Source organism: Leptodactylus fuscus, chromosome 11, assembly GCF_031893055.1.
Source record: "Leptodactylus fuscus isolate aLepFus1 chromosome 11, aLepFus1.hap2, whole genome shotgun sequence".
Taxonomy (NCBI): Eukaryota; Metazoa; Chordata; class Amphibia; order Anura; family Leptodactylidae; genus Leptodactylus; species Leptodactylus fuscus.
In genome coordinates, this window is record NC_134275.1 from 77554973 (window position 1) to 77614291 (window position 59319).

Sequence of the window (59319 nt, forward strand, 5' to 3'; positions counted from 1 at the left end):
CCCAGACCTTATACACAGTACGAAAACCTTACCCGCGCCTGTATATACCCACTGCTACAATCACCGCAGACCAAGTCGCGGGTACCAGCTATACTCAATATAACCTGGAGAATTTGCTATCCACTCCACTTTTTCAAGTACGCAAACATTTAACAAATCTGTATCCGCCCAATTCTCGAATCACCGCTGACGAAGTCGCGGGTAACAAGTAGTATATATATATATATATATATATATATATATATATATATTTATATAGACCCCGATGTGACCCCCACATGACACAATGTTCCCTGTACAGGACATTACATGGAGGTCAGTAGTCTTATCTATACAGAAAATGGCGTCTCCAGAGATTACTATTAATGACATTGAACATCCAGGACCAAGCGCGCAGCTATAGGACGAGCAATGGTAGAAGTCACTGCCGGGCCCCAGATCCTGAGGGGGCCCTAAAGGCCCCTCTGCCACATAAATGGCACAAGGTAGGGGCCCCTTTAGAAACCCTGCACTGGAGATGATAGAGTCAGTACGGCTTTGTTCACACCGGGGTCTTGGCTTCTCTCTTCATACATATAATCGCTTCATCATTCTCCTTTATATCTCACAAGTTTTCTATAAATCTCCAGATTCCCTTTCACTTTCTCCAGCTCTAACCTCTCCGTCCTAATCTGCCCGGTAACTGCTGATCAGCTGGAGAGTCATTTTCCTATTGGAGGAGACTGTAACTCCCGTCCAATCAGAGCTGAGCTCCGCCCCCTTCTACAGAGTTACATTGTTACACTTGTATTCAGACCTGGCGACACTCACAGCTGTATTTGTCTTGTCACTCGGGGCCCCCCAATATATGAGGGCCAGGATGAGGAAGATGTTCCCGCTCATTGTACTTCTCCTCCATGTGTCTGCCGTGTATTCTGGTCAGTATATAGGAGATCAGTTATTATATGTGATATGACATGATTAGTATGTATTATATATGTAGTATGTTGTGTATCATACATTGTACTTCTCCTCCATGTGTCTGCCGTGTATTCTGGTCAGTATATAGGAGATCAGTTATTATATGTGATATGACATGATTAGTATGTATTATATATGTAGTATGTTGTGTATTATACATTGTACTTCTCCTCCATGTGTCTGCCGTGTATTCTGGTCAGTATATAGGAGATCAGTTATTATATGTGATATGACATGATTAGTATGTATTATATATGTAGTATGTTGTGTGTTATACATTGTACTTCTCCTCCATGTGTCTGCCGTGTATTCTGGTCAGTGTATCTGCTATATCAGGTCACATCTGGAGTCTTAGTCGCTCAGACACCTGAATGTAATAGTCGCTGACTAACCACTTATAGACTGCGGCAGATCACACCCGGGTGACATGAGCCTCATATTATCATCATCTCACTACAAAGTCACTGCCGCACAAGTGTAACATGTGACACAACACAAGTGTGTAATAGTGCGAGACCTCCTGACTGTTGTGCGTCCTCTCCTGGCATATCATGGACGGTCACTTGTAATAGCCACAGGTTCAGGTGTCAGTTACCCAGAGCACAGACAGGGGGCGCCAGTGCAGCTGTAACACAGCGCTGGGTCACTACATAGAGGAGAGGTCGGCCATGTTACACCGGAATTATTATTTATATAATCAGTAGTAAATGAAACAATATAGAAGTATAATATATATTATATGTAGTATAAGACTAAGGCCGCGGCCCCACAGCCTGGAAATGCCACAACTTGCCCAGAGGAAACTCTGCGAACTTCTATTAGATACAGACATGGCAGACCTGAGGACATTCATTTTACCCCCAATAGCGCCCCCCGGGGGTCCTGAGTTATTACAAGATGCCACCATAGGATTACTGCAGCCAATCAGGAGTCTTACTGGTCACATGACTGACTTGTCTCATTGCTCAGCGGCTTCTATAATGTCCCCCCTCCCCCTATGGTCAGAGCCATGTATACAATACTGGACTTATATCTGCTGTGTGATGATAAGTTACATGTAGTTGTCGTGTTTCTTGTACAGACGCCGCGTGTTCAGTGTCCGGGTCAGTGTTATGTGATACATATTACATGTGTGTGATGTGTATGGGATATGACATAGAGGACGTATCACTGATATTGTAGAGCAATAACTTATTATGGGCCCCAGAGAGATTTCTGAAAAATGTCCAATTGTTTTCTATTTAATTTTTTTTGTTAATGTTTTAATTTTATTTTATTAGAAAAATGTTTTAATTAAAACACCCATGACTCCCCCCCCCCCCCCCCCCTAATCTACCTGACTCTTCTGTTCTCACCGGTGCTTGGACTCCATTTGGGGATTCCGTCCCTGAACCCATTTAAGAAAACGCAGAGAGAAAAGTGTGACAGCCAGCGCTTCTCTCCACATTATTCCCCCTTCTCGGGTGCAGACTTGGCGTACTCCATTAAAGTCTATGGGGTCTGTGGGTAACTGCTTTGTTAAGCAGATCAGGTTTCCATTCGGGGGGGTCCCCAAGCGGTGTGACCCTGGGATCATTGTGACCACATACGTCCCATGTACATCCACCTGACAACTGCTAGAAGTGGAGTGATAAATCTCCTGATTCTATTCACATAATATATAACACATCCAGCTGCCTGCAGTCACCACCAGGGGGCGCTCAGTGTATAAGAATGTATACAGTATAAGTAGTAGATGTGTCTGCACTGAGCTCCCCCTAGTGGTGGCTGCTAGACTGTACCTGGATGTAGAGAGGCCGGAGATGGAGCTCAGTATCAGGCTCTATGGCAGTTGCAGGGTCTCCATGGTAAGTACATGGTTACTACACCCCTGGAGTGCAGGTACCGAAATCTAGAGATCACCTCCGGGCCCCATTTACTGCTCATCCTCCTCAGATCTTAAACCTTGTATATAATATTTTGTATATATCACTGCTCAGTAGTAATGTTGTGCTAGTGAAGGCTACAGAGTATGAGCTACAGTTATTGGATGTTCTAGTATATGTGTGATGTGTCAGTGTATTGTGTAGTATATGTGTGATGTGTCAGTATATTGTGTAGTATATGTGTGATGTGTCAGTGTATTGTGTAGTATATGTGTGATGTGTCAGCGTATTGTGTAGTATATGTGTGATGTGTCAGTATATTGTGTAGTATTTGTGTGATGTGTCAGTATATTGTGTAGTATATGTGTGATGTGTCAGTATATTGTATAGTATATGTGTGATGTGTCAGTGTATTGTGTAGTATATGTGTGATGTGTCAGCGTATTGTGTAGTATATGTGTGATGTGTCAGTATATTGTGTAGTATGTGTGTGATGTGTCAGTATATTGTGTAGTATATGTGTGATGTGTCAGTATATTGTGTAGTATATGTGTGATGTGTCAGTATATTGTATAGTATATGTGTGATGTGTCAGTGTATTGTGTAGTATATGTGTGATGTGTCAGCGTATTGTGTAGTATATGTGTGATGTGTCAGTATATTGTGTAGTATGTGTGTGATGTGTCAGTATATTGTGTAGTATGTGTGTGATGTGTCAGTATATTGTGTAGTATGTGTGACGTGTCAGTATATTGTAGTATATGTGTGATGTGTCAGTGTATTGTGTGGTATATGTGTGATGTGTCAGTGTATTGTGTAGTATATGTGTGATGTGTCAGTATATTGTAGTATATGTGTGATGTGTCAGTGTATTGTGTAATATATGTGTGGTATGTCAGTGCTGTGTAGTACATGTGTGATGTATCAGTATATATTGTAGTATATGTCTGATGTGTCAGTATATTGTGTAGTATATGTGTGATGTGTCAGTATATTGTGTAGTATATGTGTGATGTGTCAGTGTATTGTGTAGTATATGTGTGATGTGTCAGCGTATTGTGTAGTATATGTGTGATGTGTCAGTATATTGTGTAGTATGTGTGTGATGTGTCAGTATATTGTATAGTATATGTGTGATGTGTCAGTATATTGTATAGTATATGTGTGATGTGTCAGTGTATTGTGTAGTATATGTGTGATGTGTCAGCGTATTGTGTAGTATATGTGTGATGTGTCAGTATATTGTGTAGTATGTGTGTGATGTGTCAGTATATTGTGTAGTATATGTGTGATGTGTCAGTATATTGTGTAGTATATGTGTGATGTGTCAGTATATTGTGTAGTATGTGTGACGTGTCAGTATATTGTAGTATATGTGTGATGTGTCAGTGTATTGTGTGGTATATGTGTGATGTGTCAGTGTATTGTGTAGTATATGTGTGATGTGTCAGTATATTGTAGTATATGTGTGATGTGTCAGTGTATTGTGTAATATATGTGTGGTATGTCAGTGCTGTGTAGTACATGTGTGATGTATCAGTATATATTGTAGTATATGTCTGATGTGTCAGTATATTGTGTAGTATATGTGTGATGTGTCAGTGCTGTGTAGTATATGTGTGATGCATTAGTATATTGTGTAGTATATGTGTGATGTGTCAGTGTATTGTGTAGTATATGTGTGATGTGTCAGTGCTGTGTAGTACATGTGTGATGCATTAGTATATTGTGTAGTATATGTGTGATATGTCAGTATATTGTGTAATATATATGTGATATGTCAGTGCTGTGTAGTACAGTCATGGCCAAAAGTTTTGAGAATGATACAAATAGTAATTGTTACAAAGTCTACTGCTTCAGTTGTTCTAATGGCAATTTGCATATACTGCAGAATGTTATAAAGAGCGATCAGCTTAACAGCAATTACTTGCAAAGTCAATATTTGCCTAGAAAATGAACTTTCTCCCCCAAAACACATTTCAACATCATTGCAGCCCTGCCTTAAAAGGACCAGCTAACATCGTTTCAGTGATTGCTCCAGTAACACAGGTGTGGGTGTTGATGAGGACAGGGCTGGAGATCAATCTGTCATGATTAAGTAAGAATGACACCACTGGACACTTTAAAAGGAGGCTGGTGCTTGGCATCATTGTTTCTCTTCTGTTAACCATGGTTATCTCTAAAGAAACACGTGCAGTCATCATTGCACTGCACAAAAATGGCCTAACAGGGAAGAGTATCGCAGCTAGAAAGATTGCACCTCAGTCAACAATCTATCGCATCATCAAGAACTTCAAGGAGAGAGGTTCCATTGTTGGCAAAAAGGCTCCAGGGCGCCCAAGAAAGACCAGCAAGCGCCAGGACCGTCTCTTAAAAGTGTTTCAGCTGTGGGATCGGGCTACCAGCAGTGCAGAGCTTGCTGAGGAATGGCAGCAGGCAGGTGTGAGTGTATCTGCACGCACTGTGAGGCGGAGACTCTTGGAGCAAGGCCTGGTCTCAAGGAGGGCAGCAAAGAAGCCACTTCTCTCCAGAAAAAACATCAGGGACAGACTGATATTCTGCAAAAGGTACAGGGAGTGGACTGCTGAGGACTGGGGTAAAGTCATTTTCTCTGATGAATCCCCTTTTCGATTGTTTGGGACATCTGGAAAACAGCTTATTGGGAGAAGAGGAGGTGAGCGCTACCACCAGTCTTGTCTCATGCCAACTGTAAAGCATCCTGAAACCATTCATGTGTGGGGTTACTTCTCAGCCAAGGGAATCGGCTCTCTCACAGTCTTGCCTAAAAACACAGCCATGAATAAAGAATGGGACCAGAATGTCCTCCAAGATCAACTTCTCCCAACCGTCCAAGAGCAGTTTGGCGATCAACAATGCCTTTTCCAGCATGATGGAGCACCTTGCCATAAAGCAAAGGGGAGAACTAAATGGCTCAGGGAACAAAACAGAGAGATTTTGGGTCCATGGCCTGGAAACTCCCCAGATCTTAATCCCATTGAGAACTTGTGGTCAATCATCAAGAGACGGGTGGACAAACAAAAACCTACAAACTCTGACAAAATGCAAGCATTGATTGTGCAAGAATGGACGGCTATCAGTCAGGATTTGGTCCAGAAGTTGATTGAGAGCTGCCAGGGAGAATTGCAGAGTCCTGAAGAAGAAGAAGGGGCAACACTGCAAATATTGCAACGCTGCAGTAACTCATTCTAACTGTCACTATAAGCTTTTATTACTCAGAATATGATTGCAATTCTATTTCTGTATGTGATAAACACATCTGACAAACAAACAGAAAAACCAGAGGGAGCAGATCATGTGACAATAGAAGATTTGTGGCATTCTCAAAACTTTTGGCCATGACTGTATATGTGTGATGTGTAAGTGTATTGTGTAGTATATGTATGATGTGTCAGTGCTGTGTAGTATATGTCTGATGTGTCAGTATATTGTGTAGTATATGTGTGATGTGTCAGTGTATTGTAGTCTATATATATATATATATATGATGTTTCAGTGCTGTGTAGTATATGTGTGATGTGTCAGTGCTGTGTAGTATATGTGTGATGTGTCAGTATATTGTGTAGTATATGTGTGATGTGTCAGTGCTGTGTAGTATATGTGTGATATGTCAGTGTATATTGTAATATATGTGTGATGTGTCAGTGCTGTGTAGTATATGTGTGATATGTCAGTGTGTTGTGTAGTATATGTGTGATGTGTCAGTGCTGTGTAGTATATGTGTGATGTGTTAGTATATTGTGTAGTATATGTGTGATGTATCAGTATATTGTGTAGTATATGTGTGATGTATCAGTATATTGTATAGTATATGTGTGATATGTCAGTATATTGTGTAATATATGTGTGATGTGTCAGTGCTGTGTAGTATATGTGTGATGTGTCAGTGCTGTGTAGGATATGTGTGATGTGTCAGTGCTGTGTAGTATATGTGTGATGTGTCAGTGTATTATGTAGTATATGTGTGATGTGTCAGTGCTGTGTAGTATATGTGTGATGTGTCAGTATATTGTAGTATATGTGTGATGTGTCAGTGCTGTGTAGGATATGTGTGATTTGTCAGTGCTGTGTAGTATATGTGTGATGTGTCAGTGTATTGTAGTATATGTGTGATGTGTCAGTGCTGTGTAGTATATGTGTGATGTGTCAGTGTGTTGTGTAGTATATGTGTGATGTGTCAGTGCTGTGTAGTATATGTGTGATGTGTCAGTGCTGTGTAATATATGTGTGATGTGTCAGTGCTGTGTAGGATATGTGTGATATGTAACCCTCTGTATCTCTCTCAGACAGTCACTCTCTGCGGTATTATACCACTGCGGTCTCAGCTCCGGGGTCCGGACTACCTGAATACTCTGCAGTCGGATATGTGGATGATCGGGAGATTGTGAATTATAACACAGACAGCGGCAGATACAGACCCAGTGTACAGTGGATGCAGAAGATACAGGAGCAAGATCCGGAATACTGGGAGAGACAGACACAGATAGCTAAAGGAAATGAGGCCAGAGACAGACATAATGTGAGGACAGCGATGAGCAGATTCAACCAGACCGGAGGTGAGAGACAAATATACTGTATATACACAATACATAATATATACACTACAGTAATATACACAGATACACTACACTGTATACACACTAATATACACAATGTACTGTATACATAATAATATACAACAAACACTACATTGTATACACACTACACACTAATATACACAATACACTATATATATATACTAATATACACAATGTACTGTATACACAATAATATACAACAAACACTACATTGTATACACAATACACACTAAAATACACAATACGCTGTAGAAACATTTATACAAGGCACACACTACACAGTATACACACAATACACAGTATACACAGTATACACACACACTACACAGTATACACACACTACACAGTATACACACACTACACAGTATACACACACTACACAGTATACACACACTACAAATCCCTCCTGATCACTTCACCAACAGGAAGGGGATGTAAATAAAACTCACAATCTGTAGTATCCGCTCTATACAAATCCACAGCTCTCGCCCAATTTGGGTGAAATTTGTCACGCCCCCTCTCCACCCACAGGAGCAGAATACTGCGCACGTTACATCTCGCTAGCATCCTCCCACCATGAGATTGGGGCTCCCGAAGTTAGGCCCTATACATATAATGGGGAAATGTGAAAGTGCTGAGGGGAAAACAACAGACGTTACTGACAGGAAAGGATTATAGCGACAGCGCCAAAGAGTCGCTGCTACAGGGGCCGCAACACCACACACAACACACAAACACCATATACACATCACACAGACAGCACACATACACCAGCACACAAGCACAACACCACACAAATACCAGAGCACTCTAGATACACACAACACAAATACCACAACACCACCCCATAAATACCACATGTGCACACACACACACACTCAAGATGGATGCACACTACACACACAGGCAAACATAGCACATGTGTACTCTCACACAACTACCGCACGCATGGACACTTGCACACACGCGTGCACACGCATACATATACACGGACCACACACACACGCATGCATACACATGGATCACATGCATGCACGCACTGACAAAACCCGTCTGGTCACGTCTTAGTGGCAGCTTGTACACTACAGTAACATCAATCAAAATGTTGAAATTAAAAAAAAAAAAAGTCATTGTTCACATCAATGTAACGTCAAATTAGTAAAATGCCAAAATAATAAAAATTTTAAGTGGAAACATTTTTTTTACTGCAGCTCTGAGAATGTCACTTTAGCAATAACCAACAATGTAACATAGTTTGATTTAGGACTTTGTGTCTGTGCAAACAAATGTCTTTCCAGGCAGAGAGGCTGAATCTGTAGACTGGCGGTCGCCTCTAAAAACCCAATGAAATGAAAGCTAACCGCCAGCGCGCCATCGGCTGTCCGGTCTCCCCAGGGTTTAGGGCGGACACCCTCGGTAGTGTGAACCCAGACTTACAGTTCCTGCATAGTGGATGGGATTCTAGCAAGTCCAATCCACACACTGCGGAAAAATACACGCAGCAGATGACCAGGCGGAATGTGGTACAACAACAAAAGGGAAACCTCCTCCCACGGCTGTTAACCCCAACATACAATAAAAACTCTGACACGCTCTTGGATGGTAAAATAGTGGGGGTCGGCCACAGCTTTATTAAACTATAAACATATCAGCAGGCCCTGCTATCCCCCTCCCCTTTACTCTTGGACCAAGCACGTCACCGGAATGCCCCGCCACCGCCTGCGGTGTGCATGTGTATGATGTTCAACGGGTGACGCGCTCCATCTTCTACCACCGATGACCAGAAGGGGGAAGGGAGGGGAAAGGCGCAAGGTCCCGCCAACATGCAAGCTGTGACACCTGAAAAATAAACCAAAATAAATAACAAGGCAAAGAAACAACGAAACCAATAAATAATAAACAACCGTAACAACACAAAGAGAACCAACAACAGTGGGGAGGGCGGGAGGGAAACACGTCCTGCTCCGACGCTGGCGGGGATCCGAAAGGAAGTCCACGCCCAGCGCCGGAAGTTACATTGGCCGCAAAACCCCGCCTCCTCCGAAAACCCCGCCCCGGTCAGCAACAGCCGCCGGGAGGGGGAAAAAGGAGGAGGGAGGGGGAGCCACACGCCCAGTCAAGACCCAGACAGCTTAGGCAGCCGTCCGGGTCACAGACCAGGCGGAATGTGGTACAACAACAAATCGGGAGCGCACGTGGCGCGACACACGCAAATTGAGCAGGCGCCTTGCACGCTCCAAAGCTGCTGGGTCACGAGCATCACGCCATCTGGCCCGAGGAACAATTTCGGACCATACAATAACAACATCCTGAAAAAAGGCAGGAAAGCGGTCAATATCAGATCTGATCAACGAAATCAATTCGGACAAGCGTATCACGCCCAAATCGTTGCCCCCGGCATGAAACACCAGCACCACTGGGGCCTGGGAGGTCCTTCCAATTTCAACGACCTGAGGCAGCATTTCCGACCAACTCATCCCTCTGACTCCATGCCAGCGCAGCTCCGCTTCTCGAAAACCAAGCTGCAAACCTCCAGGCCGGATGGCAGCGCGCCGCAATAGATGTACGAGTGGCCTAGAATCCAAACCACTGGATACGGACCATGCGCTGACCACGTCGCCGGCGTAACAGCTTCTTGCAATAACGGGCTCAAGACTGCAGAACCAGGTCCCACAGCAAAGGAGGGCACGGGCAGCCCACCAAATCCGCTCTCGGGTGCATGTCTCTGAAGCGCTCCCACTGAAAACGAGAAAGAGAATCAGCAACAGAATTATCAACACCCGGGACATGGCGAGCCCTGAAAACCAAATTAAACTGTAAACATTTCAAGACCAAACGCCGAAGCAAAGCCAAAACAGGCAAAGAGCTGGACGAGAGGCTATTTATAACAGACACCACACTCTCATTGTCACACCAAAACAAAACTCGCTGGTTCACCATGTCCGCGCCCCATAACTCCAAAGCCACTACAATGGGAAACAACTCCAATAAAGTGAGATTACGCGTAAAACCAGCAGACAACCAGCTTTGAGGCCATGGAGCAGCGGACCAGCGGGAACCAAAAATGGCTCCATAACCAGACGAACCCGCAGCGTCAGTGAAAAGCTGAAAGTCGGAATTGCACAACTCCTTCTCGGGGAAACAAGAAACGCCGGTATAGTCTAACAGAAAGGACTTCCAAACCTTCAAATCCTCCCGCAGCACACTCGTTATCCGCACATAATGATGCGGCATGCGGACTCCGGCCGTGGCCATAGACAGGCGGCGAGAAAAAACACGCCCCATAGGAAAAATCCTACACGCAAAGGCCAGCTGACCCAGCAATGACTGCAAACGGGACAGCTGGACCTTGCGGGCCGACAGGCAAAAATCCACATCCGCACGGAGGCGAGACAACTTGTCCTGCGGAAGCTGAAGGATCATACGGTCCGAGTCAATGAGTATACCCAAGAAGGAGAGTGACGAAACCGGACCCTCAGTCTTGTCAAGCGCGAGGGGAACACCAAAATAACCTGTGAAAAAACGAAAGGTATTAAGCAAATATTCACACAAACGAGAAGAAGCAGGACCAACAAAAAGAAAATCGTCTAAATAGTGAATTACCGCCTGGGACCCCGTCTCTTGCCGAACCACCCACTCTAAAAACGTGCTAAACAATTCAAAGTAACGGCAAGAGATGGAGCACCCCATGGGCAAACACATATCATAGTAAAAGGAACCCCCAAACTGACAACCCAAAAGATGATAACAATCGGGATGTACCGGCAACAGACGAAACGCTGATTCGATATCCGATTTCGCCATGAGGGCACCCCTGCCGGCATTGACCACCAAAGAGACCGCTTTATCAAAAGAGACATAGGACACCACCGTCTCCTCCTTCGGGATACTATCATTCACGGATTCACCCGGAGGAAAGGACAAGTGATGTATCAATCTGTATTTACCGGCCTCTTTCTTCGGGACCAAACCCAGCGGGGACACCCTGAAATTCGGAAAAGGGGGTTGCGCAAATGGACCGGCTAAACGGCCCAACTCAACTTCTTTATCATTTTTGGCCTGAGCCACAACTAAATCCTTCTGAACAGAACGTAGATTATCGGTAAACGTAACAGAACAACTAGGAACATGAGGTATATAGAAACCGAACATAAAACCATTAAACAGTAGGTCTGCTTCCTGTCTCTTGGGGTACCTGTCGAGCCAGGGGCGCATCCTTACTGCGCTCACCGGCGTCCTCGGGTTTACCCGCACCAGACTTGGCGGCTCTGCCGCGCTTGGCACAGCGCAAGGCGGAATGAGCTCCTCCACAAATTGAACATTCATGCTTGAAACGGCATGAAGTGAAGAAACGACAGTGTCCTTCATTAAACATCCAGCAGGCGCCTGGCCTGCGAACGGCCGCGGAGGGAGAACCAGCTCCCCCAGCGGCCGCGGATGGAAAGGGAGAAGAAACCGGCTTCGGCGAGAGCATCAGCTGAATCCAAATGTCGGTAGCCTTAGAGGCCCAACCAACTTCCGGCTGAAGCGCCAACCTACGCCGGAACTCCTCGTCGTACCTCCACCATGCCGTTCCACCATAAAGCTTGTGAGCAGTAAAAATAGTTTCCAAATAAACGAAAAGATCAGCCGCCAAAGATGGAGCTGACTGACACAATATACAAGAATAAATAGCAAAGGCTTGTAACCAATTGGAAAACGTCTTCGCTACTTTGGGCTTCTTATCATCACCCCGACCAAACCCTCTCTCTTTATCTACTGTCATCTGATCGGGGGACAACAAGAGCCAGATGTCGATATACTCATTAGCCGTGATCTTATGGCGAAGCTCGGCGGAGACGTGAGTACCCAGCGGAGCCACCGCACAGAAATAAGAATCACGGAATCTCAAACCTGAAGGAGGGGGAACCGGCTCAGGCTGCGTACCAGCCGCCCCTGGAGAAGCAAGTGACTGCCCCCTACCTTCCAACTGACTAACCATAGCCTTTAAGACGTCCAACACATCACCACCAGCAGGTGGCATTTGAGAAGACCAAGCCTGTGAACATGATAACTCACCAGCCGGAATCACTGGAATCTGCAACGACGCGACCAGGGGTGGAGGCAACGGAGCCACAACAGGAGGAGGGTCAGGAACCACAACAGCAGGCACGACTGGGACGCCCTGGGCGGAACCATATTCTCTCCTCCCACTCCGCCTCCTGGAACTCCTGCTATAATGCGAACGCCGGGACCTACGGGAATCACATGAGGAGGAGGACGAACGGGACTCTGACCGACGCCGACTATAACGAGAGCCCCGCCGCCTGCGGCGACTTCGCGACCTAGAACGACTACGATACCGCCGAGACCGCCCGGAACGCATCGACACATCATCCTCAGGCCCAAAACTCCTGTAGGAGCGGGCCCCAGACCCCGGCACGTGACTAGACAGGGAATGGGAGTGAGCAGGTGGCAAAACGTGAGGAGTTCCAGGCACATAATCTATATCAAAGAACTCCTCCTCACTCTCCTGAAACAAAACCAGGGAGGCTGCGGCCGGCAACGGAGCCAGAGCAGACACCTGAGCGGATACGCCAGCCGCCGTATCCTGGGCTGGTACCTGTAACCAGATGCGGGCACTGAGGAGCAGAGAACAGCGCTGGCAGCGGTCAGGACAGGTAAGTGTCAGTCTATGTATAGCCATCACCCTGCACATGGCCAAGTTCTTCTAAAACTCGGACAATCTCTTTAAGGGCTAGTTCACATGGAGTTTTTTGCAGACTGATTTTGAGGCAGAATCCGCTTCTCAAGACGCCTTCCATTCATTTCAGTGGGAGTCAGTAGCGGTTTTATTCCTTTCCTCTCTTTTTGTGGATTCCACCTTGAAAAACCCATTGAGGTTAATGGGAAATGGTAAAAACACCACATGGATTTTTGCTGCAGTTGTTGATGTGTTTTTTTGACACAGGTTTGCAAAAACTGCATCAAAAACCAGAAGTGTTTTTAAGTCTAAGGTCCCACGTTGCAGAAGCGCAGCTTTTTATTTTACAGATTTTGTTGCGTTATTTTGAGCCAAAGCCAAGAACGGCTACAAAAGGAATAGGAAAAACACAATCTGCAACAAAAAGCTGCGTTTCCGCAACGTGGGGCCTCAGCCTTAGAAAGGAAATTTCCAGGTCTATACAATCTGCTGGGAAAAAACACAACAAAAAAAAAATTGCAGAATTTAAAAAAAAAAAAAAAGTTTTTATAAAAGAAAAGTGTCCTAATTCCTAAGGCGCGGTTCTCATCTACATTCTGAGATCAGTATTGGTCCAGATCACACCCCAGTGATATCAGTGGCTTAGAAGTAATCCGCAGGGATCAGGTTCTGCCATTTCCGTCCGGGTTCCGCTTTTTTGTGTTGAGATTCCAGACAGACAGCGAGCGATCCGGTTTTCCCTCTGCACATGCTCAGAAGGAAGAAGGGGGAAGGAAAAAAAAACGGATTGGTCAAAACCAGACACAGTTTTAATCTGCACCGTTCAGAATCAGTTTTTGAAGATTTCGTACAGATTTGCCGAATGCAGGTCTGAACCGAACCTGAAACAGATTTTTTCAGTCTGCAAAGAACTCTGTGTGAACATTCACTTAGGCCCCGTTCACATCTGCGTTCGGATCATTCTGTTTGTCTTTCCACCTGCAAAAAGTGGAGATAAAATTCCTACAAGCAGCGCTTTTCTCTCTGTATTTTTCATGCAGAAACTACACGGACCCCATTATAGTCTATGGGCTCTGCGGGTTTCCATAGGCAGCCGCTTGTTTATGAGGATTAGGTTTCTGATCAGGGGCCCCAAACAGACTCCCCGAACGGAAACCTGAATGCAGGTGTGAACTGGGCCTAAGGCTGGTGTTTTACAGTCTCTGCAAAGTGGATGAGATTCTCGTGAAATGGCGGCAGGTCAGTTATAGCTGCGGATACGCCGGCGGTTTCTCTATAGGTATAATGGAAGCAGAAAAGTAAAGAATCACCGGAAAAACTGTGATGTGTCGCCGTTGCGGCCTTGGCCGGGGCTTACACAGTGTATTTGCATTCCAAACACATATGTAGTTTTCCAAATCATCCGTGTTATCTAACACACTTGCGGTATTTCTATACATAGCCTAAAGGCGCAGACATGGCGGTGAGTGTGCGCGGTGAGGACATGTCGTGTATTGCTCTAGGACTGCGCTCTCTGTATCTGCTCCTCTCCATTACTTTACACTGCAGCACTTATCACCTCTGGCTGCTCTATCTCTTGGTCTCCTAGTAATATAATCACATGGTCAGTGAGTTAGATGTGGTCATGTGACCAGGCGTTACTTCCTGCACAGCCACATATTAACCCTTACTTTGCTGGTCCCCAGAGGACTCTGATCTCCAGGCTGCAGGTCTACAGTGTGAACGGAGTCCAAGAAATCTGTAGATGTAAAATATCGGCAATTATATAAAAGTCAATTACACCTGCCCCGGCCTACTGATGTGATTATCTGCCATGTGGCATGCTGGGAATTGTAGTTCATACACGACTGGGGTAACTGCGCTGTCTGCACCTGGTTGTAAGGTTTATTATACACCTGCAGTATATCATATAGTCACATGACTGGCACATGTTATACATCATATATAATACATGTGAGCAGGGCCGGTTTTAGATAAGGTGTGGGCCTGGGCAAAATTAATAATGGGGCCCCAAATGCTGTCCCTAGAAAGTGCCGGTAGTGTGCGCACATGTTATATACCGCCTGGGAGATAAACAGATGTGGCTCCTAATGGGCGGGTCAGAGGTTACAAGGCTCCCTCTTATTGGCTAGCTGAGTCATGACATCACTAGTCACAGCAGTGACGGTCACTGAGCCGCCTCGCTGTCTTTATGTCTCTGATTGTAGGATAGAATGTAATATTAGGTATTATACAGTCCAGAGATTATTAGTGTTTATTTGCGGGTCCAGGCAGTGCGGTAAACTCATCCTGGTGCTCCCCGAACCGCGCACATACACTGCGAGCTTTATGACACGTGGCATTGTCCTGCTGGTAGACGCCATCATCCTGAGGAAACACATCTGGCATGTAGGGGTGAACATGGTCCGCAAGGATAGAGGCATACTGGTGCTTATCCATCGTGCCTTCCACAATGATGAGTGACCCAGATGGCTGATGACACGTGGCAACTGCCATTGGCTATTTAAAGAGGACCTTTCATGGTCCGGGGCACAGGCCGTTCTATATACTATATACTGCTGAATTCAGCGCACTGTCGGCTTTCCCGATCTGTGAGCCGGGTGTAGAGCTAGCGGTGCCGGTACCGTACACTCTGTCAGGACCGTCCTTCTATACAAGCAGCACCTATAGCTCTGTATAGTGTGAGCGGGGAGGAAGCCCCCTCCCCTCCTGATAATACTGGTCTATGGGCGAGCACTGTGAGCAGAGGGAGGGGGCGTTCCCCCCCGCTCACACTGTACAGCTATAGGCGCTGCTTGTATAGAAGGACGGTCCTGACAGAGTGTACGGTACCGGCACCGCTAGCTCTTTACCCGGGGCACAGATCGGGAAAGCTGACAGTGCACTGAATTCAGCAGTATATAGTATATAGAGCGGCCTGTGCCCCGGACCATGAAGGGTCCTCTTTAACGTTGACGTCAAAAGTAGTCGGTGGTGACATTAATATGAGTGGACTGTGTATGTAGTATGCTATAAACATCATATAGTAATACATCATGTATACATAATAACATATATATATATATATACACCGCTGTACATACTATGAGATTATAGATATAGTATAAAACATAGCAGAATAGTTATATAATATACAGTATGATATATAATGTGTAGGGTTGTATACTGCCCGTGTCTGATATACTGTATATAGTGTAAGTGTATATACAGGTACAATATCTATCCTATCCTATATATATATTCTACCTGTGTATAAATATGCACTCTATACTGTATACAACACACACACATTACACACATCATACACATTACACACATGTACACACAGTATACACATTACACACATGTACACACATTACACACATCATACACATTACACACATGTACACACAGTATACACATTACACACATGTACACACATTACACACATCATACACAGTATACACATTACACACAGTATACACATCACACACATGTACACACATTACACACATCATACACAGTATACACATTACACACAGTATACACATCACACACATTATACACATTACACACAGTATACACATTACACACATGTACACACAGTATATACATTACACACATCATACACATTATACACATTACACACAGTATACACATTACACACAGTATACACATTACACACATCATACACATTACACACATCATACACATTACACACATCATACACATTACACACATCATACACATTACACACATGTACACACAGTATACACATTACACACAGTATACACATTACACACATCATACACATTACACACATGTACACTTTTTTTTGCACTTGTCCAGCTGCAGGGAAGCCATTTGTGAGAATTCAGTAGCTGGAGGACTGCCTGGAGGACTCACATCCTGACTACACTGCAGACATTCTCCCTGAATATCTATCACCATGGAGATGAGGAGGAAGAAGGGGAGGGGCTTAAGGCAGCACAAGCAGTTTTATTAAGATGGCGCCAGCAGCTGCAGTAGGGAAGTACAGGGAACTTTCCAGACTACTATTATCTGCCGCTGCCGCCCCCTCCTCCTGATCTAATAGCAGGCTGCCTGCATAGGGTTAACATCCCACTAGCAGGGGCCCCTGTGTGTGTTGGGGCCCTGGGCAACTGCACAATCCCCTCCCCCACCTTCTTGTCAGTGACCAGTGTTATATAATACATATATATCACACACATATGACCTGTACATACATGATATATGTGCTGTGTGTAACATGTTCCTGTGCTGTCTGCAGGTTTCCATATGGTCCAGTGGATGTACGGCTGTGAGCTGGGAGATGGCGGCAGTATTACAGGATATGAGCAGTACGGATATGATGGCAGAGAGTTCATGTCCCTGGACACAAAGACCGCCACATTTATCCCCACCATGTCCCAGGCTCAGATCACCACACAGAGATGGAACAGTCCAGAGGTACAAGCGGGGGAGAGAGACAAGAATTATCTGGAGAATATCTGTATCGAGTGGCTGAAGAAATATGTGGAGAATGGGAGAGAAGATCTGGAGAGGAGAGGTGAGTATACAGCTGTATATGGTCCCTACTGTCACATGTCCTGTATGTGTGTGATGTGTGGGCGGATCCTACTGTCACATGTCCTGTATGTGTGTGATGTGTGGGCGGAGCTCTACTGTCACATGTCCTGTATGTGTGTGATGTGTGGGCGGATCCTACTGTCACATGTCCTGTATGTGTGTGATGTGTGGGCGGATCCTACTGTCACATGTCCTGTATGTGTGTGATGTGTGGGCGGATCCTACTGTCACATGTCCTGTATGTGTGTGATGTGTGGGTGGAGCTCTACTGTCACATGTCCTGTATGTGTGTGATGTGTGGGCGGAGCTCTACTGTCACATGTCCTGTATGTGTGTGATGTGTGGGTGGAGCTCTACTGTCACATGTCCTGTATGTGTGTGATGTGTGGGCGGATCCTACTGTCACATGTCCTGTATGTGTGTGATGTGTGGGAGGATCCTACTGTCACATGTCCTGTATGTGTGTGATGTGTGGGCGGATCCTACTGTCACATGTCCTGTATGTGTGTGATGTGTGGGTGGAGCTCTACTGTCACATGTCCTGTATGTGTGTGATGTGTGGGTGGAGCTCTACTGTCACATGTCCTGTATGTGTGTGATGTGTGGGCGGAGCTCTACTGTCACATGTCCTGTATGTGTGTGATGTGTGGGTGGAGCTCTACTGTCACATGTCCTGTATGTGTGTGATGTGTGGGTGGAGCTCTACTGTCACGTGTCCTGTATGTGTGTGATGTGTGGGCGGATCCTACTGTCACATGTCCTGTATGTGTGTGATGTGTGGGCGGATCCTACTGTCACATGTCCTGTATGTGTGTGATGTGTGGGCGGAGCTCTACTGTCACATGTCCTGTATGTGTGTGATGTGTGGGCGGATTCTACTGTCACATGTCCTGTATGTGTGTGATGTGTGGGTGGAGCTCTACTGTCACATGTCCTGTATGTGTGTGATGTGTGGGCGGATCCTACTGTCACATGTCCTGTATGTGTGTGATGTGTGGGCGGATCCTACTGTCACATGTCCTGTATGTGTGTGATGTGTGGGCGGAGCTCTACTGTCACATGTCCTGTATGTGTGTGATGTGTGGGTGGATCCTACTGTCACATGTCCTGTATGTGTGTGATGTGTGGGTGGAGCTCTACTGTCACATGTCCTGTATGTGTGTGATGTGTGGGCGGAGCTCTACTGTCACATGTCCTGTATGTGTGTGATGTGTGGGTGGAGCTCTACTGTCACATGTCCTGTATGTGTGTGATGTGTTGGTGGAGCTCTACTGTCACATGTCCTGTATGTGTGTGATGTGTGGGCGGATCCTACTGTCACATGTCCTGTATGTGTGTGATGTGTGGGCGGATCCTACTGTCACATGTCCTGTATGTGTGTGATGTGTGGGCGGATCCTACTGTCACATGTCCTGTATGTGTGTGATGTGTGGGCGGAGCTCTACTGTCACATGTCCTGTATGTGTGTGATGTGTGGGTGGAGCTCTACTGTCACATGTCCTGTATGTGTGTGATGTGTGGGCGGATTCTACTGTCACATGTCCTGTATGTGTGTGATGTGTGGGTGGAGCTCTACTGTCACATGTCCTGTATGTGTGTGATGTGTGGGCGGATCCTACTGTCACATGTCCTGTATGTGTGTGATGTGTGGGCGGATCCTACTGTCACATGTCCTGTATGTGTGTGATGTGTGGGCGGACCTCTACTGTCACATGTCCTGTATGTGTGTGATGTGTGGGCGGAGCTCTACTGTCACATGTCCTGTATGTGTGTGATGTGTGGGCGGAGCTCTACTGTCACATGTCCTGTATGTGTGTGATGTGTGGGCGGAGTTCTACTGTCACATGTCCTGTATGTGTGTGATGTGTGGGTGGAGCTCTACTGTCACATATCCTGTATGTGTGTGATGTGTGGGCGGAGCTCTACTGTCACATGTCCTGTATGTGTGTGATGTGTGGGTGGAGCTCTACTGTCACATGTCCTGTATGTGTGTGATGTGTGGGTGGAGCTCTACTGTCACATGTCCTGTATGTGTGTGATGTGTGGGTGGAGCTCTACTGTCACATGTCCTGTATGTGTGTGATGTGTGGGCGGATCCTACTGTCACATGTCCTGTATGTGTGTGATGTGTGGGTGGAGCTCTACTGTCACATGTCCTGTATGTGTGTGATGTGTGGGCGGATCCCTACTGTCACGTGTCCTGTATGTGTGTGATGTGTGGGCGGATCCCTACTGTCACATGTCCTGTATGTGTGTGATGTGTGGGCGGAGCTCTACTGTCACATGTCCTGTATGTGTGTGATGTGTGGGCGGAGCTCTACTGTCACATGTCCTGTATGTGTGTGATGTGTGGGTGGAGCTCTACTGTCACATGTCCTGTATGTGTGTGATGTGTGGGTGGAGCTCTACTGTCACATGTCCTGTATGTGTGTGATGTGTGGGCGGATCCTACTGTCACATGTCCTGTATGTGTGTGATGTGTGGGCGGATCCTACTGTCACATGTCCTGTATGTGTGTGATGTGTGGGCGGAGCTCTACTGTCACATGTCCTGTATGTGTGTGATGTGTGGGCGGATTCTACTGTCACATGTCCTGTATGTGTGTGATGTGTGGGTGGAGCTCTACTGTCACATGTCCTGTATGTGTGTGATGTGTGGGCGGATCCTACTGTCACATGTCCTGTATGTGTGTGATGTGTGGGCGGATCCTACTGTCACATGTCCTGTATGTGTGTGATGTGTGGGCGGAGCTCTACTGTCACATGTCCTGTATGTGTGTGATGTGTGGGCGGAGCTCTACTGTCACATGTCCTGTATGTGTGTGATGTGTGGGTGGATCCTACTGTCACATGTCCTGTATGTGTGTGATGTGTGGGTGGAGCTCTACTGTCACATGTCCTGTATGTGTGTGATGTGTGGGCGGAGCTCTACTGTCACATGTCCTGTATGTGTGTGATGTGTGGGTGGATCCTACTGTCACATGTCCTGTATGTGTGTGATGTGTGGGTGGAGCTCTACTGTCACATGTCCTGTATGTGTGTGATGTGTGGGCGGAGCTCTACTGTCACATGTCCTGTATGTGTGTGATGTGTGGGTGGAGCTCTACTGTCACATGTCCTGTATGTGTGTGATGTGTGGGTGGAGCTCTACTGTCACATGTCCTGTATGTGTGTGATGTGTGGGCGGATCCTACTGTCACATGTCCTGTATGTGTGTGATGTGTGGGCGGATCCTACTGTCACATGTCCTGTATGTGTGTGATGTGTGGGCGGAGCTCTACTGTCACATGTCCTGTATGTGTGTGATGTGTGGGTGGATGCTACTGTCACATGTCCTGTATGTGTGTGATGTGTGGGTGGAGCTCTACTGTCACATGTCCTGTATGTGTGTGATGTGTGGGCGGAGCTCTACTGTCACATGTCCTGTATGTGTGTGATGTGTGGGTGGAGCTCTACTGTCACATGTCCTGTATGTGTGTGATGTGTGGGTGGAGCTCTACTGTCACATGTCCTGTATGTGTGTGATGTGTGGGCGGATCCTACTGTCACATGTCCTGTATGTGTGTGATGTGTGGGCGGATCCTACTGTCACATGTCCTGTATGTGTGTGATGTGTGGGCGGAGCTCTACTGTCACATGTCCTGTATGTGTGTGATGTGTGGGTGGATCCTACTGTCACATGTCCTGTATGTGTGTGATGTGTGGGTGGAGCTCTACTGTCACATGTCCTGTATGTGTGTGATGTGTGGGCGGAGTTCTACTGTCACATGTCCTGTATGTGTGTGATGTGTGGGCGGATCCTACTGTCACATGTCCTGTATGTGTGTGATGTGTGGGCGGATCCTACTGTCACATGTCCTGTATGTGTGTGATGTGTGGGCGGAGCTCTACTGTCACATGTCCTGTATGTGTGTGATGTGTGGGTGGAGCTCTACTGTCACATGTCCTGTATGTGTGTGATGTGTGGGCGGAGCTCTACTGTCACATGTCCTGTATGTGTGTGATGTGTGGGTGGAGCTCTACTGTCACATGTCCTGTATGTGTGTGATGTGTGGGTGGAGCTCTACTGTCACATGTCCTGTATGTGTGTGATGTGTGGGCGGAGCTCTACTGTCACATGTCCTGTATGTGTGTGATGTGTGGGTGGAGCTCTACTGTCACATGTCCTGTATGTGTGTGATGTGTGGGCGGAGCTGTGACCATCACACAGATCTTTTTTAGCAATTTTTTATCCCTGACACCCCAAAAGCCTGGTAGTGACGGCGACCCCTGCACCCCCTATAGTAATGGCAATCCCTGCACCCCCTATAGTAACGGCGACCCCTGTACCCCCTATAGTGACGGCGACCCCTGCACCCCCTATAGTGATGGCGACCCCTGCACCCCCTATAGTGACTGTGACCCCTGCACCCCCTATAGTGACGGCGACCCCTGCACCCCCTATAGTGACGGCGACCCCTGCACCCCCTATAGTGATGGCGACCTCTGCACCCCCTATAGTGACGGCAACCCCTACACCCCCTATAGTGACGGTGACCCCTGCACCCCCTATAGTGACGGCGACCCCTGCACCCCCTATAGTGACGGTGACCCCTGCACCCCCTATAGTGACGGCGCCCCCTGCACCCCCTATAGTGACAGCGACCCCTGCACCCCCTATAGTGACAGCGACCCCTGCACCCCCTATAGTGACGGCGACCCCTGCACCCCCTATAGTGACGGCGACCCCTGCACCCCCTATAGTGAAGGCGACCCCTGCACCCCCTATAGTGACGGTGACCCCTGCACCCCCTATAGTGACGGCGACCCCTGCACCTCCTATAGTGAAGGCGACCCCTGCACCCCCTATAGTGATGGCGATCCCTGCACCCCCTATAGTGACGGCGACCCCTGCACCCCCTATAGTGACGGCGACCCCTGCACCCCCTATAGTGACGGCGACCCCTGCACCCCCTATAGTGACGGCGACCCCTGCACCCCCTATAGCTGCACCCCTGAGTCACTATTACTCCAATACCACATTTATATCACTTTATCTGTTACTATGTTATCCCAGTAACTTGTGTTTGTGTCGCTGTATTCCGCTCGCTATAACCTCTTTATTATTCTATCAGTGGTTCTCACTTTTTGTGGGCCGAGCTGTAGTTTTCATTTTACTGCAGGACGTGTAGGTTTATTATTATTTTGTGGGTTTTGATAGTGAGGATATAATATTGTGTTTCTTCTACTTTATCCTTTTGTTCTTTGTTACAGCGGTCACTGTGCAGAATTACTAACCTGTCACTAGGGGCCGGACACAAAGGGTAGAATGGCGCCCCCTTCCCTCCACATGGACTCTATGGAAGGTCTAAGTCATTGTAGACAAATACTTGGTCAGACCGATCCTGTGTCCAAGTCCTTATAGCCATTATTTCTCCATAACTCTGTAGACAGATATTACTAAGTGTATCCAGTGTCCTCCATGTGATAGAAGTGAGACATTAGATGGAATGATCTCTGTCCTCCTATATCTATAGGTGCTGATGATATAGGACTAGGATATACCACTGCTTATTGGTCACTATAGGCCCCAGATGTCATAGCGTCCTGTCCCTGTGATCACAGGATAGGGGATAAGCCGAGGATTGTGGGGGTCTGACCCCCTGGGACCCCCAACAACAATGCTAATGACAATGCACCTGAGTGGTGGCACCATGGCTGCTCAGTGCCGCTGCCACTCCAGTCATTTCCATTGGAGATACCGAGCTCTGTACTTCATCTATCTCCAGCGGTCCGCGCAGAGTGACCGTGTACAGTGACCATACTGCCTGACCAGAGCTCCATTTATACTGGGGTGTACTGCGCCCCCATTCTCATGGTCCTGTGGATAGGGGATACATTGTTTTTGTGGGAAAACCTCTTTAAATGCCGCCATCCTCTCGTCCACCAGTGCAGGTTCTCCATAGGGGGCTCTGCAGATTGTACAGACCTCCAGAGGGGAGGAGAGATCAGATCCGGCTACAGGGCGGCCATTTATATTTCCTTCTTTTCCCCCCTCAGTTCAGCCAAAGGTGAAGGTCTCCGGTCAGGAGAAAGATGAGACGCTGACGCTTCACTGCCAGGTCTACGGATTTCACCCCAAACAAGTGGATGTGAAGTGGATGAAGAACGGGAAGGACGACGTCCCCACATATCAGACCACACACACCCTCCCCAATCCTGACGGCACCTATCAGATCAGGGTCACTGCGGAAGTGATCCCCAAAGAGGGCGACAGCTACTCCTGTTATGTGGATCACAGCAGCCTGACCGAGGCGCTGAACGTTATGTGGGGTGAGTTGTGTCCATTGTGAGCCCTATATGGTGACCTGTGGTGAGTGACAGTTTCCGCAGGAATCCGATGTCTTTACTAACATACAATTCAGCCACACACTGGCAGTGATACAATGTCTGCAATGTTCTGTCACAGATTATATATATATATATAGCACAAGCATCACTACAAGGCTCTGCACTTGTGTCTCCATCGGGGTTCTCTTCTGGTCTCCGGATGTCACACCCTGGGTCAGTGTCATGAAACTTTAATGAAAGTGTCCTGACATCGTACGTCCCATGTCACCGCTGACTCTGGGCCTGAAGAGGCTGGAGGAGACCCCTGAAGAAGCAGCGGACACTGCGAGGATGCCCAGGAGAGTATAATACCTCCTTATGATGTTTCTACACCTCCCCCGCTGCTTATTATACACTGGGCTATGAAGAAACCCTAGACTATAATAATTTCACTTCTGATTCACAGGTGACGAATCCCTAAGGTTTTGGGTCAAACCTTAAATTTTTTAAAAGTTCATTGCGATCCGGTTCTCTCATCTCCAGAACTACATTGCTCTTTATATACCACAGATTGTGTATCTGACTCTGTATCTCCACCTGTAAGTGTGCACATGGGCTTGTGTGTATTCAGAGTCTGCTGTATGGAGTCTGGATTACACACACCTATATATATGTAGTAGATGTATATAGTAGGATATACACACATAACCACACACACTTATACTTGTGGATACAGAGTCACGTGCACATTCTGTTGTATATAAAGGTCAGTGTAGTGCCGGCTTGTAGTGGCCGTACAATATCATTCCCTACAAGTGTGCACTGCGCTGATCTCCATATAGCTGTATACACGTGACTCTTTGCACATGGTTTTATGTATACTGTATGTAGTACACACATAACTATGCACACCCCTAATGTCTAGATGTAGAGTCTGGTGCACACTGCGGTACATAGAGATCAGTGTAGTATATACTTGTAGGTAATGATATTGTACTGACATGGATCCTGGTGGCCTGGTAGAAGATCTGCCACTACCCGGTACTAACATCACACCCAGTATTGTTAGGTTTTGTAGCCTGCACTATGCCGGGTATATGAATGACCTGCTAAGAAAATGGTGTAATTGTGTTTTTGTTTTTCTTCTCAATTCCATCAATCCCATTCTGAATGTGTCTCAGCTTACCAGGACATTATATGTTTTACTCCTGGTGTCACTTTTGGTCATGATGGATGGATGGATGGATGGATGGATGGTGAAGAGAAATAGAAGACCCCAGAGCTAAATGTCCGGTGTCAGAGCAAAGTGTCTGACTACTTAGGTCAATGCAAAATGTTAGTTTTTCCTTTTTAATAATTTTGCAAAAACCTTTAAAATTCAGTTGTCACTTTTCCATTATGGGGTATTGGGGGCAGATTGATGGGAAAGAGTTTTATATTTTACTACAAGATCTCAACATAACAATAAGTGAGAGCAGTGAAGGGTCTGAAGACTTTGTGAATGTCTTGTACACTAAGAAGGAGTCGGAGGAATGGAAGTAAATCTGTATAGTGTCCATGTATATAATACTATTACACTATAGACAGGTCATCACTACTATAGCGCAGGTTACTGTGACCCCTGATACATGACGCTCTCACCGCCATAGTCACCTCTATCATCTCTCACCCTCAGAACCAAAGTCAGGAACCTGGAGCATCGCTGTGGTCATCGGAGTGGTCGCTGGGGTCGCTCTACTTGTTGTTGGTGGAATTGTTGGATTTCTTCTCTATAAAAGTAAGTGTCAGTAATGTAGAAGGTTCTAATCAGGATGACTGTGTGTGTGTGTGTGTGTATATATCCTATTAATATTATAAATGTGAAATGTTTGTGAGTTTGTGGGTTTGTGACTTTGGATGTTCGGATGTTTGTTCCTCAGTCACGCAAAACCCGCTCCACCGATTTGGCTGAAATTTTCCACAAACATAGTCACTACACTCGATTGCGCAATAGGCTACTTTTTGTCACAATAGCGCACATACGTTTTTCCCAGGACCCCCACAAAACCCAAACTCACATCACCATCTCTGCAATCTCACACACTTTGGACCATAGCAAGCCACAAAATTCATATTACCCTCTACAGCAGAGGTCGGCAACCCCTGGCACACGTGCCAAGAGTGGCACTCCTGCCATATTTCACTGGCACCCCAGCAGCACAGGACCTGCAAGAGTTACATGAAGTCTCTGCTAGAGCTGAGGTATAAGGACACTCTCCTTTGAGAGGGGTGCAGGAAACCCAGGGGGTGGAGCTTAATCGCTCAGGTCTCTGCCTGCTATAGTGATAGCTCCTGCTGTCTGCATCCTGCAAACGTTCCCCGAGGAGGAGAGGAAGCTGCTAGCAAACTGAAAGTAAGAAACACACAGGTCCCTTCCTTTACTTCCTATTCTCATTAATGTCAGGCATGGGGTTATTAGTTTAGTGTTAGTAACTCCATGTGCCTCACATTAACAGGAATAACCCCCATCACGTCCCTCATATTAACCCCTGTGTGCCTCATATAAAGATTACTAATATGTGAGACATATGGAGGGACTAATAAAAGATCTCAGTAATGAAGATACTTAATGATTACCTCCAAGTCTCTCACATATCAGTAACTAGAGATGAGCGAGTACTGTTCAGATCAGCCGATCCGAACAGCACGCTCCATAGAAATGAATGGATGCACCTGGTACTTCCGCTTGGACGTAGCTGGCGCGCTTAACCCCCCGCGTGCCGGCTACGTCCATTCATTTCTATGCGAGCGTGCTGTTCAGATCGGCTGATCCCAACAGTACTCGCTCATCTCTATCAGTAACTCTTACACAGGGGTTAATGTGAGGGACATGATGGGGTTAATTGCTATTAATAAGAGGCACATGGAGTTACTAAACTGTCATTCACAGGGCCAGACTTTATGTGGCTGCTCAAGAGTATCCTGTGCCCAAAACTTACATGTACTGGCGCAAAATAACAAATCATACAATGTCGTATATCGAGGTATAGTAACCTGAAATACCTCTGTCCCAAAGACACTATGTACAGTTTATGCCAACACCGTATAGCGGCTGAAATACACATTACATTCAACACAAAAGTCTCACGTATTCTCAGAATTATAGCAACAACAAGATACAAAGTTACATCTCATATCCCATCCCTTATACACACTACTAAAACCTTACCCGCACCTGTATATACCTACTTCTACAATCACCGCAGACCAAGTCGCGGGTACCAGCTAGTATATATATATATATATATATATATATATATATATATATATATATATATGTGTGTGTATGTGTATAAGTCAGATGAAATAGGCTTTATTGGCACATCCGAATGGATATTGGCATTGCCAAAGCTAGTAAAGTGTGTGTGTGTGTGTGGGGGAGGGGAGTTGGAGTCAATGGGGAGAGTATGGGGGGTGGGGGTGGGCTGATTTGGGGTATAACAGTCCATGGAGTCTCATCTTCCTCTTGTTTGGTGTACGTGTGTGTGTGTGTGTGTGTATAGATATATATATATATATATATATATATATATATATATATATATATATATATGTGTGTGTCTGTATCTCCCATTATACATTCTATGAATTCTTCAGGTTCTTCTTCCTAATTCCTTCTCCTCTTCTTATTTTAGAAAAGAAAGATGGCTACAAGACGACGGGCAGTGAGTATTGTGTATATGTGTCTGTGCGGAGATGTCACTAGCTGTGATATTACTAATGCAGTGTGATAGTGTATGGGGAGGACGGTATATGTGACTGTATATGAGGGGGCTGTGACTGGGGTGTATATAGTGATATATACTGTATATAGATAAAGATACAGCCGGCCTGATATTCCCCTCCAGCAGCAGGTATATACATGGGGGGTCAGGGGTTGGGGGCTACTCATGTGACAACCCCTTGTACCCCGTCCCCATCTTGTGCCATAAAGGGTTAATACCTCCTCAGCTCTTCAGGGCTCACATCGGATTATCCGTCTATCTGAGACACAGAAGTAAATAGGAGTTGTGGGAACAGAATATCTCACTGTCTACGCTGTTTCCGTACGTTCTATATTTTGCTTGAAATATTCTTCTATCTTCACAGCTTCGGACACTTCATCTGACTCCAATAATCCAGCCAACGCCTAAAGGTGAGTGGTTATATACGGTATATATGTATACTCATAGTATATGGGCTCCCTTTACCACTACTCCTACACCAGGCCGCACTGCCATAAAGAATATTACAGCTCTGAGGCCTTCACAGGACAATTGTGGGGACAAGTGCGGACACATTCATTCCTCTGGGCCCAGACAGATATATAGTGGCCGTGTGTCGGTGCCATATACCGAGGACCACAATCTATGACGCGTGTCCTATTCTTATCTGCATTTGTGGCTCAGACAAGGGGATCAGACAAGTCTTTTTGCAGATCACGTACTGACATAGTTTTTGCAGGTCAGTATTTGGGGACAGTATAAACCCCTCCGGTCATGTGTAGGAGGCCTCAGGACATATTTATACCACACAATTGGTGTCATTACAAAATACCCCTCAGGCTGCAATAAATAAGCCCTCATACAGATACATTGGTGGGAACTAAACACTCAGAACATGGCAATGCAAACATGAAACCTTCCCGTCCCCTCACGTCCTTTATACAATTTCTTCCTGTAGAGACGATTCCATCTATTCTCATTAGTGTCCTCGGGTAGAGAAGGTTGTCGGCCATTGTTAGGATATTATTAGACCCGGGTAATGATCTCTAATGGGAATGTTTTGTCCTTTTTGTCATTCCAGGCCCAGAAGCCTCCATTCTTTTAGGCTGCAGAGTATCTCACCTTCCCATCTGTCATTGTGTATAATGTAGAAGGACCTGCCGTATACAGTCATCTCATCTCTATTCAGCCTCGGCCTGCTGGAAAATGGCGACTTGTGCTCTTTACTAAGATAGTCCGGCCGGTGCCTGACGGGACTGACATTGTATTGTCTGCGGGAAATATTCATCTGACAACTTCTGACTAATAATTGTGTGTTATCACCTAAATCCCCCAATCCCTGGGCCTTAGCCATTATAGTCAGAGCACATATCAGTGGGAGGAGCATTTTATGTGGGCGGAGTCATCTTAAAAAGAGGCTGACTTAAAGGGGTTGTCCTAACCAGACCTATCAGCCATAAAGACCAGTTCTCTGGAAATGTGCGACCACCTGCAGACCTTTGGTCACATTGGGGCAGCTTACGTTACGAAAACTTGGGACAACCCCTTTAATAAATCTCATATTAGAAGGATCTGATAGTAAATGACTTGTATCAGACGTTTCGTTACATTGTAACACTAGTGATAGATTCTTATACGGCAGGTTCATCTCCAGGATATTGTCAGACTGTCTCGCTACTGATTTACATTTTGTAGGTAATTATAATAAGGTTTTGGGGTTACGTCTTTACATTCGCTCTCTCTCATACAGTTACTTGCAGTATATACATTATATACAGGACACGATGGCATTATATTACATTATACGGCTTTATTTCAGGCTTTTCACATTTACAGTCGCTTCATATTTTCAGGATTTGGGTTTTTACTGTAGATTAAGTTTTGTTGTAATTTTATTGATTTTTAATGTATTTGTGTGATTCACTATCAGTACAGGAGACGTCACACCGCACAGACACAAACTATGTAAAACGCACCGAAACTTTGCAAACTTTTTAGCCCAGGTGATGACAGTAAATGTTGTAATATACTTTATTAAAGAAAATGGCCTGTTTTTACCTTATTTCCCTCCTTACAAACATCGGTTCCTACACCGATGTCCATCCAGATTTAAACTGCAGACAATAGAAGTCTATGGAGAGGGAGATGGAGGACGACCCCTGAAGGCGGAGACACAACTGCTCTATACAGGGCTCTATATGGAGCTGTGTTGTGAGAGAAATGTCTCACTAGATACTGTAGACAGTCTCATGTCTGTCTCTATATGCCCTGTCTTCCTCTCCCTGCCCTCTCCATAGACTTCTTTATAAACTGATCTGTCTGTGTACGGCCTCTTTATACAGTCAGTGATGCAGAGAGAGACAAAAGGAGGGAAATAACTAAAGAAATGGTAATTCTCTTTAATAAAGTAGATTATATGTTATTACCTTCTATTGAAAAGAAAAAAAATTTAAAAGTTTGGGTAAGTTTTCTTGTCAGGTACAATTCTCCGTTCTTCCATATTACACAGGTGAATGTCTGGTGTAAATAGTAAAGACTTGTTCTCCCTCCATATAAGATACAGATCAGGAGCGCTCGCCATTGTCAGCTCCGCACCCATTATTCATCTCACATGTACAATAGAGTGAGACATCGCTATATATATCATATGGCCCCGCGTGACGAGGATGAGGAGGGTTGGGGTACCTGGTAGTGATGTCACTAGACTGGATATAGTGTGTAGGATCCACCTCGGTTAGTCGCACATGTGATAGATCAGTATTGTGGGTCCGCCATAGACAAGCTCAGGTTGTGCCGGATATAAGCAGTTTGGTGATAGAAAGTGACCAATGATCAGGAATAAAAGAAGTTTCTACAGACACGAACACAATGGCGGCCGCTGAATGTCAATGGGAAGAATCATCAGTGATTGTGATAATATATCGGGATGAGGATGTGATGTGTGCGCCCGAGATACCGAGACCTTATAGGATGGATCTCCTGCTTACTGACTGTCATTGGATTTACTGAATCAATAAAGTTTATATACACCAATATGACTGGTGTCTGTGTGTTACTTTTACCATTGAGTGATAGGATAAGCTATGGACAGTCTTAGCCTAGAAGCTTAAAGGGGTTGTCCCATCACAAGGATCCTATCTATACTGCTCGTTAATGTGGATGTAAGACTTTTCCTAAATACATTGCTTCAGCAGAACTGCTTTGTTTCTCCACTATCTTACTTTATTCACTTCATTGTGGCCACAGCCCTTGACTTATCTGCTCAAAAGTCAAGTGAGGTAGCTGCTGCTCGGAGGGAGGAGGGGCTAAGTGCACGGGAGCGAGCCTGTGTTTCTAGCTATTCCTGTGTCTTTGTCCTGTGACCTAGCTTCCTGCTCTCAGATAAAGGAGGGGGGAGGTGAGTGCTGCTTTCTTATATAGAACAGTCTAAATCCTAGTGGGACCTAGTCCCTCTGCTCACTAGGATTTAGTATATATAACAAGCTAAATCCAAGTGTTATAGGACCTTTGATGACATCACAGGTCCTTCAGTCATCCCATAGCATCACGTTATGTGGTGGGTGGAGCTAAACTGGAGGTAGTCGGACAATATGGCTTTCCATATGAAACCCCTCCCACCAATGATGAAAGAAACCAGGAAGAAAGAAGATTTTACAGCAGCGAAGACTGGTGAGTATGCGACGTGGGAATACCCCTTTAAGGACTCTCTTTAACAGAGGTTCCTGAGATAGCTGCTTTCCCAAGCAGGCTGACCAGGCCCCAATCTCTGCCTTCTATGTAGAAGGTCTAAGGGCTTGTCCAGGATTTCCTGAAGAAACTCCAAGATATCAGGAATGGAATTGCTCAAACCCTTTCCTTGCATTCCAGGCAATGAGGATAGAACATATCGTGGCATAGTTCCTATTAGTAGATCTCCTGGTAGTTGACCAGTCCCTATTATGATCTAGAGGACTCTCTGGAGCAGTCCTGAATTCCATCTCTCCCTCCAGTAGGTCAGATTGAAGGTTTTCAGGTCTGGGCAGAGTCGAGAGCCCTGAGATACCAGATTCTGAACAGGGGGAAGCCGCTAGTAAATCCTGCAACTCATCTGTGTGAGTTGGGAAAATCAGAATAGTATGATGGCAATTACCAAGGTTTGGTCCTGTCTGATTATCATCATTACCTTACGTATCATGGAAACTGGATGGAATATACAGTGTTGGCCAAAAGTCTTGTCCCCCCTGCAGTCCTGTCCGATAATCCTTGGTGTCCCCCAGATAATGATTACAAGCACAAACTCTTTGGTAATATCTTCATTTATTTTTCTTGGAATGAAAAAACACAAAAGAGAATGAGGATGTTAGTTGAGGTTCTTTATTCACCATCCGCACAATCTTGCGGTGAAATCTCTCGGCAATGTTTCTTTTGCGTCCACATCTAGGGAGGTTAGCCACAGGGCCATGGGCTTTACACTTCTTGATGACACTGTGCACGGCAGACACAGGAACATTCAGGTCTTTGGAGATGGACTTGTAGCCTTGAGATTGCTCATGCTTCCTCACAATTTTGCTTCTCAAGTCCTCAGACAGTTCTTTGGTCTTCTTTCTTGTCTCCATGCTCAATGTGGTCACACAAGGACACAGGACAGAGGTGGAGTCAACTTTAATCCATTTCAACTGGCTGCAAGTGTGATTTAGTTATTGCCACCACCTGTTAGGTACCTCAGGTAAGTAACAGGTGCTGTTAATTACACAAATTAGAGAAGCATCACATGATTTTTTAAACAGTGCCAATACTTTTGTCCACCCCGTTTTTTATGTTTGCTGTGGAATTATATCCAATTTGGCTTTTTGACAATTCTTTTTGTGGTTTTCTATTGAAGACAAAATAAATGAAGAAAATACCAAAGAATTTGTTCTTGTAATCATTATCTGGAAGAAACTGAGTATTATTGCAGGGGGGGGCAATACTTTTGGCCAACACTGTATACGTCAGCCTGAACCTCCAAGGCATGGGCAGGGCATTCATAGCCAAGGGATTGTCCTTCTGTTAAAGGGATTCTACCACTAAAACACATTTTTTTCTAGTTAACACGTTGGAATAGCCTTTAGAAAGGCTATTCGTCTCCTACCTTTAGAAGTGCTCTCCGCCGCGCCGTTCGTTCAAAATACTGGTTTGTACCGGTATGCTAATGAGTTCTCTCGCAGCGATGGGGGCGTCCCCCATCGCAGAAGCAGCGATGGGGGCGTCCCCATTGCAGCTCGAAAACCGACCGTAGCGCCGCCTCTATGGTCTTGTGTATCCTCCCCTTGCTTCTTCAGCGTCCTGTCGCACGCCTGCGCAGTACGCTCTGTTCGGCGAAGATTGCCGAACGTACTGCGCATGCGCGAAATTGCAGTGCCCGCACTATGGCTGGGACCTCAATTTCGCGCATGCGCAGTACGTTCGGCAATCTTCGCCGAACAGAGCGTACTGCGCAGGCGTCCGACAGGACGCTGAAGAAGCAAGGGGAGGATACGCAAGACCATAGAGGCGGCGCTGCGGTCGGTTTTCGAGCTGCAATGGGGACGCCCCCATCGCTGCGAGAGAACTCATTAGCATACCGGTACAAACCGGTATTTTGAACAAACGGCGCGGCGGAGAGCACTTCTAAAGGTAGGAGACGAATAGCCTTTCTAAAGGCTATTCCGACGTGTTAACTAGAAAAAAATGTGTTTTAGTGGTAGAATCCCTTTAAAGAGAGCAGAACTTGGCATTGAGTCTGGTCAATATCAGACCTACTTCTGGATACAGGGAAGGCTGTCAATCAATGATTAGGACCGCCCACTGGACTCCTAAGCCTAACAGCATGCTGCCTGCAGTGATGGGTTTGTTGTAAAGGCAGTCTTGTCACCAGTTTCTATTATACTATAAGCACAGTCAGGTAGCCGGGACTCTCATGGATAAAGCACTTTATTCTTCTTCTTGTTTGCTGCCTGTCTTGTTTAGACATTAGCTTTATTCCTGATATGCTAATGAGCTGTTTGGCGCTACGAGGATGTTGCCATTGCTCTAATTTACAATTGCATTGCTCTCATTGCCCCCAATAGTTATGCCTTCATGTGTCCAGTCCCCCCTCCCTGCTATGGCTGACGGGGCCAGGCACTGTACATGACATAGGAGGGAGGGAAGACTGGAGCGATCAGTAATGGCGACGCCCTTGTTGCACCAAACAGCTCATTAGTATATTAGGAAAAAAAACACAATATCTCAGTAATGGAGGCAGCGAGCAATCAGGAAGCAGAAAAGTTTTATTCACATGAACCCAACTATCTGACTGTGCTTATAGTTCAATACCACATCCCAATGGACAACCAATGGACCTCGCTATAGTCAATGAGGTTCCTCAGGCTTCATTTGTGTCCAATATTTTTGTGGTGCATGTTTCCTCTTATAGAGCAGAAGAACAGACTCCTGGCACAAATGTGAACTGAGTGTAACAAATGATTAACTATTGGGCCCCACCATATCTGCTCAACCATCACTGTATACTGTGCAGATGCAGCAGAAATAGTGACCCCTGGGATTCCCGGCAGTGAGGCCTCTGGTAATATGGTGAGGATAGGAGTTCGTTGTGATTGAATGTAGCAGAAGGGAGAAGCATAGGAGGTTTTCTTTATATTTTCCATATCTTATAAAGTCGCTCTTAACTTTGGTTCCAAAAAAACTGCATAATCTGCAATAAAAAACTGAGCTTTTCTGCATTGTGTGGCTTCAGTCTATATGTCAAAATGAAACACTGTGTATTTCTGAGGGTTTCTTTTCAGTACATGTAACACACGGCCATGACTGATGATCTAAGGCTAACAGCAGAACACAATATAGACTGATACACTGAAGATATTCAAGGGAATTCACTAGAATAAAGTACAGATTAACCGGAATCAGTTTATTGCAAGGAATGATGACAGGTCATAGGTCATAGAACTGAGGGATCTTGTCCCCACTGATAATGTTCTCCTTTGCCCCCTCCTTTGTGACAGTGACCAGATAGATGACTCCTCCGCTGGATCCATCTCTGCTCATTGCCAGGGCCAGAGCTGTGAAGAGAAGAAACACCAAGAAGTAAAATAATAGGGAATCGCTGCGTATAAGTGTCTGTAAGGGAGAATAAAGAACTATGGAGGGTAATGCTGTCCTAGTAGGACGCAAAAACTGTAAAGGGGTTGTGCATGGTCATGTGATGGGGTGCATGGAGTGCATGGTCATGTGATGGGGTGCATGGTCATGTAATGGGGTGCATGGTCATGTGATGGGGTGCATGGAGTGCATGTGCATGGTCATGTGATGGGGTGCATGTGCATGGTCATGTGATGGACACACAGATGCACAGCTCATTATAGTCACAGCACAGTAATAAGCCTGTGTGTACATCACATGACAATGGACTGAATAACCTGTTATTTATCCATTTTGCCATTTTTATGCTTAGAGACAATCCTCTAGTCACAGGGGCGGTCCTATCAGTGATGGACGTAGTGATAGTTCTCAGTCATTGGAGGAGCTGCATGGAGTTTACACCAAAGTTTTTACTTATCAGTGCGGCAGTGCGTGAGGGGCAACACCTGACAACAATTAGGTGGGCAACTGCACTTTGAACTGCAATTGGGGGGACCTCCATCCTGAGGATTGTAACAGTTGCAGCAGAAGGAAAAACAAGGATTTTATCATAGCTTTACTGGAAGAGGAAAGTAGAGAAGAAAGACAGTGAGAAAAATGGAGCCATGGGGCTCAGAAATGTGTCCTTGAATAATGAGAGGAAAATGGGAGCTGGACCCTGACTGCTTAATATGGGGAACTCATTCACTCTCACTAGTTTAGGTTTTCTCCAGACTTTCCATCCAGATTCTTTTCACTTGTTTAAAAATAAACAAAAAAACCTTCCAGTGTCACTAAAGGGAATTGCTGCTGACATAGGGGAACAATAGATGTGCGGAATCTTTAGATGTAGAGTCTGTTGATTTCCTTACCATGAACAGCGAATTTCTCGCACTGCTCCCTTGACATGCCGGGTTTAAAAACGGAATCCACATAACCGTAGATGTATGTGCTGCCGGATCCACCAATAGCAAACGGCTGCTGAGTTATCATCCCACCCAACGTCCCGAAGACCTACAGGAAGAACACAGACTTAGTAAGAGCCCTGATCTATTACTTTAGGCATTGAGATCCACTAAATAAGAAAGAGGATAAAATGGAACAATTGTGCAAATAAATGATGGAGCATCTCCTGTATAGAGTTACTGTGTAGTGGTATGGTGTCCATCATGGTGCAGAATTTATGTGCCCCAAATCAGGAGCCCCATGCAGGGGGCCCGAGAACCACATGACACTCACAAACTGATACACTTCTCCAAGGGCAAGTAGTGCGAGGATTGTGCAACACCCTTACAGTGAAAGCTGACGCAGGGTCACCTGGTCAATGTGCTATTGGAGAGCAGTAAGTGATGTAGTGAACATATATATATTGGGTCAAAGTGTCATTTTTTATCAACTTTAAGTCTATAAGAATTATTTGGCACACCCAAGGCCTGCCAGAGCAGCGCTCCACACACATACAGTGGCTCGCACAATCTTTAGCTGACATTTGGGGCTAACTTACCTGCCCCCCATTCCTCTGGTCCCAGCCGGCCACAATCAGATGGGCGACCATTTCTTCCTTGTACTTGTAGCTGATCCCCTTCACCAGGTTGGCAGCAGCTAATACTAATGGAGGAGCGCCCATTTCTACACTGTGTTTGGAGGAGAACAGAAAAAATATCAGCCTAAACCTCAGAGAATATTGGCAAAACCCAAAAAGTGATTTTAACATTTTTACATTAGTTATCGTTCTTTACAGCTACAGAATCATCACACTCAGAAATATCACCTGCAATGTGCTTATCATTCTGATTTGGAATATTATACATACACTGAAAGTAATATACATACACAGATACAGTAAATCAAACAGTGTTTCCCCTTGTGTCTTGCTGCCTCCATTACTGAGATATGATATTTTTGTAAACATGCAAACAACCAAATTGGAGCAACTAGAGCAGTGGTTCTTAAAGAGGACCTTTCACCACTTTTGGGCACATGCAGTGTTATATACTGCCAGAAAGCCGACAGTGCGCTGATTTCAGCGCACTGTCGGCTTTCCCGATCTGTGCCCGGTGTAAAGAGCTTACGGTGCCGGTACTGTAGTGCTCTATGGTCAGAAGGGCGTTTCTGACCATTAGCCAGAGACGTCCTTCTGCCTCGCGGCGCCAATCACGCTGTACTGTGGAGCCGGGAGGAACGCCCCCTCCCTCTGCTCACACAGCTCGTCCATAGACGAGTATTATCAGGAGCGGGAGGGGGGAGTTCCTCCCCGCTCCACAGTACAGCGCGATTGGCGCCGCGAGGCAGAAGGACGTCTCTGGCTAATGGTCAGAAACGCCCTTCTGACCATAGAGCACTACGGTACCGGCACCGTAAGCTCTTTACACCGGGCACAGATCGGGAAAGCCGACAGTGCGCTGAAATCAGCGCACTGTCGGCTTTCTGGCAGTATATAACACTGCATGTGCCCAAAAGTGGTGAAAGGTCCTCTTTAACCGGGGTTCAATCAAACCCTAGGCCCTATGCACGGTTCATTTTGTGTACCATTAAAAAACATATATCTATGGCTCATTTGCATGAACTTAATATACAATTTGCAACATTTCAGCAACGTAGACAGTGAATCACAAGGTGAGAGAGTCAGGTAACAGTAACCTTTCAATCTGCAGGACTGGGGTGATATGCTGGTTCTGGTGACAGTAACCTATCTATCTGCAGGGCTGGGGTGATATGCTGGGTCTGGTGACAGTAATCTATCTATCTGCAGGGCTGGGGTGATATGCTGGGTCTGGTGACAGTAACCTATCTATCTGCAGGGCTGGGGTGATATGCTGGTTCTGGTGACACTAACCGATCTATCTGCAGGGCTGGGGTGATATGCTGGGGTCTGGTGACAGTAACCTATCTATCTGCAGGGCTGGGGTGATATGCTGGTTCTGGTGACAGTAACCTATCTATCTGCAGGACTGGGGTGATATGCTGGTTCTGGTGACAGTAACCTATCTATCTGTAGGGCTGGGGTGATGTCCTGGTTCTGGTGACAGTAACCTATCTATCTGCAGGGCTGGGGTGATATGCTGGTTCTGGTGACAGTAACCTATCTATCTGCAGGACTGGGGTGATATGCTGGTCTGGTGACAGTAACCTATCTATCTGCAGGGCTGGGGTGATATGCTGGTCTGGTGACAGTAACCTATCTATCTGCAGGGCTGGGGTGATATGCTGGTCCTGGTGACAGTAACCTATCTATCTGCAGGGCTGGGGTGATATGCTGGTTCTGGTGACAGTAACCTATCTATCTGCAGGGCTGGGGTGATATGCTGGTTCTGGTGACAGTAACCTATCTATCTGCAGGGCTGGGGTGATATGCTGGTTCTGGTGACAGTAACCTATCTATCTGCAGTGCTGGGGTGATATGCTGGTTCTGGTGACAGTAACCTATCTATCTGCAGTGCTGGGGTGATATGCTGGTTCTGGTGACAGTAACCTATCTATCTGCAGTGCTGGGGTGATATGCTGGTTCTGGTGACAGTAACCTATCTATCTGCAGTGCTGGGGTGATATGCTGGTTCTGGTGACAGTAACCTATCTATCTGCAGGGCTGGGGTGATATGCTGGTTCTGGTGACAGTAACCTATCTATCTGCAGGGCTGGGGTGATATGCTGGTTCTGGTGACAGTAACCTATCTATCTGCAGGGCTGGGGTGATATGCTGGTTCTGGTAACAGTAACCTATCTATCTGCAGGGCTGGGGTGATATGCTGGTACTAGTGACAGTAACCTATCTATCTGCAGTGCTGGGGTGATATGCTGGTTCTGGTGACAGTAACCTATCTATCTGCACGGCTGGGGTGATATGCTGGTTCTGGTGACAGTAACCTATCTATCTGCACGGCTGGGGTGATATGCTGGGTCTGGTGACAGTAACCTATCTATCTGCACGGCTGGAGTGATATGCTGGGTCTGGTGACAGTAACCTATCTATCTGCAGGGCTGGGGGGATATGCTGGTTCTGGTGACAGTAACCTATCTATCTGCAGGGCTGGGGGGATATGCTGGTTCTGGTGACAGTAACCTATCTATCTGTAGGGCTGGGGTGATGTCCTGGTTCTGGTGACAGTAACCTATCTATCTGCAGGACTGGGGTGATGTGCTGGGTCTGGTGACAGTAACCTATCTATCTGCAGGGCTGGGGTGATATGCTGGGTCTGGTGATAGTAACCTATCTATCTGCAGGGCTGGGGGGATATGCTGGGTCTGGTGACAGTAACCTATCTATCTGCAGGGCTGGGGTGATATGCTGGTTCTGGTGACACTAACCTATCTATCTGCAGGGCTGGGGGGATATGCTGTTTCTGGTGACAGTAACCTATCTATCTGCAGGGCTGGGGTGATATGCTGCTTCTGGTGATACTAACCTATCTATCTGCAGGGCTGGGGTGATATGCTGGGTCTGGTGACAGCAACCTATCTATCTGCACGGCTGTGGTGATATGCTGGGTCTGGTGACAGTAACCTATCTATCTGCACGGCTGGGGTGATATGCTGGGTCTGGTGACAGTAACCTATCTATCTGCAGGGCTGGGGGGATATGCTGGTTCTGGTGACAGTAACCTATCTATCTGCAGGGCTGGGGGGATATGCTGGTTCTGGTGACAGTAATCTATCTATCTGCATGGCTGGAGTGATATGCTGGGTCTGGTGACAGTAACCTATCTATCTGCAGGGCTGGGGGGATATGCTGGTTCTGGTGACAGTAACCTATCTATCTGCAGGGCTGGGGGGATATGTTGGTTCTGGTGACAGTAACCTATCTATCTGTAGGGCTGGGGTGATGTCCTGGTTCTGGTGACAGTAACCTATCTATCTGCAGGACTGGGGTGATGTGCTGGGTCTGGTGACAGTAACCTATCTATCTGCAGGGCTGGGGTGATATGCTGGGTCTGGTGATAGTAACCTATCTATCTGCAGGGCTGGGGGGATATGCTGGGTCTGGTGACAGTAACCTATCTATCTGCAGGGCTGGGGTGATATGCTGGTTCTGGTGACACTAACCTATCTATCTGCAGGGCTGGGGGGATATGCTGTTTCTGGTGACAGTAACCTATCTATCTGCAGGGCTGGGGTGATATGCTGCTTCTGGTGATACTAACCTATCTATCTGCAGGGCTGGGGTGATATGCTGGGTCTGGTGACAGCAACCTATCTATCTGCACGGCTGTGGTGATATGCTGGGTCTGGTGACAGTAACCTATCTATCTGCACGGCTGGGGTGATATGCTGGGTCTGGTGACAGTAACCTATCTATCTGCAGGGCTGGGGGGATATGCTGGTTCTGGTGACAGTAACCTATCTATCTGCAGGGCTGGGGGGATATGCTGGTTCTGGTGACAGTAATCTATCTATCTGCACGGCTGGGGTGATATGCTGGGTCTGGTGACAGTAACCTATCTATCTGCAGGGCTGGGGTGATATGCTGGGTCTGGTGACAGTAACCTATCTATCTGCAGGGCTGGGGGGATATGCTGGGTCTGGTGACAGTAACCTATCTATCTGCAGGGCTGGGGTGATATGCTGGGTCTGGTGACAGTAACCTATCTATCTGCTGGGCTGGGGGGATATGCTGGGTCTGGTGACAGTAACCTATCTATCTGCAGGGCTGGGGTGATATGCTGGTTCTGGTGACACTAACCTATCTATCTGCAGGGCTGGGGTGATATGCTGGTTCTGGTGACAGTAACCTATCTATCTGCAGGGCTGGGGGGATATGCTGGGTCTGGTGACAGTAACCTATCTATCTGCAGGGCTGGGGTGATATGCTGGTTCTGGTGACAGTAACCTATCTATCTGCAGGGCTGGGGTGATATGCTGTTTCTGGTGACAGTAACCTATCTATCTGCAGGGCTGGGGTGATATGCTGGTTCTGGTGACAGTAACCTATCTATCTGCAGGGCTGGGGGGATATGCTGGGTCTGGTGACAGTAACCTATCTATCTGCAGGGCTGGGGTGATATGCTGGTTCTGGTGACAGTAACCTATCTATCTACAGGGCTGGGGGGATATGCTGTTTCTGGTGACAGTAACCTATCTATCTGCAGGGCTGGGGGGATATGCTGGTTCTGGTGACAGTAACCTATCTATCTGCAGGGCTGGGGTGATATGCTGGTTCTGGTGACAGTAACCTATCTATCTGCAGTGCTGGGGTGATATGCTGGTTCTGGTGACAGTAACCTATCTATCTGCAGTGCTGGGGTGATATGCTGGTTCTGGTGACAGTAACCTATCTATCTGCAGTGCTGGGGTGATATGCTGGTTCTGGTGACAGTAACCTATCTATCTGCAGTGCTGGGGTGATATGCTGGTTCTGGTGACAGTAACCTATCTATCTGCAGGGCTGGGGTGATATGCTGGTACTGGTGACAGTAACCTATCTATCTGCAGTGCTGGGGTGATATGCTGGTTCTGGTGACAGTAACCTATCTATCTGCACGGCTGGGGTGATATGCTGGTTCTGGTGACAGTAACCTATCTATCTGCACGGCTGGGGTGATATGCTGGGTCTGGTGACAGTAACCTATCTATCTGCACGGCTGGAGTGATATGCTGGGTCTGGTGACAGTAACCTATCTATCTGCAGGGCTGGGGGGATATGCTGGTTCTGGTGACAGTAACCTATCTATCTGCAGGGCTGGGGGGATATGCTGGTTCTGGTGACAGTAACCTATCTATCTGTAGGGCTGGGGTGATGTCCTGGTTCTGGTGACAGTAACCTATCTATCTGCAGGACTGGGGTGATGTGCTGGGTCTGGTGACAGTAACCTATCTATCTGCAGGGCTGGGGTGATATGCTGGGTCTGGTGATAGTAACCTATCTATCTGCAGGGCTGGGGGGATATGTTGGGTCTGGTGACAGTAACCTATCTATCTGCAGGGCTGGGGTGATATGCTGGTTCTGGTGACACTAACCTATCTATCTGCAGGGCTGGGGGGATATGCTGTTTCTGGTGACAGTAACCTATCTATCTGCAGGGCTGGGGTGATATGCTGCTTCTGGTGATACTAACCTATCTATCTGCAGGGCTGGGGTGATATGCTGGGTCTGGTGACAGCAACCTATCTATCTGCACGGCTGTGGTGATATGCTGGGTCTGGTGACAGTAACCTATCTATCTGCACGGCTGGGGTGATATGCTGGGTCTGGTGACAGTAACCTATCTATCTGCAGGGCTGGGGGGATATGCTGGTTCTGGTGACAGTAACCTATCTATCTGCAGGGCTGGGGGGATATGCTGGTTTTGGTGACAGTAATCTATCTATCTGCACGGCTGGGGTGATATGCTGGGTCTGGTGACAGTAACCTATCTATCTGCAGGGCTGGGGTGATATGCTGGGTCTGGTGACAGTAACCTATCTATCTGCAGGGCTGGGGGGATATGCTGGGTCTGGTGACAGTAACCTATCTATCTGCAGGGCTGGGGTGATATGCTGGGTCTGGTGACAGTAACCTATCTATCTGCAGGGCTGGGGGGATATGCTGGGTCTGGTGACAGTAACCTATCTATCTGCAGGGCTGGGGTGATATGCTGGTTCTGGTGACACTAACCTATCTATCTGCAGGGCTGGGGTGATATGCTGGTTCTGGTGACAGTAACCTATCTATCTGCAGGACTGGGGTGATATGCTGGTTCTGGTGACAGTAACCTATCTATCTGTAGGGCTGGGGTGATGTCCTGGTTCTGGTGACAGTAACCTATCTATCTGCAGGGCTGGGGTGATATACTGGTTCTGGTGACAGTAACCTATCTATCTGCAGGGCTGGGGTGATACGCTGGTTCTGGTGACAGTAACCTATCTATCTGCAGGGCTGGGTGATATGCTGGGTCTGGTGGCAGTAACCTATCTATCTGCAGGGCTGGGGTGATATGCTGGTTCTGGTGACAGTAACCTATCTATCTGCAGGGCTAGGGTAATATGCTGGTTCTGGTGACAGTAACCTATCTATCTGCAGGGCTGGGGGATATGCTGGGTCTGGTGACAGTAACCTATCTATCTGCAGGGCTGGGGGATATGCTGGGTCTGGTGACGGTAACCTATCTATCTGCAGGGCTGGGGTGATATGCTGGTTCTGGTGACAGTAACCTATCTATCTGCAGGGCTGGGGTGATATGCTGGTCTGGTGACAGTAACCTATCTATCTGCAGGGCTGGGGTGATATGCTGGTCCTGGTGACAGTAACCTATCTATCTGCAGGGCTGGGGTGATATGCTGGTTCTGGTGACAGTAACCTATCTATCTGCAGGGCTGGGGTGATATGCTGGTTCTGGTGACAGTAACCTATCTATCTGCAGGGCTGGGGTGATATGCTGGTTCTGGTGACAGTAACCTATCTATCTGCAGTGCTGGGGTGATATGCTGGTTCTGGTGACAGTAACCTATCTATCTGCAGTGCTGGGGTGATATGCTGGTTCTGGTGACAGTAACCTATCTATCTGCAGTGCTGGGGTGATATGCTGGTTCTGGTGACAGTAACCTATCTATCTGCAGTGCTGGGGTGATATGCTGGTTCTGGTGACAGTAACCTATCTATCTGCAGGGCTGGGGTGATATGCTGGTTCTGGTGACAGTAACCTATCTATCTGCAGGGCTGGGGTGATATGCTGGTTCTGGTAACAGTAACCTATCTATCTGCAGGGCTGGGGTGATATGCTGGTACTGGTGACAGTAACCTATCTATCTGCAGTGCTGGGGTGATATGCTGGTTCTGGTGACAGTAACCTATCTATCTGCACGGCTGGGGTGATATGCTGGTTCTGGTGACAGTAACCTATCTATCTGCACGGCTGGGGTGATATGCTGGGTCTGGTGACAGTAACCTATCTATCTGCACGGCTGGAGTGATATGCTGGGTCTGGTGACAGTAACCTATCTATCTGCAGGGCTGGGGGGATATGCTGGTTCTGGTGACAGTAACCTATCTATCTGCAGGGCTGGGGGGATATGCTGGTTCTGGTGACAGTAACCTATCTATCTGTAGGGCTGGGGTGATGTCCTGGTTCTGGTGACAGTAACCTATCTATCTGCAGGACTGGGGTGATGTGCTGGGTCTGGTGACAGTAACCTATCTATCTGCAGGGCTGGGGTGATATGCTGGGTCTGGTGATAGTAACCTATCTATCTGCAGGGCTGGGGGGATATGCTGGGTCTGGTGACAGTAACCTATCTATCTGCAGGGCTGGGGTGATATGCTGGTTCTGGTGACACTAACCTATCTATCTGCAGGGCTGGGGGGATATGCTGTTTCTGGTGACAGTAACCTATCTATCTGCAGGGCTGGGGTGATATGCTGCTTCTGGTGATACTAACCTATCTATCTGTAGGGCTGGGGTGATATGCTGGGTCTGGTGACAGCAACCTATCTATCTGCACGGCTGTGGTGATATGCTGGGTCTGGTGACAGTAACCTATCTATCTGCACGGCTGGGGTGATATGCTGGGTCTGGTGACAGTAACCTATCTATCTGCAGGGCTGGGGGGATATGCTGGTTCTGGTGACAGTAACCTATCTATCTGCAGGGCTGGGGGGATATGCTGGTTCTGGTGACAGTAATCTATCTATCTGCACGGCTGGGGTGATATGCTGGGTCTGGTGACAGTAACCTATCTATCTGCAGGGCTGGGGTGATATGCTGGGTCTGGTGACAGTAACCTATCTATCTGCATGGCTGGAGTGATATGCTGGGTCTGGTGACAGTAACCTATCTATCTGCAGGGCTGGGGGGATATGCTGGTTCTGGTGACAGTAACCTATCTATCTGCAGGGCTGGGGGGATATGCTGGTTCTGGTGACAGTAACCTATCTATCTGTAGGGCTGGGGTGATGTCCTGGTTCTGGTGACAGTAACCTATCTATCTGCAGGACTGGGGTGATGTGCTGGGTCTGGTGACAGTAACCTATCTATCTGCAGGGCTGGGGTGATATGCTGGGTCTGGTGATAGTAACCTATCTATCTGCAGGGCTGGGGGGATATGCTGGGTCTGGTGACAGTAACCTATCTATCTGCAGGGCTGGGGTGATATGCTGGTTCTGGTGACACTAACCTATCTATCTGCAGGGCTGGGGGGATATGCTGTTTCTGGTGACAGTAACCTATCTATCTGCAGGGCTGGGGTGATATGCTGCTTCTGGTGATACTAACCTATCTATCTGCAGGGCTGGGGTGATATGCTGGGTCTGGTGACAACAACCTATCTATCTGCACGGCTGTGGTGATATGCTGGGTCTGGTGACAGTAACCTATCTATCTGCACGGCTGGGGTGATATGCTGGGTCTGGTGACAGTAACCTATCTATCTGCAGGGCTGGGGGGATATGCTGGTTCTGGTGACAGTAACCTATCTATCTGCAGGGCTGGGGGGATATGCTGGTTCTGGTGACAGTAATCTATCTATCTGCACGGCTGGGGTGATATGCTGGGTCTGGTGACAGTAACCTATCTATCTGCAGGGCTGGGGTGATATGCTGGGTCTGGTGACAGTAACCTATCTATCTGCAGGGCTGGGGGGATATGCTGGGTCTGGTGACAGTAACCTATCTATCTGCAGGGCTGGGGTGATATGCTGGGTCTGGTGACAGTAACCTATCTATCTGCTGGGCTGGGGGGATATGCTGGGTCTGGTGACAGTAACCTATCTATCTGCAGGGCTGGGGTGATATGCTGGTTCTGGTGACACTAACCTATCTATCTGCAGGGCTGGGGTGATATGCTGGTTCTGGTGACAGTAACCTATCTATCTGCAGGGCTGGGGGGATATGCTGGGTCTGGTGACAGTAACCTATCTATCTGCAGGGCTGGGGTGATATGCTGGTTCTGGTGACAGTAACCTATCTATCTGCAGGGCTGGGGGGATATGCTGTTTCTGGTGACAGTAACCTATCTATCTGCAGGGCTGGGGTGATATGCTGGTTCTGGTGACAGTAACCTATCTATCTGCAGGGCTGGGGGGATATGCTGGTTCTGGTGACAGTAACCTATCTATCTGCAGTGCTGGGGTGATATGCTGGTTCTGGTGACAGTAACCTATCTATCTGCAGTGCTGGGGTGATATGCTGGTTCTGGTGACAGTAACCTATCTATCTGCAGTGCTGGGGTGATATGCTGGTTCTGGTGACAGTAACCTATCTATCTGCAGTGCTGGGGTGATATGCTGGTTCTGGTGACAGTAACCTATCTATCTGCAGGGCTGGGGTGATATGCTGGGTCTGGTGACAGTAACCTATCTATCTGCAGGGCTGGGGTGATATGCTGGTTCTGGTGACACTAACCTATCTATCTGCAGGGCTGGGGTGATATGCTGGTTCTGGTGACAGTAACCTATCTATCTGCAGGGCTGGGGGGATATGCTGGGTCTGGTGACAGTAACCTATCTATCTGCAGGGCTGGGGTGATATGCTGGTTCTGGTGACAGTAACCTATCTATCTGCAGGGCTGGGGGGATATGCTGTTTCTGGTGACAGTAACCTATCTATCTGCAGGGCTGGGGTGATATGCTGGTTCTGGTGACAGTAACCTATCTATCTGCAGGGCTGGGGGGATGTGCTGGTTCTGGTGACAGTAACCTATCTATCTGCAGTGCTGGGGTGATATGCTGGTTCTGGTGACAGTAACCTATCTATCTGCAGTGCTGGGGTGATATGCTGGTTCTGGTGACAGTAACCTATCTATCTGCAGTGCTGGGGTGATATGCTGGTTCTGGTGACAGTAACCTATCTATCTGCAGTGCTGGGGTGATATGCTGGTTCTGGTGACAGTAACCTATCTATCTGCAGGGCTGGGGTGATATGCTGGTTCTGGTGACAGTAACCTATCTATCTGCAGGGCTGGGGTGATATGCTGGTTCTGGTAACAGTAACCTATCTATCTGCAGGGCTGGGGTGATATGCTGGTACTGGTGACAGTAACCTATCTATCTGCAGTGCTGGGGTGATATGCTGGTTCTGGTGACAGTAACCTATCTATCTGCACGGCTGGGGTGATATGCTGGTTCTGGTGACAGTAACCTATCTATCTGCACGGCTGGGGTGATATGCTGGGTCTGGTGACAGTAACCTATCTATCTGCACGGCTGGAGTGATATGCTGGGTCTGGTGACAGTAACCTATCTATCTGCAGGGCTGGGGGGATATGCTGGTTCTGGTGACAGTAACCTATCTATCTGCAGGGCTGGGGGGATATGCTGGTTCTGGTGACAGTAACCTATCTATCTGTAGGGCTGGGGTGATGTCCTGGTTCTGGTGACAGTAACCTATCTATCTGCAGGACTGGGGTGATGTGCTGGGTCTGGTGACAGTAACCTATCTATCTGCAGGGCTGGGGTGATATGCTGGGTCTGGTGATAGTAACCTATCTATCTGCAGGGCTGGGGGGATATGTTGGGTCTGGTGACAGTAACCTATCTATCTGCAGGGCTGGGGTGATATGCTGGTTCTGGTGACACTAACCTATCTATCTGCAGGGCTGGGGGGATATGCTGTTTCTGGTGACAGTAACCTATCTATCTGCAGGGCTGGGGTGATATGCTGCTTCTGGTGATACTAACCTATCTATCTGCAGGGCTGGGGTGATATGCTGGGTCTGGTGACAGCAACCTATCTATTTGCACGGCTGTGGTGATATGCTGGGTCTGGTGACAGTAACCTATCTATCTGCACGGCTGGGGTGATATGCTGGGTCTGGTGACAGTAACCTATCTATCTGCAGGGCTGGGGGGATATGCTGGTTCTGGTGACAGTAACCTATCTATCTGCAGGGCTGGGGGGATATGCTGGTTCTGGTGACAGTAATCTATCTATCTGCACGGCTGGGGTGATATGCTGGGTCTGGTGACAGTAACCTATCTATCTGCAGGGCTGGGGTGATATGCTGGGTCTGGTGACAGTAACCTATCTATCTGCAGGGCTGGGGGGATATGCTGGGTCTGGTGACAGTAACCTATCTATCTGCAGGGCTGGGGTGATATGCTGGGTCTGGTGACAGTAACCTATCTATCTGCAGGGCTGGGGGGATATGCTGGGTCTGGTGACAGTAACCTATCTATCTGCAGGGCTGGGGGAATATGCTGGGTCTGGTGACAGTAACCTATCTATCTGCAGGGCTGGGGGGATATGCTGGGTCTGGTGACAGTAACCTATCTATCTGCAGGGCTGGGGTGATATGCTGGGTCTGGTGACAGTAACCTATCTATCTGCAGGGCTGGGGGGATATGCTGGGTCTGGTGACAGTAACCTATCTATCTGCAGGGCTGGGGTGATATGCTGGTTCTGGTGACAGTAACCTATCTATCTGCAGGGCTGGGGGGATATGCTGGGTCTGGTGACAGTAACCTATCTATCTGCAGGGCTGGGGTGATATGCTGGTTCTGGTGACAGTAACCTATCTATCTGCAGGGCTGGGGGGATATGCTGGGTCTGGTGACAGTAACCTATCTATCTGCAGGGCTGGGGGGATATGCTGGTTCTGGTGACAGTAACCTATCTATCTGCAGGACTGGGGTGATATGCTGGTTCTGGTGACAGTAACCTATCTATCTGCAGGGCTGGGGTGATATGCTGGTTCTGGTGACTCCCGTTAAATATTAATGGCCTATACTTAGTGCTTATTCACACTTATGTTCCACCCCTCAGTAAGGTCCATGTTTTTTCCCCCTTTCCCGCACTGACCATAGCTCCATCCGGGATTGGATAGAATTAGCTCCTTGCAGACATGACCTCTAACATATATGATAACAAATAGAAATGTAGACAATCCTCGGCTGTATAACCAGGCGGCTCCGTCTCCCACCACTCACCTGTGCACCTCCATGTAGTAATGCACCATGTCGGCCACCGCCTGGGCATCCGCAGCTGAGCCTGACAGGGCACAATAGATCTTGTCATGGACAGGAGCCAGTTTATTAAATACTCGATTCACCACCGCGTCTCTGTAGAAGAATCAGATAAGTCTATACTGAGTCTGAGACATCTGAGAAGACGGAGATATCATAGAGAGAGGATATAAACCCACCCGGCCGAGACCCTGGAGTCTGAGCCAATGACAACTCCTCCATCAAACTCCACAGCAATGATTGTTGTCTGGAAAGACACAAGGACGAGAGGTGATGTAACTACAGGGATACCAGGGGAATGTTGGTTATCACGTTATTTACAGGCTGAGTATACAAACCCTTGTGGGTGCCATATCACTACAGTACTGTATATTGGTATATCCATATCTTTCAGTTTTCATGAAGTTCATGTCCTGCACATGGAGGTATTATACAGTTTGCACATCTATAGCATATTTTTTTATATTGTAGTGTGCACAAGGACTTACAGGCTAAAATATTTATTAACTAGCTGGTACCCGCAACTTGGTCTGCGGTGATTGTAGCAGTGGGTATATACAGGCGCGGGTAAGGTTTTCGTACTGTGTATAAGGTATGGGATATGAAATGTAACTTTGTATCTTGTTGTTGCTGTAATTCTGAGAGCACATGAGACTTTTGTGTTGGATGTAATTTGTATTTCAGCTGCTATACGGTGTTGGTATAGTGTCTTTTGGACAGAGTTATTTCAAGTGAATATACTTGGATATACGATATGGTATGATTTTTTATTTGCCACCAGTACATGTAAGTTTTGGGCACAGGATACTCTTGAGCAAGCAACATAAAGTCTGGCCCTGTGCATGACAGTGTAGTAACCAGTGGCGGATCCAGGGTTTGCGGGGCCCTGGGCAATTGACTTTGGCGGGGCCCTACGCGCAGCGCGCCGCAGCAAATTAGGCCCCACCCACTTTTATGTTGACTCCGCCCATTCTCATTCATTATTCATGTGATTCCACACAGTATAATCCTCCTACAGTCACCCGTAAATTATATGTCCCCCCTCCATCTCTCCCCATTTTCATATACACTCTTCATCTACCCCTAGTTTCATGCCCCCCCTCTATCTCTGTCCCCAGTTCCATGCCATTCTCCCTCTTTATCTGCCCACAGTTTCATGTCCCCCCCCCGTCTCTGCCCCAGTGTCATGCCGTTCTCCCCCCTTCATCTGCCCCAATGTCATGCCATTCTCCCCCCTTCATCTGCCCCAGTGTCATGCCATCCCCCCCTTCATCTGCCCCAGTATCATGCCATTCTCCCCCCTTCATCTGCCTCAGTGTCATGCCATTCTCCCCCCTTCATCTGCCCCAGTGTCATGCCGTTCTCCCCCCTTCATCTGCCCCAATGTCATGCCATTCTCCCCCCTTCATCTGCCCCAGTGTCATGCCATCCCCCCCCTTCATCTGCCCCAGTATCATGCCATTCTCCCCCCTTCATCTGCCTCAGTGTCATGCCGTTCTCCCCCCCTTCATTTGCCCCAGTGTCATGCCGTTCTCTCCCCCTTCATTTGCCCCAGTGTCATGCCGTTCTCGCCCCTTCATCTGCCCCAGTGTCATGCTGTTCTCCCCCCTCCATCCACCCCAGTGTCATGCTATTCTCCCCCCTTCATCTTCCCCAGTGTCATGCTGTTCCCCCCTCCCCTTCATTTGCCCCCCCGTTTCTTTGGGCCCCCTCCATCTCTGTCCCCAGTTTCATGCCGTTCTCTCCCCACCCCCTTCATCTTCCCCAGTGTCCTGCCGTTCCCCCCCTCCCCTTCATTTGCCCCCCAGTTTCATGGGCCCCCTTCATTATGTTCCACCTTAATATTTAATACAAAACAAACACTTACACTCACCTTCCATCGTTCCCCCGACGCTCCTCTCTCCAGTCACATACGCGATGCAGGAGCTGTGACCTCAGCTCCTGCTTAGCTGCGGCCCGGCTTGCGTGTGTAAGTGTGATGTGATGACGTCATCACGCCTACACACGCAAGCCGGGCCGGAGCTTTAAAGCAGGAGCTGATCTCACAGCTCCTGCATCGCGTATGTATTCAGCTCATCGGCGGACGGACGCCGATGAGCTGAAATCCTGACAGGCAAGTGCCAGGGGGCCCCCAGAGGCTCTGTGGGCCCCGACACTTGCCCGACTATGCCGAGGCTGACCGGGACCATTTTGTTAGGGCCGGGCCGCGGGGCCCCGCTAAGCTCGCCCGGCCCTGGATCCGCCCCTGGTAGTAACTCCATGTGCCTCTTATTAATAGCAATTAACCCCATCATGTCCCTCACATTAACCCTTGTATAAGAGTTACTGATATGTGAGAGACTTGGAGGTAATAATTAAGTATCTTCATTATTGAGGTCTTTTATTAGTCCCTCCATATGTCTCACATAGTAGTAACCTTTATATGAGGCACACAGGGGTTAATATGAGGGACATGATGGGGTTTATTCCTATTAATGTGAGGCACATGGAGTTACTAACATTAAACTAATAACCCCAAATGCCTGACAGTAATGAGAACAGTAATCCTATGTACCTGTGTGTTTTTCAGTGTCACTTTGCTAGCAGCTTCCTCTCCTCCTCCGGGAATGTTTGCAGGATGCAGACAGCAGGAGCTATCACTATAGCAGGCAGAGACCTGAGCGATTAAGCTCCACCCCCTGGGTTTCCTGCACCCCTCTCAAAGGGGAGTGTCCTTATGCCTCAGCTCTAGCAGAGCACGGACTTCATTTAACTCTTGCAGGTCCTGTGCTGCTGGGGTGCCAGTGAAATATGGCAGGAGTGCCACTCTTGGCATGCTGACCTCTGCTGTAGAGGGTAATATGAATTTTGTGGCTTGCTATGGTCCAAAGTGTGTGAGATTGCAGAGATAGTGATGTGAGTTTGGGTTTTGTGGGGGTCCTGGGAAAAACGTATGTGTGCTATTGTGACGAAAAGTAGCCTATTGCGCAATGGGGTGTATTAACTATGTTTGTGGAAAATTTCAACCAAATCGGTGGAGCGGGTTTTGCGTGACTGAGGAACTAACATCCGAACATCGAAACTCACAAACTTTCACATTTATATTAATAGGATTAGGCCAAGGGAGGTGAAAAAAAATTAAAGAAACCATCATCACCTGTCCCTGGTGCTCCTGCACCTCCCCGCACGGTCTGGTCCTGCAGCTCAGGATGTACCCACCGCATGTGACTGCTGAGCCCAATCTCGCATCATATCTTTTTTTCCGCAGCACATTTCACAGAAAGTCTGCAGAGGTTTCCTCAAATTTTTGCTGATTGTCCTATCTGTGTGCTAAGGGTTTAACCATCCTAGTGGTGACCTCTGTTGCCAATAGATATGACCATGACTGCTGGAACTTTCTATGGTCTGGGACTTGTCAGAACCAGCCATGATGTCCTTTTTGTAGCTGGGTTATTCTTCATTCATGGCCGTACCCAATGGCAACCGATCCAGACAAGATGGCTAGAGGAAATCGATAAAACTCTGCAAATTTTAAAAAATGATTTATATTTGCAAAAAATGAATAACGTTTAATTTTCTACACATTCATATAACGTTCTGTTCATGGAAACCCCTTTAATATATAAAGTTCTTTTACAATTGTATCTTATGGCTATTTAGCTCGCTGACCCTGATCCGACTTCTTTAACCCTTCATGATGAGAATCTGTCTCTGGCTATAACTGTATATGCCCTGTAGTGACCTCTGTAAGGACAGTCCCTACGATGTGTAAGTATTCCGTATGTCATTGTATAGTGACTTCATGATATACGGATTTATACCCCTATACAATATTATATACTCACCCTCCCCCGCACTATATATTCTGACGTTCTCCTCGGGTTGTTTTCTTGTGTTGTCTTCACAATATAATCCTGGATAAACTGTAAAGCTTTTCGATGTGGTGATAATAGAATTTTCTCGTAGTAACTTTCCCTCCATACTCCCCCCTCCCGATATATCCATCCATATCTCGGCCCCACCTATAGCCTATAGGTAACTCTGAAGCTTTACTAACATATAAGGTACATGACTGGACTCTTACCCCAGTGGACACCCCATAAGAAGGGTTAGACGGGTCCCCAAAATGAGGCATCTTGTTTTCTTCTGTCTTCTTCCTGCAAACTGAAGCAAAAGTGAAAGTGCAGGGTGTGAGGTTGGGGGGTGAAGCCGTGCGGGCGTCCTTGTCTCTGCACACACCCAAAGCTGCTGCATGAGAAGGACCCGGCAGGTCCAGACACAATCTGAGGCTCCGCGTCTACAGCCACAGTCCAGATTTATCAATGGCTTATTCATGGTCTGTCCAAACAGTAGGAAACAATATCCCTGTATCCTGCCATTATACATTTATTCTTGTGCAGAGGTTTAACCCTTTATTGCCATAGCTTTATATGAACATTGTGTCCAAAATATTCTTTTTCACCCTACGTTACTTTAAAGGGGTAGCCTGTTGTTTTTTGGGGGGGACAGTTTAGGATATAGGAAGCTATACAATTATCTAACCTACAAGACTTCTGGATATGGGATGGGCCCTCAGTCACCAGCAAAGGGACCCAAAATACATGAAACAAACCTCAATAAATACAGAGAACGGTATTGTGGGTATAAAATGGTTACAGATATATATATATATATCCTACTAATATTATAAGTGTGAAAGTTTGTGTGTTTGGATGTTTGTGAGTTTGGATGTTTGTTCCTCAATCACGCTAAAACGCCTGGACGGATTTGCGTGCAATTTTCCACAAACATAGTTTTCCCTTAGGATTGAGTCACAGGCTACTTTTGGTGCCACTAAACAACATGGCTTCCTAGCAGGAGACTCACAAAAGCAGGACTCCTAGCCCCAGCTATAGACTCACACACACTGCCTGGCATTTCCTGCCTCAACCTGCCTGCACACTCCTTACTGTCACCTCAGGAGTCGCCCTCACTCTACTCACTCACATTTACATATAGCTTTCCACTATACAACACATCACATTGTCTGTATCACTACATACACATACACATTTGCTATCCCACCAAACTTTTTAAAGCACTTTTACAGTTTCACACGTCTGTTTCCGCCCAATTCTCAAATCACCGCAGACGAAGTCGCGGGTAAAAGCTAGTATATATATATATAGTGACTATGTGCACACTCCATCCCGCCAACTCTGCCTGTTGCACAGTGTAAGGCTGCCTTCACACGGAGTAACGCCGGGCTTGTAAAAATCCTCATTCACAGCAGTACATGCGAGCGCTGCGGAAGGCTCCCGAACACTTCCCATTCACTTCAATGGGAGCGCTTGTAACGCCGGCTTTACGAGCGCTCCCATTGAAGTGAATGGAAAGTGTTCAGGAGCCTTCCGCAGCGCTCGCGTGTACGGCTGTGAATGGCAGCTGGCATTACTCCGTGTGAAGGCAGCCTAACAGAACCCCAGTAATACTGCGTTACAATGTATCATACAAGTGTTGATATCGTCTTATATTCTCCAGGGAGAATTTGCAAAAATAAAATAGATTTTATTAAAGTTTTGAAAAAGATAAAAGTAACAGAAATACTAAAAGTCCTGAACACCCCGATGTCCCATTTCACATATAAAGAAATATAAAGAACTTCTAAATGACAAAAAAGAAACAGAATTATTACCGTGTATACTCGAGTATAAGCCAAGTTTTTCAGCACAATTTTTGTGCTGAAAAAGCCCCCCTTGGCTTATACTTGAGTCAAGCAAAAAAATAAATAAATGTTTTTTCTTTTTTTTTCTTTTTTTTTTGGGGGGGGGGGGGGTGTTTATGACCAGCTGCAATAGTAATGTATAGAATCTCCCATAAAATAGTGAAAAGAAAAAAAGCTTTAAAAAATGTAATAAAAAAAATAAAGTAAATAAAAGTTGTAAATCCCTCCTTTCCCTAGAATACATATAAAAGTAGAGAATGACTGTGACACATTCTACACATGAGGTCTCCCTGTGTCTACTGAATATAGGGGGTCTGCAGTGCTCCTGTGTCGTCAGGAAGGGGTTAATAGGAGCACTGCAGATACCCTATATTCAGCCAGGCTGAGGTCCAAGTGGGAAAAAAAAAACAACCAGTCCTCAAGCTCAGGGAAGGGGCAGACAGACAACAAAACACCCCCTCCCCATTCCCCAGCACCTACTGCACCCAAAAACTCCGACCATTTTAATTTTTGAAATTTTCCAGCAGCTGCTGCATTTCCCCCCCTAGGCTTATACTCGAGTCAATAAGTTTTCCCAGTTTTTTGTGGTAAAATTAAGGGCCTCGGCTTATATTCGGGTCGGCTTATACTCAAGTATATACGATATATTGATATTTCTACATCTGGAAAGTTATATTCAAATATTATAATCTTATTTATCCCACTAAGTAAACAGCACATAAAAAACACAAAAGGATAAAACAATTAGTGACAGCAAACATCTAAGGCCCTGTTCACATCTGCATTCCAGTTTCTGTCCGGGGAGTTCGCTTGGGGTCCCCATAGACTATAATGGGGTCATATAGTAAAGGCAGAATTGCGCTGTTTTTTACTTCCCACCTAAATAATTTTTAAAATTTTCTCTCCACATTAAATGCAGCAATTTTTTTTTTTTTTTTTTTTTTTTAATGAAAGCCCAATAGTTACATATGTTACTTTTTTCTAATTTGTTTTTATTTTTTGATTCTGGATTTTTTTAATTCTATTTTCTGTACATGATTATGGGGGCGGCCATTTTGCCTGAGCTTTCCTGCTGTGGTACACGCTCTACAGCAGTCTCGTGACCCTAGGTTGCAATAGAATGAAATTTGGTATATATATCTGGTGCATGGTAGATCTGTGACACCGTCTATTGTCCGTAGTGAATGTATTGATGGGTCAGTGGTGTTATCTATAGTAGTGTTATCTTTTAATGTAACACTGTCTTTAAATTATGTGACTACTGCAAGCAAACCCCCACAAAATATGCAAGCGTCAGTCTATTATTAGGCTTAGTTGACAGAGTGAAAATTATGGATTTAGTATTTTTTTAAAATATAGATATATATAAAAATATAGATATATATTTATATATATATATATATATATATATATATATATATATAAATATTAACGTTAAAGGGGTTGTCAAGCAAAAAAAAAAAAAATTTTAATCAGCCAGGAGGCAGAGAAAAAATAAAAAATAAAAATCATACTTCGTCTGCCAATTTTAGATTAAGGCAGAGGCCCCATTTTGTGAAAATGCAGATTTTTTAGTTGCAGATTTTGTTGCGGTTTTTTGAGCCAAAGTCAGGAGTGGATTGAGCAGAAGGGAAACGTATAAGAACTTCTGAGATATTCCCCATTCCTCTGGTGGACATTCTTAGCTTTGGCTCAAAAAACACAGCAAAATCTGCAAAAAAAAAAACTGTGTTATCGCAACGTGGGGCCTCAGCCTAAGTCTGGTTCAGTTATACTCCAGAAATGTTGACGGTTTCCATATTGGAAGCAGAAAGTCTGCCGAGGAAACCTTGGCGGACTTTCTGTGAAAAACGCTGCGACTTCTGCGCAGAGCCTTACCCTCAGTGTCAGCGCAGTTCTTCCCACTTGTTTGCCATGCTGGCCGGTTTATTTAACTAACTTTTTTTTTTATTGTCCATTATTTATAACATTTTTATTATTATTATTATTATTATTATAATTTTTTTTTTTTTTTTTACCAGAACCTTTACATTTCAGCTTTTCCTTCTTCTGATAATGTCCCTGTATCTCGTTATTCTGATGCATTTTTAATGAGATTTTAGCCGCAACTCATTTGCAATGTGTGAATACACTGTAAGCATTTCCTGGCTGTATCTTATGTGTGATCCTCGGCCGCCTCCTCCTGAGAGGGAGAAATACTTCAGCAGATGTCACAGCTCAGGAGATTTCCGTCTCTCTAACCTTTGCAGACGACGTCTACCTGGTAACAGATGACGCGTGCCTTAAACCGAATTCACACTGGTCGCTGTATGAATCCTGAGAAAAACAACCCCAGGGACTTTCCAGCTTCTGTTATTGGAACAAGCCCCGGTAACAATGATTCAGGTTTATTGAGGTTTTATCGCTGCCTGACGCGCTCGCTTTTCATTTACGAATGTTAACCCCGTCAGTGCTGACCAGTCACATTGTCCATGTTTCTCATCTGTACATATTGTAACGATTGAGTTTTTGCTCCTGTGTGACGTCTGTATCAGCGCCAAATAAAACTTCTCAGTCTTGTCTATATCCTGATATAGAATAACAGATTTAGGAACAACATAAGTGTCATCACATCCATGAGCGATTATACGACTATTGTAAAAAGAGTTGGTACAAAATATTCTGCGGCCCATAAAGAGTTAAAAAAAAAATTGTAAAAATGCCTGGTGTTGGATCTTCACTGTATGTTTATTGCTCCAATTGTAAACATATGCTGATTAAAATAATAAAATAAAAACCTTGGAAATGTTCCTGTGATGTGTGAAGTCACCCTTAGGGTGCATTCACACTGAGTAAACGCTAGCTTATTTTGTAGAGTAAAATTACACTTGTAAATTTTGCTATCCCATTGACTTTAATGATATTTTTTTACAAGTGTAAAAATACGCCTGTAAAAAATACGCCTGTAAAATGTAATTGAAGTCAATGGGATAGCAAAATTTACAAGTGTAATTTTACTCTACAAAATAAGCTAGCGTTTACTCAGTGTGAATGCACCCTTAAAGTTAATGCTCATCCCTTTAAGTTTTCTGATTTATAGGATTGCCGATCCTCTGACCATCTCACCTGATATCTCTAGGTTCTCTATGTCTATGTCCATTGCATTGCGCCTTTAGTTTGTGATAGAATAGCGCCTCTAGTGGTAAGTCAGTGATAGTGTAATACAATGGGGCAGATCGCACAACTGTAATAACTATCATAGCGGATATCCAACAGTAGTGTGACCCCAGGCTAAACCACAGGGTTCAGGCATTAGTGATACTTTTTGAATTCACTTCAGGTTTTGGCTCCCAGAACTTGACCTTGGACCCCCCATCACAGAAGGTCATCTATAACGTTACGATATCACTGGTGGAATTTCCAGACAACTTTGCGCCAATTCCTTCGGTTCTGCACAGACCAGCCTTGTATCTTCTATCATTCCTGCCCTGTACAGGACCCGTCTGCCCGGTAACAGGAGACACTTCAGGAAATCGCTTATTCATTGGTCACAGTCACAGTTTTTTGGAATTTATCCGCAAGCAATAAAATGGAGGGACTTTCCTGTATCTTTGATAGTTATCTTATGAGCAATGGCCATTGGCCGGTCGGTGTTATATTACTGATGTCTGTGCATGTCATGGTGCAAAAGAGAAACTATAATGGAGGAAATTTATTATTACTGTGCTAAAGTTATACAAGACAGAGACTGCGCCAAACGTATCCCAGTAGTGCAGCTCTTCTTAACTTCCCATATTTTTAGAAACTTTACAAAACTGTCTAAAGTTAAAAACTTGCAAAAACTTGGAATATACAGTAACTGTTGCAATTTGTTTGTTGCAGAATTTTGTTGCACTTTGCTCAGTAACCACACAGTCTAACATAATGGCGCCTGTATGTCCCCGGCAATGATTGCACAGTCATGCTATTTCAGTGTGCACATGTGCTTGCTGCGATGTTACACTAAGGCAACATATTATGGAAACGCTACTTTTATGTTGCAGATTTTGTTGCATGGTGAAAACAAGGAGGCAAAAAACACTGCATTTCACATTACCTACAAAGCGGATGGGAATCTGGCTAATTCTATCCAAACATTGCAGAAAAAAATTTCACCACAAAAAAGCTGCGCTTTGATAAACACCGACACCTTTAAAAATCACATCTGGAGTTTGTATGTTCTCCATGTGTTTGCATGGGTTTCCTCCCACCTGCTTATAGGGAATGTAGATTATGAGGCCTATATGGGACATGACTGACAATGTCTGTAAAACACTGGAATATGATGGTGCTATAGAAGTAAGAATTAAAAAAAATTCCAGTGCCCTAGACCAGAGCTGGCACCAGCAAATGTCAGGGCCCGGCATCCCCATTCTGAGAACATGAAAAGCCCCAGAGTAGGAATCCCAATGTCTGACCAGGTAGGGGGACGCCCAGAACGCTGACATCACTGGGAATCCCGATATAACAAAGTTTATTCTGCCACCTTTTTCAGTTAGTCTCCGGACCTGTTGTATGGGAGGCAGAAACGCCATACACTGTATATAGAGACAGACACCTCCGTATACCGCTATACTACATTCTATGGTTATTAAATCCAGATATTATACATTTCTTTAATTTAAAATTACTAAAAATGTTATATTGTAGAAAACTCCAGCTCAATTTTGGATACAACAGCATGCCAGAGTTGCTGTGCACCCATACAGTGATGCCTGGTTCACACATTGCATTTCTATTGTTCAGGTCTGTCAGGGGACCCGCACAATGGAGAGACGGACTGCTAAAACAGTGGTTATATAAGAAGGCTGTACATGTAAAATCCCCTCAAAAGACAAGGAGATGCTCTCTCCATCTGGGGAAAAAAAGGGTCAATCTCATGAGCCGGCAAGGCTTCTTCACTGTATGGACTG

General features: G+C 46.4%; 2 protein-coding genes across 2 annotated transcripts; one reads left to right on the forward strand and one right to left on the reverse strand.

The window, feature by feature from the left end:
- Positions 1-771: 771 nt before the first annotated feature.
- LOC142184448 (class I histocompatibility antigen, F10 alpha chain-like) lies at positions 772-30758 on the forward strand. The gene is made up of 8 exons (XM_075259324.1): positions 772-917; positions 7130-7399; positions 17374-17652; positions 23711-23983; positions 25656-25757; positions 27655-27684; positions 28109-28154; positions 28805-30758. The coding sequence occupies exons 1-7, from the start codon at positions 848-850 to the stop codon at positions 28150-28152; spliced, it is 1068 nt and encodes a 355-aa protein (XP_075115425.1). The 5' UTR covers positions 772-847; the 3' UTR covers positions 28153-28154; positions 28805-30758.
- Positions 30759-34615: 3857 nt separating this feature from the next.
- Positions 34616-52859, reverse strand: PSMB9 (proteasome 20S subunit beta 9). Its single transcript, XM_075260526.1, has 6 exons — positions 52769-52859; positions 48885-48952; positions 48670-48801; positions 36344-36473; positions 35712-35853; positions 34616-34781 (listed from the first exon to the last, which is right to left on the reverse strand). Exons 1-6 carry the CDS (start codon positions 52817-52819, stop codon positions 34654-34656), a joined length of 651 nt encoding a protein of 216 aa, XP_075116627.1. The 5' UTR covers positions 52820-52859; the 3' UTR covers positions 34616-34653.
- Positions 52860-59319: the final 6460 nt, after the last annotated feature.

Coding starts and splice junctions, on each gene's coding strand:
- LOC142184448 (XM_075259324.1), top strand. CDS start 848: ATGAGGGCCAGGATGAGGAAGATGTTCCCGCTCATTGTACTTCTCCTC. Junction 7,400..17,373: donor CAGATTCAACCAGACCGGAG/GTGAGAGACAAA, acceptor TGCTGTCTGCAG/GTTTCCATATGGTCCAGTGG. Junction 17,653..23,710: donor AGAAGATCTGGAGAGGAGAG/GTGAGTATACAG, acceptor TTCCCCCCTCAG/TTCAGCCAAAGGTGAAGGTC.
- PSMB9 (XM_075260526.1), bottom strand. CDS start 52,819: ATGCCTCATTTTGGGGACCCGTCTAACCCTTCTTATGGGGTGTCCACT. Junction 48,953..52,768: donor CTTATGGGGTGTCCACTGGG/GTAAGAGTCCAG, acceptor GTGTCTTTCCAG/ACAACAATCATTGCTGTGGA. Junction 48,802..48,884: donor GACTCCAGGGTCTCGGCCGG/GTGGGTTTATAT, acceptor ATTCTTCTACAG/AGACGCGGTGGTGAATCGAG.